The following is a 66,904-nucleotide window of genomic DNA, read 5'->3' on the forward strand; positions in this document are numbered from 1 at the left end:
CTCTTGAGTGGAAAAACAGAAAAATGATAAGCAACAACAACACTGTTTGCCCTAAGTCATATTTATACTTATATGACTTTGGGCTATTTACAACTGTAGCCTCAGGGGCCCATAGCGAACATATTCACGGATATGTCCCTGCATCCGGATCGCTCTCCGGGTACATTCGTCATCCGGTACCGAAACCGGGGTCTTCGTCATCCGGATCCGAAACCGAAACCGGGCTTGTCGGCATTCATCTCCGATATCCGACCATCCCATGAGAAGGGACCGTAATCCCAACACATTTCCCATCCGGACACAGCCGTGCTCACCGGCTGTGTAGGATGAGAAGTATTTCTTCTCCGGGGTCAGGTGGAACGACGCACCGGAATCGACCACCCAGGTCATCTCTTCACCGGCAAGGTTCAGCTCCCTCTCTTCGGTAATGAGCATTATCTCTTCTTCACTTGCCGCGAGTGCCGTCGTTCCTTTCCGGTCCTGCCCTCGCCGATCCGGACCTCTCCGGTCCGTGGCTCCCCGGTATGCACCGTTTCGCTCTGGTGACTTCTTCGAATCGGTACCATCGGTTCCGTTGTCTTTCCGGAAATGCCGACAGTTCTTCTGGAAGTGCCCCGGCTTCCCACAGTAGAAGCATGTAGGTCTTCCCCTCGACTGCGACTGTGTCCCCGACTTCTGCCGTCTTTGCGGACTCCGGTTCCGTTGTCTTCCCCGTTCCGATTCGGTAAGCAGCGCCTTCGAGTCGGAGGCCGGTTCTTTATCTCTCTGACGCGCTTCTTCATTTAGAATACTTGTCTTTACCGTTAGTAAAGACAAGTTCTCTTCCTTACAGGAGGTGCTGAGAGTAACTACCAAGTTCTCCCAGCTCTCCGGAAGGGTACACATCAGCATGATGGCTTGCATTGCGTCATCCAACGGGAACTTGATCGCCGCAAGCTGGTTCACGAATCCCATGAACGTGCTGACGTGTTCGACCATGCTCTCGCCGTCCCGGTACTTAAGATTCACTATCTTCCTCATCAGGGAGGTCCGGGTCAGAGCATTCTTCCTCTCATACAGTCCGGACAGCTTCTGCCACATCTCATAGGCATTCGTATCGTTCGCCACATGTTGCAGAACACTTACATCGACATATTGCCGGATCGTCGCTACGGCTTTCCGGTTCAGGAGCTTCCACTCCGACTCTATTACCCCCTTGGGTATCTCGGCATTGTCGATCGGTTCGTACAGGTCTCGGACGATGAGAAGGTCTTCCATCTTTATCTTCCAGTCGGCGTAGTTCTGTGAGTTCAACACCATCATGCCCGGAGGCCCACTACCGCCGCCTTCCATTTTCTGTGTTACCGTCGCTCTGATACCACTTTGTCAAACACGGTGCTCGGCCACAACCGAGGAATAGAATCAACTCTCAGAAAACGGGAAATACCAATGCACGAAGACAATAGAGAGAAGAGTACACAGGATGTTTTACGTGAAAAAACCCTAAATGGGAAAAACCACGGGAGTCCTCAGACTCCAACTATCACTACAAACAGAGATGTACAATGGTGAAGCAACAAGGCAACAACCTTGAGCTCACTGTCTTCGCCACAGGCGGCGGTAATACACAAAGGCAACGACCTCTTCGTCTCTCTCTCTCTCTTTCTCTCTCTCGGCTGCTCTCTTCACTCTTGCACACGCATGAGAGTGGCAATACACACTAGGCAACAACATACAGCAACAACAACATAAAACAATTTGCCCTACGTCATATTTATACACATATGACTTTCGGGCTATTTACAAATATAGCCTCAAAGGGCACTTGAAAAACATATTCACAAATATGTCCCCGCATCCGGATCTCTCTCCGGGTACATTCGTCATCCGGCTCCGTAGCCGGGGTCTTCATCATCCGGATCCGGAACCGGGTCCTCATCATCCGGCTCCTGAACCGGGTCTTCATCATCCGGCTCCGATACCGGGTACTCCTCATTCGGGTCTTCATTCCCGATTCCCGGACATCCGACCATCCCATCCGGAGGGACCGTAATCCCAACAACTTGAACTTGAGGGGGCGTTGTCGCGGAACTCTACGGGTACGTGAGGGATCTTAGGCAGGACCGCGGGGGTCTTGGACTAGGGAATAAAGGGGGAATGGGAATTTAACCTTTACGACCTTTGAGCTCAAGAGGAAAGGAGAAAGAATAAGAGGTTAGCATGATAGAAAAAATAAAGACAAGATACATCAACAAATTATACTAAGAATCCATTATACGATTACAACCATGGCCACATAGGCCAAATCAAAACCCTAGAAGAAACCCTAACCGGATAGGTAAAGAAGAAGAAGAATGAAACCCTATGCGAAACCCTAAACTGAAACCCTCAAAATGGCGACTCCCCAAAGAAAACCCAAAAAAAGTGGAAGCCCCTCAAAAGTGACCCCTCACTCCCTTTTATAGTAGTAAGGGGTGAGACACATTACATAAAGAGGAGTCAAATCCCCTTTCCTTTACTGGGGAATATATCCCATGATCTTAGATTTGTGGGCCTTTAACTCTCTCCCCTCATTCTTTCAATGCAACTGTCCATCATATTTGTACCCCCATGTACTCCCCTTTCCTACGTGCCCATGTGCACACAAGTCCACATCGTCATATTTACACTGAATGAATTTTCATAGAACACCTTACACTTTACATTTGTTTATCTACTCCTAGGTTACAAATTTAATAAGTATATGTGCTACGTTGCACATTTTGTTTTATTTGTTCCGCTCGGGTTTTCTCACCATGGATGAAAATCCTCACGACAACGTGTTGAGAAATCAAGCTCAACTTAGTTTAGTTAGTTAGTCAACCATGTAACTTCGTAGTTACCTAGATAGAATCTAGTTTGAAGTGTTGACTATAACGCCTTAACTAGGACCTTGTACTTAAGTCGGATATTCTAGATCCTCCACTCCCAAGTACATTTAATGTAGGACTTATACCCTTGTACCTATATTCTCCTCACACATGTGTACCCTTGCACATGAGATCTATATATACCTCATTATAGGTATTTTTGTATTTGATAATGATGATGTTAATTTAATATAGAGTTAATCATCCCCCATCTTGTGTTGTTCATAAGTGTAACTACTTCTCTCTCTTCCTCTCACATATACACACACACACATATCACATAATCTTCCGCTTAGCTTAATCACATAATTAGGTACTAATTAACCCATAGTTAATTACCTAATTATTAACAATAAGCATCTAGCCAACATCAACAAGGTCAAATCCCTCGTCTCCGACAAATTCGAGATGAAGGACATGGAAGAGCTCCATTAATTCCTTGGCATCAAGGTAATTCGAACTCCAACAGGCATTATGATCTCCCAATGACACTACATCCTCAACTTTTTATACAAGTTCGAGATGACTAAGTGCAAATCTTTGGCAAATCTTTGGGAGAGAGAGAGAGAGAGAGGTTTCCAAGCCGGTTTGGAAACTGGTTTCTAAGCCGTTTACCAAACCAGTTAGCCTAAACCGGTTTGTGAACCAGTTCGGTTCGGTTCAGGTTTGAGATCCCCAAAACGGTTTAGGCTTAGCCAGTTTGGCCTGATCCAAGCCAAATCGGCTAAGCCTAAACCGAACCGTTGTCGATCCCTACCGATCAGTCTCCTTAACCAACTCATGCAAAAGCCACATGACATTCACTTGGATTGCGCTAAGCGAGTGTTATGATACGTGAGCGGCACAATGGATTGTGGCATTCTCTACAAATCAGCCACATCAATTTGACTCGAGGGGTACACAAATGCCGATTAGGCCGGTTATAAGGTTGATAGACGATCGACCTCCGGATTTGTTTTCTCCCTCGGTAATAGAGCAATATCCTAGAGTAGCAAGAAGCAGACGATTGTTGCACTTTCAAGCACAAAGGCCGAATACAAGGGCACGATTGTGGATGCATGTGAAGTTGTATGGCTCAAGAGGATTTTGAAGAATCTAAGCGTTCCCATTAAGGATCATATTCCCCTTTACTGCGACAACATGAGCAATATTTATCTGGCTCGGAACCCAGTGTTCCACGCACGCACAGAGCATATCAAAGTGCACTATCACTTTCTCCGAGAGCACGTTCAAGTTGGAGATGTCGACTATCAACACATCAACACGAATCTTCAGATAACCGACATCTTCACCAAAGCCCTAGGAGCCGACAAGGTTCGGCAATTCATGTTAGACCTTGGATTGATAATCCTTGACTTGTCAAGCTTGAGGGGGAGTACAAGAGAGAACTGAACACCGTCCGAACCGGATACCAGCTGAAGCAGACATCAACTGAAAGAAGTCAGCCAAAGTTGAACTTGAGGGGGCATGTTGAGAATCAAGCTCAATCTAGTCTAGTGTGTGAATACACCATTGAGAATCAATGAGCACTCAAACATCAAAAGCCACCACTACTCTCTACACATTAACTGTGTCATACAATCATATTCTATGACACATAAATAATGAGTTCCATATTCCCCATGACTAATGAGTCTCCACATTCCCCAAGGTTCTAGAGAGAGAGAGTGGGTGTTATAGTGAGTTAATGAAGAGAGAGGATGACCTTATATAAAGCACCCTCCTCATACTTCATATAGTGCTAGTTATCCTCCCTTGTAATGCTATATTTTTGTACTTGATATTCTCCTTGTTAATATACATATTCTTGAGTACTTCATTTCATTTATTTATCTTGTGTTTTCTCTCCTCTCCTCTTCTCTTTCCACACACAACACACATCTCTTCCGTTGCACAGAATCCTATTTGATTCTTTACATGTTTCAAATCCCACCATGCCTTCATGATACCCAAAAAAACTTATCATGGCGAAAAATATCAATGGAACAATTAAAATCTCTTCAAAACCACCATCTAATACTATCTTTCCAATTGCCACCTCTAGAAAGCATAACTTTAACCATTCTTTGCCTTAAGATTTTTTTCCAAGGCTCCCCACGAGGCAACAAACCTCTTATAGTAAATTTTCCCAAAAAAGCCTTACATTGTAAAAGAGGATCAATCAATCCAAGACCACCCTCGTCTATTGGAGTTGTTATAACTTTCCAAGATATCTTGGCTCTCGCTATGAACAACCTTTAGATCCCCAAAGGAAATTCCTAATAAGCCTTTGTACTTGTGGTAAAGTCAAATGTGAGCACAACCAAGCCAATAAAATGTACCACATGGAAGCCAACAATACTTGATTGGCAACAACAACCCTACTTGCCAATGACAATTTAGTAGTATTCCAATATAACAATTTCTTCCTTATAGCAAGCAACAAAGGAGCTACATGATCTTCCGGCGAAAGATTAATACCTACTTGACATCCCAAGTATCTTATAGGTTTACCATGTGGAATCCATTGAAACCCTTCTTGTGTACACCACAAAAGGTTTACTGTGGTGTGGTACCTACCCAGAACCCCATAGACTTATTCCAATTAATAATAGTTCCAGAAGCATAGGAAAATGTATCAATAGCCCGTTGTACTCTAGAAACATTATCGTGAGAACCTTGCAAATACAAGGTTGTATCATCAGTAAATTGACAATCCACAATTTGTTCCTCTAACCATGGCCATTGCAGTCCTTTAATATTCACAACATTACTTGTAAGAAAGTTACTACTAAAAGTTTCTCCAATCATCAAATATAAAAAAGGAGTCAATGGACATCCCTATCTCACTAACCTCGAAATTGAAAATGCTTGGCCTAGCTCTCCAACTACTAATACCCTACTAGTGGCTGAGTTGTAAAGAGTTGAGATTGTCATTAACCATTGATTAGGAAAACCTAACTTTTCCATGGTGCCCCTCAAAAAAGACCAATCTATTATGTCATAAGCCTTTTCGAAATCCAACAACAAGATAGCTAAATCCTCTTTCCTTTCTTGTGAAATTGCAACAGCTTCCCAAAATAAAAAAATGTTATCCAATATACTGTTATCTTGTAATAACCCTGTTTGGGTGTTATGAATGACGTCTATTAAAAAAGTTTGCAATCTCATAGCCAACAACTTAGCATATATTTTGTAAATAGTATTCGATATAGTAATGGGTCGCCACTTCCTAATATCAACCACTACCCTTCCCACTTAGGAATAAGATATATCATACCTTATGTCCATTTACAAACACGATAATCATTTGGTCCAATTCAATGTCATATTCCTTTACAAACTCGATAATCATTTGTTCTAATTCATCATTGCATGGACCAAATAGAGTTTGTGAGAGTGAGCATCCTTATCAATAATGCATCGAATAATTATGAAATTCTATCAACCATTACCACATGATATGTAGCCTTCCCATAGATTTTTAAAATGCAAGTGTATATTCACTTGGAAGTTGGTACCCGACTTATTCCATGCGCCTTCAAATATGTTTATGTTGAACTATATCAAAAGTTTTATTCAAGTATATGGAGCAACAACATAAACCCTTACACACGTATGCGTGCATGCATATAGACAATATATAAAGAACATTACAACGAGAATGCTGGTGTTCGAACTTTATAAAGTATATTACAACATGCCCTTATAGGATCTTTTACATAGTCATTCATATTGTCACTTACCCTACTAATCACCAAACGTTAAACATTTACAAGTTTAGATTGTCCTTTTATATTTAAGGTTGGAGCGTTCACACTAGTCCAACAAAATCATTTAATGTCTCTTTATGCAACAATAATGACTTTTCTCATTTGAGGTGACATATGCATTCTTTATTCTTATTCATGAGTTAAGATAATTTAAAGAAAGTTACATAAAAGTAGACCTTTCTTATTCATATATTAACAAATGAACATCAAGCATTGAATTTAATAGAAAGAGTCATCCAAATTTGGCAAGTGAAAATGGATATCGTTATAACTTATAGTTATGATACTTCCAATGAAGAACAAGATCAAACTTTGACTAGCAATGTATGGTAGCTTCACAATCTCTTCCTATTAAATTTTTTCTCGATATTACTTTTAAAAGAAAGGTTAAAAGAATACGTCGAAACATGTAAAAGTTTCAAATGTTTAATAGAAAAAAGTCATGCATATCTACTAAAGGTGACCATTACTACTACTACACTCTCCAAAAGGACAAGAAGAAACTTTGACTCAAAAACATAGTTAATGTTAGTGTTGTTCATGTAGGCATAGGTTACTTGATGTTGATTACGTGTAAGACACTTTTAACCTTTTTACTATGTATGTGATTCTCATTGGTTATTAATGCAAGGCAGTACAATAGTATCAGTTTTCACTCTTCGTATACTTGGACCATGTGTGCCTTGATGTGTGTATGTTTTATGTTCAATTAGGTTTGAACTTTCTAAAATTCCCATTGGTTACTATATGTAGCTCTTATTTCTCATTGGTTAGTATTATATGGCATTTTTGTGGACCATGTGTCACTTATTAGGTTTAAACGTTCTGAATTCTCATTGGTTACTATAGTTCTTATTCTCGTTAGCTAGTAATAAAGGGATATGTCGTGCTTGTATTCAATGTTGTAATGTGAAACTTTGATGTTGTAAAAGTCTTTGAATTTTTGTGCTACAACTAGTTTGTCACTGTACATCATGTCAAAATAAAAGACAATCTCAAAATAGAAGACAATGAGAGAGGTTATCTTTTTAATAACATGGCATCAAACTCATTGCTCAAGGATCGAACCTTAGAGCATGTTGCATTATGTTTATATATTTGAAGTTTAGAATTGTATATCAATAAATAACCATTTGTGAAAAGTCTCTTAAATATGTATGATGTATTGAAGATAATGCTTTAACGTATAATAGTTCTTATTTCACACATATGGAGATTCGTATACTTTTATCCGACATTACTTTTGAGAGCTATATGGTGTGAAATAATCAAACAACTATGCATGTACTACATTATGTCTTTAGATGTTTTTTTTAAAATCTTATCTTCTCATTTCTCATCAAGGATTTGTTGTACATCTTGATTTCTCACTAGTTTTTCACACACTTCCATCAAACATATTGTGTGGGGGAGTTGCAAAGCCAAAACAATTAAATTGTCATTGGTCGTCTATTACGTGTCTTTGTTTCTTGTTTATGCTTTGCATACTTACATACATAAACACATTTTGGATGCTTTGTTTGTGAATAACATAAATTATCATACTATCGATCATATCTAATCATATTACAGATAGAATTGATATGGGGAAAATGAATAAGGGATAAAGGAGAAGAATGTGTTAACAACGCTTAACCACACCGGCCACCCATGAGAGAAGGACATGAGACAAACATAAAATACTATCAGTGTTCCATAACATTGAATATTACCTTATGTTATACATTGGTTGCTCTGCTTAGCTCCACCATGGATTCAGGATCTGGTTCATAATCGTCCTCTTTCAGTGCACTCGTTGGGCCGTACTCACTAGCGGTCTCGAGAACGTTTATTTTGAACAACTGTATTATCCACGGATTTTCGGCAAGGTACGCTTTGAGCTCTATATCCTCCAACCCTTCCAACATGTTAATTTCTTCTATGTAAAGTGGCATTATGGCTTTCGTAGGTGCGGATGTCTCCTACGTAGGTACGTGGACCTTGCTTTGCCCTTGTCGGAAACTTATGCAATTGTGCTGCCAATTTTGCTTGATATTAGCAAACCGTGGCCATGGTCTGCCCAACAAGATCGGATAATAACGCATCGGAAGCTTAGCCTCACCAAAAGAGTTTTGACAACATTTCAAAACGTTGTAATAAACGAGATAGATAATCCCCTTTATATAGCCCAACTCCTAAGGCACCTAGACAACCACATGCTCCCATGTATTGTAGGTTCTTATGGGTTTGTCCCAATTCCTAATATAATTGGTTTCCCAAAATCTTATCATTGACCCATTAAAATTAGTTATAAAATTGGTACATAAGGGCATGCCTACAACAAAGCTTACAAATATGCAAGAAGAAATAAGCATAACAATTTGAAAATTCAACATTTCATCCAAAACACGATTAAACAACCATTAGTTTTTCAAGTTTCAATGATAACAAAGAATCAAAATTTCACTCTTTGTTGTTATGATTACTGAGCTTGAGGTATATGCTTTAGTATATTCTTGTGTGTCTACAATGTAGGCAATCATTTCTCAACAATGAAGCCTAAGATTTTTACAACTATTTTTACTTTTTCTGATGGCGTTTCTCTTTTCAATAAGAATTTAATTCTTTATTACTCCAAGCATTTCGTATGGAGTGGCTAGAGTTAGTTTGCTTTTCCGGTATTATATTTCATATCATAAAGAACTCAAGTCTATTTTCTAGAATATTTTCATCAAGAGTTGGTTTAACCTTCAACTATAATCCATTATTCACTACTTTCCATTTAAAGGGGTTTGAGAGATTGAAAATGGTGCAATTTCTAATGGTTTTATGGATATCTTAAGAATTGAGGCAACTGACATAAGGTCATGACACATGACAAGTACATGTAGTGCAAGAGTAAAACAAGGAGTAGGTAACCACATTAGAGGAAGAGGAATACCTCCATCAAAACATTGTTGAGAGAACTTGAGACACAGGTAGTGTGACGAGGCTCTTCTTGCTAACAATAATGCTTTGTGCATTTGCATCCAAGCAAAGATCTTATGCAATATTCGGTGAAAATGGGAAGTTTATTGCATTTAAGATCTGTCTCAATTTGTTTGTTCAAGATAGTGAAGAGGAAAAGTGCCCTTAATTTATGTTTTTCCTTAACCATCTATTATCTGCTTGATCATTACTTCTCTTTTTGGCAAAGGGAGTAAGAAAAATCAAGCCAATTCATCCATATAAACAATGTATTCTCTCTTTATTTAGTCTTTTCATCTATGTAATTGAAACTTGTTCATGCAATCGTAGTTATAAAATATTTAAGAGAATGAACTATCAATGCTCTAGTAAAAAATTTTAGTAGTGATAACCACCGCAAGGAAAGAAGAAATGTGAATGCAAAACCAAAACTTCTCCATTAGAAACTTGCATGGAACCATCATCTCTCATTGGTTTTAGTGATACATGTGGGGACCCATGGGTGATTGGCATGGCACTCAATAGTATCTCATTTTCGATAGAAAAAATCAATCCTTAGAAAAAAAACTCTTCCAAAACTCAATGTTCTAGTCAAGATCATCTTCCAGTTGTTACCAAGCCCATTAGAAATATCGGATAAGTGTTCCAACCTTCCTTTCGTATGAAGAAAATTAAAACACTTTTACATGTGGTTTTCTTTTAATTAGGATGACATAGCAATGACGAGATGGTGTTGTGTGCATGAGTCTATCTCTTGTCTCTTTCTAAAGTGTTTAGAAATAAATGATAGTACACAATGCACATTTTGGAAACATTGAACAAATGTAATCACATATTTGGATTTGTTCCTCCAAAGTTGTATATGTTGATCCCATTGTGGATTCGAGTAAACTCTGTCGTATTCTATTTGCTAACTAATGCGAAGTAGTGTTTTTTTGGAAAAAAAAAATGTAATCACACATTCTTCCTTTTTTTGTAGATAACTGTTTGGCCCATCTTTAACCTTGAAGTAACCTCTTTAGCAAATCTTAGACAACTTTATCTCTCAATATTCTCTACCTTGCTATTTATTTATTTGCTCTAACCCTTTGTTCCTTCAAAGGTTCCCATTTTCATCTCCCTTAATCCCGTTGTCATATCTCTAACACCTCGCCGCTTTGTAAAACTTGTTTTCATCTCTCATTACTGCTAGCCCCACCATTGAAATAATGTGGGCACAAATGTATCACACTCAGTTGAACCCCATAAACAATTCTCATAAAAAAAGTAATCTAACAATGTATCCAATTGTTATATCATCCCATGTGTATACATATGTATATCCGTACATTCTTGATTTTTAAATATGGGAACTACTCTTTACATGCTTTATGTGGATGTGGAATTGACAATTGAATAGTTTGTTTTCTTCACTAAGTAATTGAGCTTTTCCTAGTTATCTTTTGCATTTATCCTCTTTTGTTGAAAAGGAAAAAATGCATTCCATTTCCAAAAATAAAACAATTAACTAATGTTTTCCAATTACTCCAACATAAGGATAAAGGTTTCCATCTTTATAAAATTAAGAGCACATCCCAATAGATTGAAACTAACATCATCCAATAGATCATGGGGTACATACAAGGAGCACAAATAATGGGGGATTTTATCTCTTGACAAAGGTATACGTGATCCCATGTAATAATAGATGTAAGGCAAGGCCAATTTCTAACTTCTGAACCAAAACCCATGGTGATTTGGCAAAAAATCAATGGTTTATGAAATTGTAGGAATTAGTTGAACAATCGTGAGAATTTTCGGTTAGGTATTTGTACATGTGAATTAATGAGTTTGTTTTTACATTTTAGATTTGAATCTCCCAACTACATGTTCTAAAGTGGACCAAATGTTTTTTGGGACGGATTGTAAGGCTGACAACTTATTATTTGTCTTCATTTCACAGGAATTGTTAAGTATGTTATGTACATAAGAAAGTCCAATAAAAAACAAAGAGGTTATTTAGCTAGCCAATTTGGCATCCGCATTGTGTGGATCACAAGGTTTATTGTTTCTTAGTTTTTAGGTTTGAATCAGCATTTCGGAAGAAACAAAACAGACTATTTGTGGGATCAATATAGTATTCATATCATACCAAGACCCATCACGGTTTACAAATAGTGACCATTTAATGGTGACTCTATCAACGTGTAGGCTTTAAATTGGGCCCTTGTCTCTTCTCTATGTATACTTACGAGTGGTGACGGTGGCGCAATAATAATGACGTGAACAGTGATGGAAATAACTCTGTCCCACATTTCAGGTTGTGATTTTATGAAGATTGCAAACGTGTCATTAAATTGTTTTTCTTCACCTTTAACCTTTTCTCTGTTTTTTCTTTCAATGCCTTCTTGCGTTCAATCCAATTTGACCTTATAAGTGTTTTCGCGTAAACTATGCATTGTATGGAAGTTCCAAGGTGCATGTTACCTTTTTAATAAAATAAAGTGTTCCCCCTAGAAAACACTTTGGTAGCTATTCTAACTCAACTAGTTATTTGCTTGAGTGATCTATTATCTTTGCAATGCATATTGTGCATGATTGAATTTCAAATTTCCCATCCTAACATTCAAATATATCGAGACTAACACTAGTGTTTGGCGGCATTCTTGCAAATTTGCACATGTTATCTGCCCGTAGGCTTACAACGTAATGTATGTACACCTAAACGCAGTGTTTCAACATGTTATTAATTTATTCACATGAATTTGCAAAATATAATATAAAGGTGAAGGATTCACTTATGTAGCATGCCACTCTAGGAACCCTAAATCTAGTTCAACCCTAATTTGTCATTGTGATTCCATTCTTTAAGGCATCTTAAGCCAATGCATGTGTGCATGAACACATAAGACATGACATATGAGATAAATGAATTTGGAAATATCGAAATTAAAGAAAATCATCATTATTTGGACGGTACTATTGTACTAGTATGTTTGTTAGCTAATGGTGTAGGTCCAAAAATTGTTACATGGTTAGAAGTTTACACATCATAATTCATTATTGTCCAACAGAGGTTTGGTATTGACTACTCTTAGTTGACATTGCACGCGCGTGAATCCAACCTTTCATTACATGAGCTATAGACTCCCACCTTATTTATGTACCATGTAGCTCACTTTTACAACGGAAACATGAAAGCGGTTGAGTACAGTTTCAAATGTTAACTGATTTGCTTCATAACTTCCATTGTTTACTATTGATATTTACAATGGACATGCCCAAATTACATTCTAGAAACTTCTAATATATTGATTGTATTTTATATGTGTTTTGTGTTGATTGTCTATGGCAAGATTAGATGCATTGAGCACCCAAATTTATTCATCACATCTTGTAAAAGGCAATATTCCTATGCAATTGCAAACCTCAAAATGTTTTGTATAAAAAAAGATATGGTAAGCATAGAAAGTGACACATTAACTATAACTAGTCATTCTTTTGATATTCACTTGTTTATTTACTTTTGCATGTTTTATTGAATTTGGTGTGAACTCTCGATGAGTGTTTCATCAACTTTTACAACTTTGTGTAACAATTCTTTCCTTAACTTGCTCGGGTCCTTGTATGTGCTATACATATAGCTTTAGCACTAAAAGATTTGTTTTTTCGGTAATTTTATGCAATTTTAACATATTGGTGATAGGATTGAGTAAATCTACCTTATTGCCATTCATTTTTTGCGTTATGTAGGTGCATAGATTGACCCATGCGTGATATTCTTGGTATTCGCCATACGTAATATTCGCCATATTCGAGAATACAAAATGACCCCAAGAATATTATAGAACCATTCGTTTTTAATTTACATAATAAAAAATAATTAATTCACTAAATTATTAACCAAGTCACTAATAATGAATTAATTTACTAAAAATATTAATTAATTTATTAATAATTAATTAATTAGGGTTCCTAATTTCAACCAAAATTAGGGTTTTAAAAATTAAAATATTAATTAATTCATGATTAATTAATTAATTAGGGTTCTTAATTTCAACCAAACTTAGAGCTTTAAGAATTAAAATATTAATTAATTCACTAATAACAAGTTAATTTACTAAAACATTAATTAATTCACGAATGATCAATTAATTAGGGTTCCTAGTTTTACACAAAATTAGGGTTTTAAGAATTAAAATATTAATTAATTCATTAATAATGAATTAATTTACTAAAACATTAATTAATTCATGGCTTCTTCAACACCACCCTAGGTTTGGAGGCCGAGAATAATATGTAAGTGACACTCAAAGGATGAGGGGGAAGCGAGGATGCAAGTTGAAAAGAAGAAATATGGTCGAAATTAGGGTTTCGATTGAAATTAGGGTTTTCAGCCGAAACCCTAATTTGCAGGTCGATAACAAGATGTAAGGGGAGGCAAGGGTGTAAGAATCAAGTACAAGATGCAAGGTATGGCCTCTTTGCTCAATGTTCTGTGTTGCTCGCTCACAAGCTAGCGTTAAAAAAAACAATTTAAAAATAAATAAAAAAGAGAGAGGAAAAAACGAATATTATTACTTGTATTCATATGCATTCGTGGGGGAGGCCCCACGAATGTGAATATGTCAATCTATGTGTAGGTGTATATTTGTCACACTAAGTTGGTGCTATGTATGCACGAGAGGCAAAATCGTCAAGATCCGTTTCGAAAGAGGCTTGCAACCCGCATCCCCTAGGTTTCCAGAAATTTGGATGCTGATCGCAGGTTTCACCTTGTGGTATATATGGAAAGCGCGTTGCCTCAAGGTTTTCCAAGGTACGGTACAGCCCCCGGAGGACGTGATCATGGACATATGGTTCGCGATTATCAGCTACCTACGAGGGCAACTGGAAGAGATTTGCAGCCACTCCAACGACGTGGTCTCTACCCGTTTGCGCTTTTGGCAGAAATGGCGGAACACACCTATGGTGATGCAAGGCGGGAGTGGCCCGAGGTGGAATTACCAGCCCCCACACTGGTTGTTTCCTACTCACATGTCACCCTCTCTTCATTGTAGGCCCCAAGAGCCGACTCATACTAGGCAACATTGAAGGGCATCGCCTTAGATATAGGTAGCTTCTTACATTAAGTTAGGCCGCAAGGCATTGTAAGTAGGCTCATCTTCCTTTACTTGATCGGAGGAAGACTCCCCGATGTGTGTATAAGTCTCCTTGTAGACTCTCTATGTAATAATCCTTCCTAACTAATGGGAAAGTAGCTTCATTTTGGAAAAAGAAAAAGAAAAACATGTTTAGAATTAATCATTCACTAAAAAAAACTCGTTCTAATGGGACGCCTTTTAAGTATTAATGGTAAAAATCCCTTTATCTTATTAGTGAGTCGTGACCTTGTAATATATTAGCTGTAAATTGTAATATTGCGTTTACAAAAGTTATGATCATTAAGTTATTGTCACATAAGTTTATATGTTATTGTCATTAAGAAACTTATGGAATACGCTTGTATGTATCATAAATGGAAATAGCTTGGTTGTTTATGCTCAAAATTTACCTACAAATATTTCCTAGCATTAAAGTTAGTTTCCTAACCACATACATATATAAGTTTTTTTTTTTCCAAAAAAACACTACTTCACATTAGTTAGCAAACAAAGTACATCAAAGACCAACCAATTTCAGCAAACCTCACTCTGGCCTTCTCGCCAAAGTGGTCATAGCCCCCACCTCATTTACAACAAAAGTATCCCAACACCTCCTATAACCTAGTAATTAACTTATACCACATCTATACATATTTACAACTCCTGGTCACTAATGGGAGCCATTGGCGGAAACAACCATCTGGGTGCTTGGTAGTTCCATTTAGGCCCTGATGATGATCTGACCACCATAGGAGACTACCCCATTTCAGCAGAAACTTTGATCGAGATCTTTTTGCTGCATCTAATTCCCCCTTAATCGAATCGTACCGTCCCCGTAGCCAAGATACCAGGTCGAACCAGATATTTAACAACACCTCACTGCTAGGGAGCTTTTGATGTTGAAATACAAACTTACAATGCTTGCTCCAAATGTGCCAAACCGATAAACAAGCCACCATCATCCATATCTCCTCAAAAAATTCAAAGTTAGTGCCAAGTCGAACTCCAGCACATTGAAACACCATGCCACCCTGCACAATAAATCCATGACCGTGGGGGTTTAACTGTTTCGCCCAACCTTCCCCTGTTAACTTCAGCCCTTGTAAGGACCCCCATACAACTCTCCCATTCACACCGCATGTTGCCACTATCCTGAGACTTCTACCCCAAATGTTAATCGCCTCTTCGCAATTCCAAAAATAGTGAGGGATTGATTCCAAAGAGTGTCCACATATCTTGCAACTAGCCTCACCACCATGACATCTCAACCACTCCCCCACCGATGCCGATGTATGACTAAGAAGCCACAACCAAAGCTTTATTTTTTCTGGCATATCAAACGCCCATAGTCTCCCCCAAAATGACTTCAACAAGTCATTAGATATGCCTTTATCCCTCCAACTATTGCGAGTTAGGGCAACGCCCATTGATTTGGAACCAATGATTTGCCATGCTAGCTTAGTACTATCGTCCCAGCTTAGTACTGTACATACATATATAAGTTAGTCATACTTTTGAAAATTCTAGCATATATAAGCGTATTGTTATAATCATGGATTGAACAATTTGTAATATTTGTAATATTGGAGAATATAAAATGACCCCAAGAATATTACAAAATCATTCGTTTTAAAGTTACATAATAAAAAGAATTTATTCACTAATAATGAATTAATTTGCTAGAAATATTAATTAATTCATTAATAATTAATTAATTAGGGTTCCTAATTTCAGCCAAATTTAGGGTTTCAAGAATTAAAATATTATTTACTTCACTAATAATGAATTGATGTACTAAAACATTAATTAATTTGCGAATAATTAATTAATTAGGGTTCCTAAATTCAGCCAAATTTAGGGTTTCAGCTAAAACCCTGAGTTTGGAGGCAGAGAACAATATGTAGGTGTCACTCAGAGGATGAGAGGGAGGCAAGGATGCAAGCCCAGAAGAAGAAATATGGTCGAAATTAGGGTTTCCAACTGAAACCCTAATTTGCAGGCCGAGAATAGGATGCAAGGGAATGCGAGGGTGTAAGCATCACGGACAAGATGCAAGGTGTGGTCTCTCTCGCTGACTGTTTGGTGTTGCTTGCTCATAGTAGCTAGCATTAAAAAAAAAAACATTTTTTTTCAAAAAAAAAGTTTAAAAAAAATCAAATACTATTACCTATATTCGTATTCGCATTTGTATGAAATTGTGGGGGAGGCCCCACGAATGCGAATATGTCAATCTATGGTTATAATATCCCTCTTTCTAATATTTCATGAAATATTAAAACTTAATATCGAATACATCTTCAAAGTTGAGACCACACAATTTTTTGTTTTGCATTCATAATGTGAGTTTTGCAATAATCTTATTCACATTTATTGGCACAATAATAACTATTGAAGACGTGAAGTTATAATACATTTGCTAACCTTTTCATGTAATATAGCTTTTACAATCAACATTTCTACTTGATGATATGAAAAGGCATGCCATGTGAAGGCATTTTAGGTTCAAGCCAATGTTTGTAAAATCGTTAGATGAAATTAATGATGTCATAATAGGTCTACTATAAATACATATCTTGCTTAATAGTAGAAAAAATTATGTTTGTTGTCATATAAATACTTAGTAGAGAAAATGCCCTACCATTTTTTATTTTTTATTCCCAAATTTAAAAACACAAAATCCTAACTACAATTTTTGCAAGACAAGTTGAGCTTCGACGACGTGGTCACTACTCGCTTCCGCTTTTGGTAGAAATGGAGCAACACCCCAATGGTGACGCAAGGAGGAAACGGCCCGAGGTGGAACTACCAGCCCCCATGCTGGTTGTTTCCTATTCACCCACCACCCTCCCTCCATTGAAGGCCAGTACCACTAGGTTATAGCTCTAGATACCTACTTACATTAAGTAGAAAGTAAGAGAGGATATGTACGCAATCTGATATTCTTGAACTCGAGCGGGGGGGGGGGGGGGGATTCCCCAATTTCTTGTATAATCTTTCTATAAAAATCTCCTAACTAATGGGAAAGTAGCTCTTTTGTATGAAAAAAGACATAATTTGGGCAAAAACAATGGATCCTCGTGTAATTCAATGGTAGCTCCATGTAGCCTAGTAAAAGTCCATTTAATTGAATGAATGTTGCTACATTTTCTTGTGAAATAATATCCGATGTCAATGAAGAGGAAAATATGGAGGGATTTGTTACATATCTATGAGAAACTAACTAACTAAAACTCAAGATGCGCAAGAAGATCTCACCAATGAGCAATAAAATTTACTAAATGATATTTTGATATTTTAATGAGGATATATATGATGTTGCATGTGTGTTGTGTGTGGTGCACCAAAAAAGTCCCAATTGGCAAGTGACCCCAAAGTGAGTTGGGACAGACCCAAGGAGTCATAAGCAAAGTTGGGACAAGCTCACGCAGTCTACAACAAATTTGGGACAATCCTGATCAACACACAATCCCAATTTGAGTTGGGACTCATGATAGGAGTTAGACCCAGTCCTAGTCCTAGTCCCAAAAGGGGCACCACCCTGGATTGGGACAATTAGTCCAACGGTTAGTCCCAATTGCTAGTCCAATGACCATATCATGGCCTATATAAGGGGGAGCCTCTCCTCATTTTTTATGATTCCTAATCTCTGAGTTCTACTCCTTGTCTCATTGTAATCTTAAACACTTTCTAGCCCCTCATTATCTTTTGGTTTGTCTCGACATTGGGATTGTTGTAAACTTGTATCTCTTTCTTATAATATAAATAATCTTTCTGTCTCAATTCTCTTTGTCCCAACCATGTTTTCGTGCGTTTTGAGACCCCATAACTAGGAACATGACATGTGTACCTCTATTCCCATTGACAATAAAAGGAAACATGATATTATAAAATTATTCAATCAAAAAGGACAAAACCAAATTCCCCAATAACCTTGAGATGAAAAGCAAAATTACTAGCTACAATCTCCACCACTCAACGAGCTAGAAAATGGATAAAGAATGACATTTATTAATTATTAGTTCTCTCAAATGAATTGTTGTATGTAAATGCAAATTGTTGGGAGTGCATTTGAAGAAATAGCATGCATTAAGTGTCAACCACAAATTTAGTTAACTAATAGTTTAAGTCGGGTGAATGTGGACATTTGCTAGAGGGTGAATGTTGTTGAGTGAATTGCAATGGATGAGAAGACGTAATTGAAGCATAAGGAAGGGTGGCAATTCCGACCAATAAGGAATAGGTGTAGGTGGAGTGAGAAAACGTGGAGGCAACTAAGGTCAACATTCACATGATCAAGTCTGTAAAAGATTGCAACAATCTTAGACATATCAAGTGGATCTAAGGTGGGAGGAGGACGAGTGTAGCACACAAGCAAATTAGAATGAAAAAGGTAAATGATGAAGAAAGCGAGGTAATGAGCGAGGGAGGGCAAAGACAAAGAGAGACAGAGAGAGTTTGTGCGTATGCATTGACTTTTTTGGCCTACTCCTTATACACGATATTCGTGACTCTTGATCACAAATTGGCAATTGCGGTAACATGAGGGTGAGGGGGATGTCAACCTTAATGATTATGAAAAGTAGACAATACATTTAAAACGAAAAAGGTTTGAACGATGATTTATATGAACTTGAAGCATTCACGTATTAAACAACAATGCAAAAGCATTGTCTTTAATTTGTTCACTATAAAGTATATTTAGAAACCAACGACATTCATATGTTTGTCCTTGAGATCATTGTAGTAACAACTACATGAGACTTTGCATAAAGAATGGCTTCAAAATTTTGCTTTTCCAAACTAGGAATCGAAAATGATTAGATGCGTTGTAAAAGGCCAAGTTAGCGAATTATCTTATAGTATACTTCTAGAATGATGCTTGTATTATATCACTATTCACACGTAAGTGGTGCATCCCCTATTTTAAACTCAACATAACTTCTAATGTAGTCTACATTTTAGTTCTTATTTTATTGGACTTGTGAGTTGCAACTACTTTACACATAAAAAGTAGTGTGCTTTAGATCAATATCTCTCATAAAGTTCTTATTTAATTGGGATCAATGTTTGAAATATCCGAGTTGTCAAAAATAGGTGAACCATAACTTATTGGTGAATCTTCTATTAGAAGGACCGTATAGCAAATGTGTTGCCAGGATTCAAGAAGTGTCTAGGTTTGAAAGGTAAAGATTACTCAGGGTCTTGGAATGTGGAGATATTTTATCTTGTTCTTTTAAATCTAAGCTAAATTACTTGCACATGGAGAGCATTGAGTTAAGAGCAATTATGAAGGACCAACATGGTGAAATAATTCATCTAGGGGACATTATCTTCTAGTGGATCAATATTTGATTTCCATTCCCAAGGCAATAATGAGTCTTATTCTTGAAAGCAAGTAATATACACAAGGATGGCTTAATAACATGTTTACAAAGCTTTGAAATTGGGCTTACTTGCGGCAAATACAAATACAATGCACAAACTTATTGGTGGAATTGCTATGATATGCATCCTTGGTTTTTTATTTCATGTTATCCTTTGAACTCAAGTCTTTGTTTTTTATGGATCATGACGAGGCATTTGATTTTTGTAATGTTTTACTTACAATGTCAGAACTTGTTTTAAATCATAAGATAATAGTTTATCGTGGGAAAGGGTTAGAACTTACTTAGAACCATCATGATATTTTGATACATTAGCGTGTTGTGTATCCCTACTCTATTTGAGGCATATTTTCGTATAACATGCAAAAATAATGCTTTAGTTTTATGTCTTGATTAATGTGTTTTGAGAGTACATCTTCATATCACATTAAATGCTTTTTCCATGCCCAAAAAGCATGCAATAAAGTCTCCTTCCTCTTTGCGAGTAGTGTTAGTGTATGGCCATTATCTCAAGTGGAGATCATTTGACAATGAGCAATGAGCACCATATTGACAATATGGTACTCATTGTCAAATGATCTCCACTTGAGATAGGCAATGCTAGTCGGATTGTTTAGTATGATATTGTCTATCTACTATTTTTTAGTAGATAGGCAATGCTAGTCGGATTGGCTATGATATACAAGTATCTAGTCTAGATTAGCTAATATATAAAACCATGTGCATTCCTTGGAATACACACGCTCTAACAATTAAGTGAGAAAAGGATGTATCCAATGAGGAATACTCTCATAGTTAAGAGTCAAGACATTTGTTTATGGTTTCAAAATTTTAATTGTCTTGCTGTTTTCTTTTATCCTTCTAATCAATAAGGGCTATGTTTCCTTTAAATTTTATGTTTTTGTTTTTCTTATGGGAAAGATTAGACCTACCCTTATGAGCTATTGCACAACACAGGCAAGTGTGTACGTTGGTTCTTAACTTCTTCCGAATGATTACAAAAATGCATGTTTGTCAAATCAAACTTTTTAGATATAAATACTTTCAAACATGTGGCAAGCTACAACTTTGCAACCTTGACCATGCTTACTTGGATGTGTCCTAACATCAAAATACAACCAATTACATTGCTAGTTCAACCCTCAAAGATTATGTTCTCAAGTTCTTAAAAAATAACATGTGATCCTCACTTCATGGATCTCTTATACAAGAGCATCATGTGTAACTCCCCCGATGATAAATTGAGGAAGCAACCTAGGTTTGAGGACTAAGTAGTGATCCAAACTTGATGGTGTTCTCAAACAAGAGGAATATACTGATATTGCCTCTCCCACATATAAAATTGAGCAAGCAATCCACGTTTGCGAGTTGGTGTGTTTTATAACATAGGTTATGATTGGTGGTTTGTATTATTATCATATAAGCTCATTGTATCCAATATATACGTATGTATAACTATAAACTCCGATGTGTTAATAATGTTGTGATAGATTAAACTTTGTGGAACACAAGCAATCAATGTCACATATTCTTGAAAAAATAGATTTCATTTGCCATATTTACTATTTACATAAAGAATCATGTCATATGATTGATGTTGATATAGGTTGCATTATCAATCCATGATCGCACAAGTGGAATGTAATGTATGCCAAGTTTTTTATCCCAAATAACACAATTTGTTAGTTGGCGAAGCATTTCATCTAAGTAACGCATCTACGAATGCTAGGGAATTCCATATCATGAACCACCATGCATTCATCATACCTCCTCCTAGTAGATAATGAGCATGGTGAAGGTTATGGAGTACATCATTGATTTAAGAAAACCTCACATCCATCTTCCTAAATTTGCATGGGGAAACAAGTAAAAAAAAACTCAAAAGACATGTGGAAACAAAATTGATACCATCTGTTTGAATGGATGGAGGATTGTTGAGATATTTTGGAGGATGCTATGCATTATACTTGCTTCATGATGCCTCAACATATTCTTGCTAAATGAGGCTTTTTGCTGTGCTAATGTATGCATGTTTGGGGGGTTGTGGATGGTCACACCTAATACTTATATTACTTACGTTGTACCAATTTACAAAACCATTTACTTCTTCCATTCTAGTGGACATTCACGCATTGCTTCCTTGTGACTTAGTTCACATTCTCCTCCATGTCACACATAGTACTAAGGCTATAGCGAGTGATTGGCCTAACCTAGGGCATTGAGTCCGAAGTGTCGAAACACCTAATTAAAGATAATCGTATGGAATTGTTTCATTTGACCATCACGTTGTGCATGTAATAGTTTCCAAGAATCCCTTACAATAAGCAACTTGAAAACCCGTCTTTATAGGAGCATAGACAATGTGAATCACACTTCCTTTCTAATCCATCGAAGGAGAATCCCATCATGTAAGTTTATTTCAGTAAAGGTCCCAATTGTTCATGTTTATGACATTTAAATGACTCTAATATATAACATCATGATCTCTCTACTCACTAAATCTTCGCGCTTCTCATTTTTCCATCGTCTCAGGTTAGGTTACAATGAAGTATAGACACCATAAGAATATTTGTTGGTTCAATGAAAGTTGTCGTCCATTTCGCATGTGTTCACGAGATCGAATTGGTTGGACGGACAAGAACTCTCCAGGGGGCGACATTGCATCCATGTAAAAATATCACACAATCCATTGACAAAGTGCTTTAAAAGACCAGCTTTTGAAATACGGCAGTGCATTCATCACGACATTTTACGATCCCATTGCCGAATGCTCAAAATAAGAAAACCGTTGTTGTGCTGCTTGTGCTAAGTTGATAGGTGAACAATTGCTGTGCAATGGTTTGCTATAGAAGTTAACCCATGTGAACACACCCTTAGCCTAATCTCTCTCTCTCTCTCTCTCTCTCTCTCTCTTCCCTTGTTAGATTATCCTTTGCCCTTCCCATTTTCATAACCATCTCTTCTTTCTTTCTTTCTTTCTTCTTCTTCTTCATGAGAGCTTTGGCTAAAGGATACTAATATCTTACTGGTAAGCTCTCTCTCTCTCTGTCTCTCTGTGAGAAATACAGAGAAAGTATTAGGGTTTCCTCTGGGGAAGCACCACCACCTACAATTTAGGGTTTTTCCTCTCTCCTTCTTCTTCTTCTTCTTCTTCCGTTTGTTCTCCCTCATTCATTTTGTGCGGATCTTCAAAGAATTCGAGCTTCATATAACAAGCAAGCACAGCCATGGTGTGCATCTATATGTATATGTATGTACACGAATTGATTCTTAAGCATTAGCAAATTATGCATGGCTGATACATCATCAAGCTGTGGAAATCTTCCTTTAGACAGAGCCCTCCTTGAGAATCTCCTCCATAGCTTAAGAGATGACTCTTGTTCTTCTCTCTCTTCTTCAGAAGAAAGAGAAGAAGAACAGAGGAAAGCATCAAAAGAGCTTAGGAACCTTGCAAAGCAAAGTTCGATAAATAGAGTATGCATAGCCGAGGCAGGGGCAATTCCAGTACTCATAAAGAAGCTCAGATCTAATGATTTCTACACACAAGCAAACTCCATAGCTGCCCTCTTGAACCTAACACTGAAGAATGAAGAGAACAAGAAGGCCATAATCTATGCACTAGGGATAGACCCAATTGTAGAGACTCTACAGAAGGGTTTGTTACTGGAAACAAGGGAGAACGCCGCGGCATTGTTATTCAATCTCTCCTATTGTAATAGTGTGAGGGTGATGGTGAGCTCGTCCAAAGGCGTGTTTAGCGGGTTGGTTTGTCTCCTAGAGAGGGGCAGCGCACGCGGGAAGAAGGATGCGGCGGCCGCATTGTACAATCTCCTCCAGATACGAGGCAATCGGGCACTTGCAGTACGGGCAGGTGCTGTCCCGCCATTGATCGGCCTCACCCAAGACCCCTCCTCATGTCTCGTGGATGAGAGCCTCACTGTCCTCCTCGCCCTCGCGAGCCACCAAGAAGGAAGGTTCGCGATTCGGAAAGCTCGTGGCTCGCAAGCTCTCTTGGGATTGCTCGAACAAGGCTCAGATTCTAATAAGGAATATGCTTGTGCTGTGCTCCTTGTGCTCTGTCACGAGGATTATGGTTGCGTGGAAGAGGTTTGTAATCTCAATGGCCTCGAGCTTCTGGCGGAACTTTGTGTTTCTGGGACTGAGCGTGCACAGCGAAAAGCCTCAAAGCTCATCAAACTTTTGAAGTGATATAGATATATATAAAATCTATGTGTGTATCTTGTGTAATGGTGGAGCTTTAGGGAAAATACAAAATGGTGAAGCTTTATGACAACAAAAGGTATATCTTATGGAGTGATTGTGGAGCTTCGGAGTGCCGAAAAAGCTCTCTTAAATATAACAATGGTGGAGTTTTAGAGCAACAAAACATAACTATCTTCTTTGGAGCTATGGTGTGGATGGTTTAGGGCAGCACAAGTCTCTCTTCCAGAGTGTTGGTGTGAAGCGTTAGGGCAACATACAATGCTCTCTTATAGAGCAATGGTGGAAATTTAGGGCTTCTTTAATAGAGCAATGATGGAGCTTTAATGCGTCAAATGGCCCTTATAGAGAGCAACTATGAACAAAGCTTCACACTTACCAATAAAAAATGAGGGTTGAAAGGACCTCTTATAGCATCTGCATATGTATTTGTCTATATATGATATGTTGCAAATCTCTGTTCCCTATCATTTGTGGTATATATGATTTATCTGGCATCTTCCTCATTCAGCATCACATATATATATGTATATTATATATACGATGTGATATCAAAATCATAGTCGGCATCGATTATGGTTGAGAAAGTTGCCATGTTATGCAATTCCAGATTGATTGCCATGGTAGTGAAGGTCTCTGATTGGAGATATATCATAAATATATATCTAACTCTAGGCCGGATAAAAGAAACATAATTTGTGAAGCAAGGGAATTTCTGTACATCACAATTATGGTGATCTCTAGACCCAAACAAGCCAATGATTTGTACAATGCTTTGTAGTGTTCAAGGCAGCATGCCATATAATGTAAAGTTATGTACATAGAGGCAAACTTTGTGAACCAGCGTGGGAAACTTGCTCTCATAACTATGAAGCCTATTTGTCATGTTGTTTTGTATTATGTGAACCTTTGTTCCTTATATGTGGCATGGTCATGAAAGTTAAGAGAGAGCATTCACTCATTTGTATATGCCATTGGAATTAAGGTAAAACAAATGTGTGCCATTAGCCTCCCAAATGGGCAAAAATGGTGATGGATGATAGATAGTAAGAGAGCATGATACATATGGTCTTTTCTCATGCAGTTTCATAAGCTCGCGCTCTAAATACGTGGACTACTGAAGTGGAATATTAATATATCTAGGATAATGTCTTGAGAGATTGTGATACATATAGTATTTTCTCATGATGTTTCATAAGTTCGCTCTTAATATGCAGGCTATTGATGTGGAATATTAATATATCTAGATTAATGTCTTGATTTTGTTTCAAGTTATTCCTTTTGAAAGCAAAGTTCCTCACCTTTGTACAAAATTGGAGATTTCTCAAAATGGCACATTGTTTGCATAATCCTTAAATCCATTGATCTAAATTAAGAATTTGTAGAAATCACCAATCTTGTTTTGGGGCACTAGGAAGTGATTGCCATGAACATAGGTGAAATTCGATAACTATTGCAAGGGGACACTATATTTTTAATATTGCTCTTTTTTAGTTGGGCAAAAGTGGCAAATGTTATCTCTAGTTCTTCGAATGGTAGGCTAGATAGTCGATGCTCAATCCCTAACATTTGTCTAGAGAATTATCAAAGTAAAAGATGTAATACCCACGAAAATCTACTTTTTCCTACTAAACTTTGATTGTGGTAAACTGTACAAAACACATGGCAAAATAGGTTAATATGTATGTCTTTGTTAAACTTGTGTGTAATAGATTAACATGTATTTTAAAGGAATTTATGGAGCAATTATTCCAAATGACATTGGTGTCGTAGATTAGGAAGATGCAACCAAAAAAGGAGGTGAATTGAGTACATTCTAAGCTAATTTTATTATAACTAGAAGTTCATAGATATTATCTTCCCTTTATAAACCACAACTAGTAAAACATGTTTCATATTTAAATGCCAATATAGTGTTCTATGATCCTTGACTAGTTAATTCAGCCCCCGTAACCGAGGTAAACCTTATCCATACATTTGTTCACCATTGCTAGCTCACACATGTTGGCAATACTTCAATATTTTATTATATTCTTGGACTATTGACATTACTTACAAAGTTACATACAATGCAATATTGCGCCCTATCGGATCCACTTAGTTTTCTTTTTCATAAGAATAAACTACCACAAGAGACATGTCCTATTATTCTTAGTGGAAAAAGCTCGACCATTGTTTAAGAAAACAAGTGCACATATTTTTTTTTAATCTCAAAATGTAAGCTTTACAATAAGATTTCAAACTAGGCTTCTTAAAAAGAATATGCCTCATTAGAGGCAATGGTGCTAATAAAGGTGGTAATCAATAGCATATCACTATATCAATAATGCTATTTAAAGAAGAGCAAATGATGTCATGTGAAAAGGAAGAGATGAAGGGGTTGGGTGGAATTTTCTTAAGAACGAAGGAAATAGAGGTTCTATATTGAAGAATACAAATGCTCGTAGAGTGTAAACATTTAAATACTTCCATTTTCATCCGGGTAACCAAAGTCACATCCAACATGTTGTGAAAGGGAGAGGGCAAGAAGAAATCACTGCGTAGAGAATGATATATGAGGGACAAAGCCAAGTTGTTATCATTATATCGGAATAATGGTAGGAATCAATAATGTTACATGAAATGAGCGGAGGGGGATAAAGGAAAGCAGTAAAATGAAGAGATTGGATAGATATATCGCTTAAAAGTACTATTAATAAAGGAGAACTTCTGGATAGCAAGCCGGCCTAGTTCATCAAATGTAAATATTCAAATATTTTATCTTCCACCCCAAGCACTAAAGTCACATCCAAGCAGAATATCTTATCGAACAAATAGTAAAAAGATTAGTTTCAATACAATGTAGTTACTAGTCACGTTACATTCCAATGATATGATTTTTTAAGTTGCACATGTTTTTTGTTAGGTTGCCTTGCTGATTAGACATACTAACTCATGACGGACACATTCTCATGTCTCTTTTCTCCACGGAAATTGATCTTGCATTGTCATTCAGAAAAAGTCAACCTTTTTTATTATTATCTCAATTCAAACAATGATAGTATATCATCATACATACAATATAAACAGATCTAACATATTCTTTACATTTTTTGAATTACATGGACAATGTAGAGTTTTGTTTTGAATTTTCTTATGTGTTTAATTTTCATTACTTGCGAGTATTACGCTTCATCCTCTCATACATCTCCTCTCACACATGTACATGCTCTTAAGGTTATTATAGGGGAGCTTAGGATTAGATTGTTTTGCCCTTTGGGTGGTTTGAAATTAGCAAGGAAATTCATGAAGATGATCATTAGTCCATTCCTTGTTGAAGAAACAAGCACAAGGCAAAATGATTTGAATATTGATCTCCAAGCATCAAAGCATCACTCTATCAATTTTACAAGTAAAGGTGGTAGCATGCATCGAGAATACACTTATATACTATATATGACATTGTACATTACGTTTGATCATCAATTTAGCCACATTCTTCCTCTAACTCATCCCTTCACATATCTACGTGGTATGATGGTCTAATATTAGAGCTAGCCTCCACGAGATTTGAACAAGAGTGTTTGTTTTTTCTCCCTCATATTTTATAACTAATAGTTCACATTTCACTAGTAACTACATACATACAAAACTTCATTATATTAACATTAAGCGATATGGATCACTTCTCTTATCATAATGGTGTGTTTGGGGTCTATTGTCTTCTTTGATATCAACTTACTGTAGTGGCAAGCTATTAAACTAAAAGCACAAGGGTTGACTTTTCACAAAAATTTATTACGCTATGATTTTGCGTAATCTATTTGATGCCATCGTGGAATGTAGGGGTTGAATGCATGACTTGTTGATTTGTATCAAACAACTTTATTGTTCGACTTTTCACACATCTTTTGTTCTATTACTAGATGCCACAATGAAATGTAAGGGTTGAATGCTTGACCGTTTGGTGTCTGCTGAATAACCTCACCAATTGAGCTACAAATATTTGGGCTCCCCTCTTACATAATTCACACTCTAGCTCTCTTCATTAAAGATTTACCACACTTTCAATCACTCTCCTCCTCCTAATTCTCACTCTTGAGCTCTCTTAATCTTAACTACAAGTTTACCATGCTTTCAACCTCTCTTTTACTCGCCCTCTTTCTCTTATCTTGTCAATCTTTTTATACCCTCACGATTTGACGCTTTTACCTCATAGTGATAACGCAATGGCAATTGCAACCCAATGGTGAGAACATCATTGACAATGCTAATACAATGGCATCTATGATAATATTAGGCATAATTACTTATGCCGGAGCATTATTATATTACTAAAAGTGAAGATAACCTTTATAAGAGAAGAACTAATATCATAAGGTGAGAGAGTAAATTTTGACTAGCACACTTTCGTGAACTCTCTTAGTGGTTGTTAGAGAGTAATGTTACCAACATCACCATTGTCATCATTGATGGCTCAAACTAACGATGATACCATATTGATTCAAATGAGATGATTTTGGTCATCATAGATCGATCATCTCTAATCTCATATAGTTTGCATGGACTGATGGAACTCTATTGGTAATGTATCCATCCATGATCCCTCTATGGTGTCCTAACCAATAAACCAAATGTGCTATGAAGATTAACAATATATGAATTTGTTATAATCTTCCAATTACAAGGTTTTCCAAATGGTTTATGTTTCAACCTACAAAGCAATTGTTTAGTATAAAATATTGTAGGATGACCAACTTCTCTCAATATTGGAGAATGTTGCTTATATGCTTTTGTCAAGATTATATCAATTGGATGACTGAGTGGTCATAATAAACCTAGAAAGAGTGGAATACCTTCAATGTTTGTCGCACCATTGTTTATATACACTAGGTTCAAACATACCATAAGATATGAACAATATCTCTAAGAAGCTTATGCCAAGAGGGATAGAAAGAAGAAATGTTTATATTTGCGATAATAACAATGCCAACCCCAACTCAACAAAAAGTCGATTATCTTACTTCGAACTAGGTATAAGGAATTCCAAGATGTCTCCAATAAGGACAAGGCTACTAACCTACTAGAACATAGACCCTACAATTGTCCTATCGATCACCAACCAGGAAAAGATTTGCCATGGGGACCAATTTATAATTTATCGCCAGTAGAGTAGAGCTCAATGGCCATGTTTACTTTTGAAGGGAATATTAGAGTGGTCTCCGGCATACATGATAGAATGTTAAAGGTGGATGTATATCAATCAATCATGTGCTTCTGTAAAGATATTATACCATGTTCGAAATGTGAATGGACGAGCAACATATGCTTCTTAAACATGTCCAAACACTCAATGTAGGAAGAGGAAGAGAGCTTGCCATGCCAAAGTTTCAAAAATATAAGTGACAGAAATTTACACAGAGTTGGAGTTTGTATTGTATGTGGATTCACATTTCTAACTTCAAATTTTTTTATTCCTTAGGAACTGAAATTTGAAAGGTGACATCTTCCCCTAAGAATAAGAAGCAGCTACCATGCAATAAAAAAAAAAAGCTTCTATAATTGTTTGACACATGATGATGATGATGATGATGTTTAGAGAACAACCCATCTATTTTCTTGCTTGCTCTCTGTCTCTACCATTACTAATTAGCATGTTTTAACAGATAATAACCACCATACATCTGTTACTTTGTTCTGTTTCACCTGATCTCTCACCTCTATTGTTTGTCTGAGATATAGATATGTAACCTATACACACACACACACACACACACACACATAGAGAAAAATGATCCAATTTCAACAGTAACATAGTACCATGTTCTATTCACAGTTTCTTCTGTCCAGAAAGGGGCCTCTTGGTGTTATCTGGATTGCCGCCCATCTAGAAGGCAAACTCAGGAAAAAGCACATCACTGATACAGATATAGCTGAATCTGTTGGTAAATATTTTACTCTGTTTATTCATTTGGGAAACAACCCTTCATTGCTCCGATCCCCTTTTTCAATGGTCATTGTGAGTGAGTTTATTTTAGTTATAACTGATGTATATTCAGTGCCTTTCTTTCTCAAATATGTGTACGTACAGATATAAATACATACCTACATATGTGTGTGTGGTTTTCATGTGTATGTGTATGCATATGCGGGTCTGTGTCTATATAGACTCAATCTTTACTGGTTATAATCTGCATTTCCAGTAACATCATTTTTACTGCATTATATGGCAAAGTTAAATCAATTTCATAATTATCATACAATAATGTGGATTTTCCTTATCATACAATGGTAATACATTTATATTATGGAACAAACTACTACGTCTCATGTCCTAATTTTGGGATAGTGTCTTAAAAGGTCTTTTTTCCCAATATCAGATCAAATTCTGTATTCAGACGTGCCAATAGCTCTGAGGATATCAAGCCATCTTCTGGTTGGAGTGGCAAGGATTTTTGCTCGGAAGGTGGACTATCTTTTCCATGACTGTAGTGTAGCACTTCTCAATATTCGCCAAGCATTTGAAACATCGAGTGCGATAAATCTTCCAAGCACGGCTCTTGTAGCACCCTATCATGCTATCACAATTCCGGAATCATTTGATTTTGATGATCTTGGAATCCATGTTAATCCAGAGGATGGGACTCGAGCCGACACGAGGTTAGCATTATGCTATGCATTGGTCTAATTCTATTCCACCTACATTGTCCGTACATGCATTCATCCATGTACGTACATAAATTTAATCTACCTTATACTTGATTAGTATGTCAATGTATTTCATGTATTTCATGTTTAAGTTCCATACATACATATATATATATGTTTATATGTATGTATGTATGTATGTATATGTATATGTATATATTGTATGTCTGCATGAATGCATACATAAATTTCATCTATATTCTCACATACATGCGTAATGTAATGTATGTGTGTATGTTTATATTTGCACACATACACAAACATACCTATATACATGTGCACAAGTTTGCATCACCCTTCAATATTCATTTATAATGTCTAGCTACGTATATCATTTGAATTTGGTAATTGTGCAGCTTCTCTACTTACTGAATTATGTTTTTTACAGGGCTGAATTCGAGTATCATGTCACTGCCAGGGACCTCATCACTTTGCAAGAGCCTCTGGAGGGTATGACACAAATAGCTATATATAACCTAAGAAAACATGTGAATTAAATGCATGTAAATTCTCTCAAAGGGCTCTACTACATACATTGCAAAAACAATGAGGAAGCCAAAAAACCTGTTATTTCTCATGATGATCATGTGCACAATCAAAGAAACCGTGTGCAAAATAGAGATAACCAAACCATTTTTGGAATTTTTTGCAAGTGATGCGTGGAGATTCCTTAATTGCAAAAAAACAGTCTTCTTAAATGAAAGGAATTACCTTTGATCAATTTTCTTGGTATAGGTGCCTTCACAGAACCGAGTCCTTACAATATACCCGAATTTTCTCCGGAGGTTTAACATCTCTCTTCATCCTCACAATTGTGTAAATGTGTTTTCCCTTCTAATAAACTAGTATTCTTGAAAAGAATTGATTGCATTTTCATTTACATATATGTATATTCATTTCTAGGCATTTCTCCTTGAGAAGGCTGAACAAGCACCGGTCAAAGCAGTGCAGAAGCAACCATCGACAGATGAAGAGTTTAGTTGGCATCTATAAGAGGATGAAAGTATATATTGATGTATTTCTTTCTGATTTAAATGACATAATGTGTGTTGGCAGCATACTTCCTCCAATGCTGATGGAAGAGGATATGGAGCTTGATTTCATGGAAGGTGAAGAGGGAGAGCCAATGGAAGAAAGGTTTATAACGTCATTCCATCAGCATGGTACAGTTGAAGATGTTGAAATATTAAGGGCTAAAAGTAGAGACTCAGAGCAACAGAGTCTTTTTGAGTTCGAAGAGGTGAACATTCATGTGGAGATTGAAGGAGTTGATTTGATGAGAACTGCGATGGAAGTTCCTCTGGTTATGGAAAGAGTCAGCCCAGTAGAGGTTTCACCGATCATCACAAGAGATGCTACCCCTGAAGTAGACATTCTTGGATCTATTCTTGGTAATAACTGAATTAACTCACGTTATATATCAGTGAAGTCTTTATACATGTATATATATATGTGTGTGTATGTGAGTTATTTATGCATATTCATACATACTACATGCACACATTTAAGTATGTTAAGTATTTATGCACAAGGCATGGACTCAAAATGCACGCATATGGACATGGAGATGGATACAGGCAGAAACATATTCACCATGGTGTTATGTATACCATTTCCTATACATATACATATGCATATGTAATATATATGTGTGCGTCTATGTGCATAAAACACCAACATATACATATACGAGCTATACGTGTGGATGATTATACAGCATATGTTATATGCTATACTACAAATATTACATCCGTACCTGCAGACTCTATGCAGCCCATCTTCTGACTTTCTTTAGTTTATATTCATCAAGGTGCGAAGACATCAGTTGTTTCCACACCTTCCCCTGTCATATCCAAGTCACACGAGAGGAAAAGGAGGCCAGTTTTTGATGCTTCTACAACAATAACAAGCATGTATGATCTGTTTCTAAATTCTCTTTTTTCTGAATACTTGGCTATATTGTTTCTTATCTATACAACTATGTAAACTGGCATCTTAGGAACATGAAAAAGCAGTTAAGCAATACTAGGGAGATGTGCCGTCCTCGTCGAAAAGCACCATCTACAGAATATGAAATATGGATATCACAGACTAGCAATCTGTTGGAGCAAAGGATTTCAGAGCCAACATTGCCTGGTATGCATTTGATCATTTTTTACAGGTCATCAATGCATTAAAATTATTTATATACACAGACATTCATTTATTGTCAAGATAATGCATAATTCTTTTGGACACTTTCTACTCTGAACAATCAGTGGTGTAACAAAGCACATTTTTCTTATGAATAAAATGGTTTAAAGTGGAGATATGCTTTTGTTATGCATTTTCTACTAGTCTGAATTTCACAATGGTATTCGGGCTTTGCAGGTATCTCTAATGAATTGAAAGATGCTTTTAAGCTCATAGTCAGTAAAAAAGCTGACTTTATACAAGCTGATACATCTGATGGATTGAGAGAAGTAACTGAGCATGTAGAAGCTGATGTATCTGATATAAGAATGAGAGAAAAACATGAGCATGTCGAAGATGGTATATCTCCTGATATAAAGATGAACAAGCAACCAGAGAAGCCAACTGAAGGGTATCTTTCTGATGTGGAGCAAGCCTTGCAAGAAGGTGGCGAATATATTCAAAAGCTTGAAGCTTTCTCGAGAGTAAAGAGAAGGATAGAATTTGGAGCTGTTAATCCCTCGATGATGATTTGTTTGAGTGAACAAGAGACTCTTCAGGAGGTTCCGCCTTCATCGATCCACAAAGCCAATACAATATTTGAATATGAAGGTGTAGAGACTCGAGCCCTTGCTTATACAGATCATCTGGGCGAAATTGCTGTAGAGGATTTAATAGAGAGATCAAAGATTGAAGATATAACTGTGGAGATCGATAAGCAGGACCAATCTAATAAAGTGGAATTCCATGCTGGTGAACCTTTCCATGTTGAAGAAACTCCGTCCAAACCTGTTGAAGAAGAAACAACCCCTGAGTGTGAATATGTGCAAGAAGTTTCTCCTCAATTATCGCAAAACATGTCTAGCCAATTGGTAACAGAATATTTAACATCTCAATGTTTTGTTTCATGATTCTCTTACTCTTCACTTGATTGGAACCAATCTTCATTTCTTTGTTTTTGAATAGGGGCTTGGATTTCCATTAGGCTCATTGGAAACAGGTGAACACATTTTTGTCTTCTTGATTTCTTTCATCTTTTGCCATAATCCATTTTTCAGAAAACTTGGTTAATCGCAATGAGAATTTTTATTGCTGGTGACAACATAGTACTCGGGAGAATATTTAGGAACACAATTAATGATGGGGTTCGTGATCTTTGGGTACCCAAGCATATTTTGTTCTATTATGTACTCAAGAATATATATTTGATTGACATGAGAACATTATATCACATAAAGAACTTTGTGAGGCAGATTGTTTTGCTATTGACCAGGCATCTTGCCATCAAAGCCATAACCATCCTTTTTTTACAGGATTCGATAATGCAGATGCAGGGAGTACACTCTTCTCTAAACTGTTGAGGAAAACTCTTTTGCTTTTTGTTCTTATGCCATTCTTCATTTACGGAAATGATGGAAAACAATGTTCAACAAAGGTTAGGGTTTCCAAAGGCCATATCCTATGTGTAGTACTTTTTGACCCTAGGGCCATTTTTACGGAAAACAAATCCTGAAAGAATCAAAGTTACCTACTAGTTGAGACCTTTGGCAGCATTTTTTGAATGCAATTGGTTTTTCTGGATATTATTTAATGGGAATCGTTGTTTTTCATATATTTAAGTCAGTTAAAATACAACATAATACCCATGATCCTTGTTGTAGGGGTAAAAATACATTAATACCCTCTATATTTTAATGTGTGTTAACTTAAAAAGTTGTCTTATATATACTAAATGGCAGGCACTACTAATGGTGAAGAGCATGAGGTGGTCCAAGCTGAAATTGAATATATGGGGAAAGTTTTTGAGGACAAGACTGGTTGGGCATCGAGAACCAGGTATATTTTGAATCACCTCGAGGGTTATGAAGTAAATAGAAGATTTTGACATACCAAAAGAATGGGGCTTATCAATAAGATTTTAAGTAAACAATCGAAACATAAAAAGAGGGAGCAGGGTTTTTCAATAAATTTTGAAACTATTGAGTTAAAAATTTCAGTGCTGTTGCTGGATTTCTTAAGCAGAAATTCCAGTCTATTGAAATCGGCAAGGAACTGTCTCTCAAATTGGAAGTGTTGCTACGAGGGAGGCGGAGAAAAGAAGCTGCATGCATGTTCTTCGAGACATTGGTGTGTGAAATGACCTGTCTTTATGATAACCTCAACAAATATGTATGTGTGTGTTGTATATGTATTGTGTCTATATATGTATGTGTATGATTGATTCATTTGTAATTCTGTAGGTGTTGGCGTCAACAGGTTACATCAAGATTGAACAACAAAGTGGGTACTCGGACATTTATATACTACCTACTGACCACCTGATGAGATCAGTTTCCTAAAGTTCTTTCGAACAGCCGGGGGGTGTAAGATTAACTCTCTTTGTACAATGTAGATTTTAGACAAGAGGATAGATTGGCATGAAAAGTGGTATTGTAAAGTATAGAATGGTACAAAGGAAAGTGGTTGTGAGCAATGTGCAAAAAACTTTGATGCAACCACCGCTGAGATAAAATTGCCAATACCTTAATTTTGTAATAACTGATTGACTTGATTGGTTTTTTTAACACTCTCGAGGATCGATAAAGACTCATTTAGTTTCAAAGTCCTTATTCGTCAGCTTTTTACATAGAATGTCTATATTTGGAAGTAATTTGATTTTAAGTTTAAAAAAACGATATTGTACTACATGTCAGTCTTTATTTCTTATTTTTGAGCATGATACAGAGTGATGCCAGGATTGGCACATGTCCATTTTTAACTATTTGTAGAGTAACTCTTATTCACTATTTGTGGGATTGTCAAATGCATATGTATGTTCTTCTTCGTTATGTTTAGGATAGTCAAATATATGTGCATATACATATTCACTTGCATGTATGTCCACATGTATATGCACATATATCAACTGCATATATTTGAATATGTATTATGTACTTGCCTATTTCCATAATGTTCATAATTTGTATGTATATCCTAAAATGTTCATGAATCATGTTTTTGTATTATCAAATGTAGATGTTTTGGGATGTATTTAGGTGCGAAAGATTGTGATTATTGCAAACTTTTGTTTGTGGATTTTATTGTTCATTATTTTGTGGTTTATTTTTAATTATCTCGAAAAGAACAATGGAGCAAAAATTTGATCCTTATAGGTGAGTGTTGTCTAAGCTTCCGTGAGAAATATTTTTAATTCTCAAGTTGGGTTAATTCATTTCAATACATAGTGGATACTATATCGTAGTACCTTGACTAGGATAGTGAAAAATTCATTCACAAGTTACATTCAAAGGAAATTAATTCTAAGTGGTTCCATGGAATTGAAACAGAACAATATTGCTTTTACAGTAAGACAACCATAATAACGTTGAAACATATTGATTACCTTAGATTGAGCCTACCTTGGTTATTTAACGACAGTTTTTCACGTATCCATCATTTGAACAATTTATTGCTCAACACTTTAAATGCGTTGGTGTTAAATGTAACTCTCCGAAGCTTGGAAATTGGACTTGTAAAACCACACAAAGAGCTTTAAAACCAAAATGTGGTAAAGATTCCAATGTCTGTACCACCTAACTTTTCTCTTTCATTGTCATGCATTTTGAATTTGCAAAAACTCTTCCAAGATTTCATAGATTCTGAAATTGGGGACCAATAAAGAAATGCACATCTACATGGATTTTGGACACATTGAACTCGCTAAAAAATTTACTATGTGCTTGAAATTGGTGGTGTTTACCAACCATCGGCTTTTAAAATCTAACAACATCCCTATGGCTGCGTATTATACTCTTCATTTTTCTCATGTTAGTCGGCACAAGAAGTTTTTGTGGTTTTATTTAAAAGAACTCTAAACTATAAATGCAACTAGATTCGCAAGAGGGTTTTTGTTAAGTTTTGAGTCACCTAAAGCATACATGTAGATCCCTTCGTTGTGGGGGCGAGCACATGTAAATACACTACCAATTGTTCCTTGTCAGGTGTAGAAAGAAAGGAATGTTTTACTTTTCAATTTTGTTGTGTTCTACTTTTTCTCTTCGATCGAAGTGGTCCCATTATTGTACACTTAAGTATGTATATAATATACATTCACATAACTATTCCTCGTGAGCTTTATCAACTTATTGTGTGTGAAGTATTAGTAAGAAGAGTTGTCCATAAATTGATAAGTGTTCTCATGTTTCGGTCATTGGAATCCTAATGTTTCCCATCATTCCTCATGTTTCCAATCATTGGGACAAGTTTGGACGTGTTTTCAATCATCAAGGCAAGTTTGTAGACAATGCATTTATTAACATAATCATTAAATGAATCCACATATCTTGAGCAATCAATCAAGAGCATGATTATTTCAATCCGCAATGAACTAAGAGCTTACTTATTTCAACGTGGACAGTACCTTCCGCATAAGAATATAATCTACTCTTTGCAATGCCGAGAAATTCCAAGGAACAAGTAAATAATGTAGTGTTTTAACCTAGCTCCATTGTAGTAAAGATACGGCATTAAGAATAGAAAATTCCACAACATGTGCAATTAATCTAAATTATCATTAACCAAGCAAAAGAAAGTCGGAAGGAAGTCATGGATGGATGAGTTATGTCAAAGATTGCCATGAATTGTTCGCCAAAATAGGTTAAGACATCGGAGTTAAACCGCACATATCTGTTGTGAAAAACACAATCTCTACACCTAGAAACTTAATAGAGGTATATCAGTTAACCTTCGTACAAGACTTCTAATCAGACATCAATTGAACATATATTTTTAAAACAAGATGAGGTATCACTACAGTTTCTCAACCAACTAAGAGAAAACTTTTCAAACAAGGTGGAAATTTGTGATATATTTGTGATCAATATAGAAATGAGAAATCATCTGACAAATAGCATATATGGATATATATAAACACAAGATCAAAACAGTGTACCAATTAAAAGACTCTTAAAACCATTAAAACTTCCTTAAACTCCTCCCTTTGGTTGAAGTTGGGGATGTTCTCTCAAGTCATCCTTGAGCACATTGTTACTTAGTAGTTGTATGATGATGAAGAAGGAATGAAGCTCATAAGAAAGTCTTTGAAACATCCATTCCTCTTCTACTTCTACTTGTAGGATGGATGAAGAAGGATGGTGAAAAAAGGAAAAGAAAAACCATTCCATTCAACACACATGAAACAAAAATTGACACAGAAGGAAAGAACCTACGAGTCATCGCTGTAGATTCTTTGGACATTCGAGTTGTATGAGGATGGAAGAGAAGCTCATACAAAACTTTTTATCTTTTGAGATATTTCCCAAACATGGTTTAAACCCATAGGAATTGAACAGCTTAACTCTGAGCAGATGGAGCCAAGGAAAATGAGAATATTAAGGCTCAAACCTTTGCACATTTTAGTTGTATGATTCGGTAGAAAACGAGAAAACTGGGCCAAATAGAAATCATGGGCAATGTTTGAGAATCCATGAATTTCGAAAAAAAAGATGGTATATATCATCATCATGCTTTATCAGAATTTTATTTTTGTTTATCATGAATAATGATGAAAAAGAAGAAGAAAAAGAATTAAGAAGCTCACAAAACCCATCTTTTGAAACATGTTAATCTGTATGATGAGGAGCAATAAAGATTGTGCAAGAGGAAAAAAGAAAGAAAGCGGAACAAAAATTGTGGCTGTTTTTTTTTTTTGTTTTAAAGTTTCTGTATTGTCTGTCTGTCTGGTTGGCTAAATTCTTTAAAAAAATTTGGTTTTTTGGGTTTTAGATTAGGTTTTTCTATGGGAAACCAAGAAGAACAAGGCATGCAGCAAGCATCAACCAAATCATATGAACAAGCAGGAGAGATTGTACAGCGAGGACTCCTCTGGAGCCGGTGCCTTTGCTCCCGAAATCGCAGAACCCGAGGTGATCCACTTCCACGCCTGCGCACTCGGCGTCGGGGAGGCCGCACCAGTACGTGACCCCGTCCGTCCCGCACACGGGATTCGGCCGGAAGCAGCTGGGCGGACAAATCTGAGCGGCCTCGCGGCTGCTCTCCTTGTACAAGAAGGAGATGGCTTGCTTGGTCTTGTTGATGAGGCAAGTCATGGCGGGCGCATCATGTCCGCATTCTTCTTCTTCTTCTTCTTCTTCTTCGTCTTGTCCATTCAATCCTTTGCATGGGGCCGCCGCCTTGTCTTGCATGTGCCTGTGCTTGTGCTTCTTGTGCTTATCATAATCATCGCAACCCCCCGATCCCGAAATGGCAGTAGCTATCACACCCCGCATAGCCTCGCTCTCGTTTCTCATCGGCCCAATTATGGCTGATCCGTGTCCGTTCACATGTCCGTGTCCGCCCATCTCGTCCCGCATTGGCTGGATCATGGGCTCCTGTCCGCCCATTTCGCTTCTCCTCATTGGCCCGGCGACCGCACTTTCTTGTCTGCCCTTCTTCCCGGCTATGTTCATGTTCATGTTCATGTTTGGGAGGAGGAGAAGCAGCATTGCGCTGCTCGTCTTCTTCGGGAAATTACTCTCCTTCGTAGCCGCCACCATGCTCAGGCTCAGGCTCAGGCTCATGCTCATGCTCACCAACAACACACATCTCAGAAGCAAAAGCAACGTGATCACACCCGAGAGCTTCACTCCTGCCATCGCTAATGGTAACCAACAAATAATAATGTTTATGTTATCAATTTAGGGTTCTTTTCAAACAACCCCTCGGACCAAATTTCTCTCTCTCCCTCTACTTCATTTTCTCTGCTTTTTTCTTTGATTTTTTCCTTCCAATCAACTGTTTCAAACGAGTCTCTGAGACAACCCTAATGCTTTTGTCTGTACTTTATATTCTCTTGCCTTAAAGACTCTTTTCTTTCTTTCTTTCTTCTGTCTAAAGCAGTCCACGAAAAGGTTGATTTTTCCCTTCTCTTTCTCCTCCGTTCCCTCACCTTTCTTCGTCTTCTTTCTTCTTGGAAATGGAACATCTAATTCCCTTCAAGATTAGGGCGTCTTAATTCTCATCTTTTAACTGAACGATTGACTATCAATAGCAGGACGAGAATCTAGGGTTGTCTCGAAACAACCCTAAAATCTTCTCTTCTTTTTCCTGTTCTGTTTTTTTTTTTCCTTCCTTCCTTCCTGCGTGATCTTCTTCCCTCCTACCCTCGAATTTCTAAGACCTTCTTCTCCTTTCCGTCTCCGCGCACGTCGTGGAACTGATCTCAAAAATGCAAGACTACAATTCCATCAAGATAGGATGATGATGATGATGATGATGGGTTTGGTAAAAGGCGCTTACTTTCTTCGCGGTTGTGTTAGACTGCCATTCATTCTGCAGTGCAACAAGGGAAGAGAGGGTGGAGGGATGGGAAGAAGAAGAAGGAATTCGTGAAGGCTGTGGGATATACGGATGCATGAAGAGGAGGGGGAGGGGGAGGGGGAGGAGGATGCATGAAAGAAGAAGAAGAAGAAGAAGAAGAAGAAGGGCATGGGAAAGGTCTATGAAATAGGGGAAGAAGGAAGGAAGGAAGGAAGGAAGGAAGGGGGGGGGGGGGGGGATTAGATCAGAAAAGCCATAGCCATAGCCATAGCCATAGCCAAGCTTTTCATCAGAGAGATTCAGAGGGATTGAAAGGGAGAGGGGATGATTCCGATCGACGCGTAGGAAGGCCACCCACCCCACCCCACCCCACCCCACCCACCCGGAATTTCTCTTCCAATTCTCCAATTTTGTATATATATATATATATACATATATATTATAAATTTATATATATATATATATATAAATTACTTGATTGCTTCAGAACTATATGTATATGCAGTGTGAATAATCTCCTTTCTTTTTGTTTTATTACTAGTAGTGGTATATACACACACATACATACATACAAACATACATACATAAATGATATACATACATACATATAAGAAATTTGATTTGGTATATTCCTTCTTCTTTCCTTCTTTCCTTCCTTCCTTCCTTCCTTCTTTCTTTCTTTCTTTGTCTTGTCCATATTTCCCTTTCAACTGAACAAATGAATGGGGTGGGTGGGTTGGGTTGGGTTGGGTGCTATTGGGCTTTTTGGCTTTTTGGCCTTTTGGCAATGGCCATGGAAATATGATAGTATTCTTAGTATTCATAATAATGAGCTTTCTTTTGAAAATGTTTGGGTCGGTCTTTCGTTCTCTCGGGTTTGGGTTTCAGACGGGTTCAGTGGTCAGTCGCACATCCATTTCGAAACACACACACACACACACACACACACAGTGCACACATCTTTTGCTCTGCTCCGGAGGAAGCTCCATGTCTCTCGTGGTATCATTCGGTGATCGTCGCTCGCCATTTCACACTTCCTTTGACATATTCATGATATATTATTATACAAATGACCTTATATACCCTTCCACTCCATGTGCAACAATGAATTTCTCCTTTTCATACAAGTTCTGGTAGACACCATTATACATACATATTTTCCTGGAGCATAGGACTCATCTCCAATTACCGTTACATAAAAACAATCATTATCATACTATTAAAATTAAACTCATCATTTTTGTACGATTAACATAGACCCAACATTCCAAAAAACCAGAACATCATCATCTACCGTTGGCATACATACCCATTGACATATCCCCAACACATTCATGTTGTTAACAAAAACAATTATTGTTATACTATTAGCGACTAAAACTCACATTTATTACACCGTTTTCATTTATTCTCAAATAATTACAACACCATTACCGTAATAAATAAACTCACTAAATCCAACCATGGAAATTCCAATCACCATGCGTTGAACTTACAATATTATGGCATGTACGTGTCTTATACATTCTTGTCCATCATCCACATCTCAATGACTTCATTATCGCATCACCTCATATTTTATCAACTTATGCCAAGTGGGTGGACTCTTCCATACCAAAGACAATGTGCAACATGCAACTACTCACATTTATTACACCGTTTTCATTTATTCTCAAATAATTACAACACCATTACCATAATAAATAAACTCACTAAATCCAACCATGGAAATTCCAATCGCCATGCGTCGAACTTACAATGTTATGGCATGTACGTGTCTTATACATTCTTGTCCATCATCCACATCTCAATGACTTCATTATCGCATCACCTCATATTTTATCAACTTATGCCAAGTGGGTGGACTCTTCCATACCAAAGACAATGTGCAACATGCAACTACTCACATTTATTACACCGTTTTCATTTATTCTCAAATAATTACAACACCATTACCATAATAAATAAACTCACTAAATCCAACCATGGAAATTCCAATCGCCATGCGTCGAACTTACAATGTTATGGCATGTACGTGTCTTATACATTCTTGTCCATCATCCACATCTCAATGACTTCATTATCGCATCACCTCATATTTTATCAACTTATGCTAAGTGGGTGGACTCTTCCATACCAAAGACAATGTGCAACGTGCAACTACTCCATTTGTACTCTCTTTATGGTTTACCCACCCTTTCACACCATTTTTTATGAAATTGAGGCACTCCACCTTATTATTCTTCAAAATGTCTTGAATTCCCTATAATCTTTTGGTTTATAATAAGAAGTAAAACCATTCATTACAATAAGATTTTTTTTTTTTTCCAAAAAATCACTACTTCGCATTAGTTAGCAAACAAAATTACATCATAGAACTCTCAAAATTCCTCTCAACAGCCCTCACTCTAGCCTTCCCACCAAAGCGGACATAGTCCCCACCTCATTTGCAACAAACGTATCCAAACAACTCCAATAACCTAGTTATTTGTACCATAACTATACAAATTTACAGCACCTAGACGTTGTTGGAAACTATTGGGGGAAACAGCCATCGGGGTGCTTGGTAGTGCCATTGAGGCCCTGATGATGATCTGCCGACCATAGGAGAATTACCCCATTTCAGCAATAACTTTGATCGAGATCTTTCAGTTGCATCAGATTCCCCCTTAATCGAGTCGTATCGTCCCCGTAGCCAAGAGACCAATTCAAACCAGATATTTATTAATACCTCACCATTAGGGATCTTTTGTTGTTGAAAAACAAACTTATAACGGTTGGTCCAAATGTGCCAGACCGATAAACAAGCCACCATCCTCCATATCTCTTCAAAAAGTTCTGAGTTAGTGCCAGGACGAACTCCGGCCCGTTGAAACACCTTGCCGCCCTGCACTATAAATCCATGTCCGTGAGGGTTTAATTGTTCAGCCCGACCTTCCCCTGTTAACTTCAGCCCCTGTACGGACCCCCATACAACTCTCCCATTCACGCCGTATGCTGCCACTGTCCGGAGACTTCTACTCCAAATGTTAATAGCCTCGTTACAATTCCAAAAACAATGAGGAATTGATTCCAAAGGGTGACCACAAATTTTGCATCCAGCCTCACCACCACGACACCTAAGCCACTCCCCCACTGGTACAGCTTTGTGACTAAGAAGCCACAACCAAAGCTTTATTTTTTCTGGCATATCGAACGCCCATAGCCTCCTCCAAAACGACTTCAACCAGCCATCAGAAATGTCTTTATCCTTCCAGCTATTGCGAGTTAGGGCAACACCCATCGATTTAGATCCAATGATTTGCCTTCCTAGCTTGGTAGTGTACTCGAAAAACCGTTCAAGTTTGTCCGTTCCCGGTTTCTGCCACCACACCTCTAGTGGATCCCAATCCAGATCACATATGGGCTTGTTGTCAACTATCCAAAGCTTACAATCAGATTGCAGCTTCCCTGGGTCCGGGTTTACTTGCCACTTCTTACCTTCCAGCATTTCCACTCGTACTGCCAACCACTGGCCATTGTCTGCCAAAGCACTTAGGTTGCCCCACTACTGATACTCATTAGATGGGCACCAATACTCATTACAATAAGATTTAATAAAAAGGGAGAATTTTCTTCTGTTTAAGATACCTCTGGTAAGTCTTCTTAACTAATGGATAACATAATTTTTTGGAAATAAAAAAACAAATAATCATTCACATTAAACTATGGGTATGCCAAGGATGATACGTGTATGCAACATAGTTTGAGACATGGATGGTATCATCGATGGGTCATCAGTGATCATGTACAATCACATCAATCCATAGTCATGAATGGGGCACACCTAGAGAAAAAAACGAAACTTTTAAAAGCTTGGTAATCTTGGTCAAAAGCTTGAAGTCATACATAAAAGCTCACGCTATAAACCAAGAAGCTCACCTACTACTACTACTAGCTCACTAAAAGAAATTCCCCATACAAGCACCGAACACAAGCTTGTATGTATGTGACAAAAAAATGAGTATGTAGAAAAATAGACATATTGGAAGACAATTTCTTCATAAATGTATTCGACTGGGAAACTTTTAGTTGTGGTTAAATCAAAACATGCATCATCATGACGTATTTCAAAAGATAGAGGTATTTGTGGAACTATTGAACTTGGAGGATATCATCCATATGAATCTATGCTAATTTATGGCAACAAAATTCTTGTTAATTATTTATGATAATGTATTTTTTTCTTTAAAGTGAGGTTTGCTGAAATTAATTAAAAGGAACAATCCTTGGGCGACCATAGTCATAGTCTTGGTTTTTGGGAAAAGTCTAATGGATAATTTGGTCAAATTTGGAAGGTGGATGTATAATTGCCATTTGTGAGAGGGGCCACTTGGGCTAGACTAGTGTGCATATTTCAAGTTCAACCACATATAGGCGAAAGGGGGTTGGGTCTTTGAGCTAGTCATTTTCGAGAGTGTGAAATAAGAAAACCGTTTGTGCGATTTGTTGTATCTATTGTCAATAATAGATATTTGGTCCAACTCCTTTTGTTCTCTCTTAACCTTTAAGTGTCTATTACTATCGTGGTCTTTCCATTGTTATGTCATTCTTTCATATGGCTTGACTCTTTTTGTTCTCTCTTTACCTTTGAGTGTTATGTTACTATTGTAGTCTTTCCATTGTTAGGTCATTCTTTCGTATAATTCTATCACAGAATAATTACAAACAAGTGTGTGTTCCCAACTAAGGTTTCATGGAAAATAACTATTGTTCATGAGGACTTAGAAGTAGTAAGTAGACTTATAAGTTATGAGTTAAAAACCTCCTCACAAATTGATGGAAATTGTAGGTTGTCGTAATTGAGGATACAAACTCACTTTGTTTCGATTAACAATCTGTTGTTATAACTCATTTAAATTAGGTAAATGCTTTCGCATAAAGTTTAGTGGAGGAACAAAAGACTCCCCATCTTCTCCATTCTCCATTGCCTCCAAATGCTTGTCCACATAGACTTTTGGTTGGCTCCTTTTGTTGTTATGATGAGAAGTGTCAAGAGTAACTAGAAGGATTTCGTCCTCATCTTCCATGTGGTTATGTTGAGTTTCTTGTGACTCTTGAGTATCCATAATGCCATTTGAGTTACCCACATAAGTTGGTTAGCAATTTTGATGTGCTTTTCTTTACTTCAAGTTTGCTCTTCTTGTTGTGGTAGTTAGAAGTAGGGTGTTCAACTTGATGATAATCGCATCATGCATTGGGAATGAGGCACCATTTAATGAATTCAAAGGGAGTTTTTCAAGATAAATTTATTTGAGGATTGGGTGGAACTGTGAACATACACCATTGTATTGAACTTGGGAAAGTATAGGTGACATTGCCTAAGCACTTGCAACCTTTGTGGCTTCATCCTACATTCAAAATCAAACTGAACTAAGAGGTTCATGTAAACATAACAAAAATCATATGAGATTCTTGTTTTTGTAAGGAGTAGAGTACAAATAGGACATGCAAGCATGTTGGCTTTGTTATAAAAGGGAGATTGAGCTTTGATTCATCCAAAGCAAAATGACTCTTCTCTCTTTGTCTCTCTCTCTACGTATTTTTTTATTTTTTTCAAAACAAAATATCCGTTCATTAGTTTTCAGAAAACCTATTAGGTACAAACTACAAAATAGATGGAAAAGAAGAGAAAAAAGGACATTCCCAATGGCTAGCCTTGGATCCTTCATTTAACTAAGATCCATCTCAACATCTAATTTGATTTCAGTATGACTACCAATTCTCCCATGTTGCCACATGCTTTCAACATACTAGAAAATGTCATCATAGTAGTTAGAGACCTTGCACAAGCATTCAAGGATAGAGTTGTATAGCATCCTCATTCTTATCCTGCTCAATATAACCCAATAACATGGCAGGCCATTGTACCATATCTCCTCGAATCATGTGTGATAAATGGAGACCTACATGAAGTGAGAAAAAATCCTCATTTTTTCTCCTACGATCTAGATGGAATGTCTTTGTAAAACTCGCACAGATCCTTTAATGGCCCATATATCTTGAAGAATTCTTTACCTTCAACTTGCCTTCATTATAAAAGACTTTCCAAATCTTCTTGTAAAGGACTCATTCAATCTGGTCATATGAACACCTTTTCTTGGATCATTTTAATATCCTTCTATTCTCTTCAACCCCATGTTGCTTTTATTTCAAGCTACCATTTCTACATCATCATCCAATAACATTTCATCTTTGAAAAGTGTGTACGTAAATATTAATGTATTCATCTCGAAAGTCAAATGACAATCAATGGAATATGATATCCTATCAAATCACCAGAAAACCACTTAAGGTTCAAACGGGCTTGCCAAGAATTGTCGCTTCGTTTCCATCTATTTTGTATTTTGTTGCTGATATGCCTTTTAAAAACTAATGGAAGGATATGTTGTTTGGAAAAAAAAAACACTTAAGGTTCCCATGACATCCCTCATCTCTAGATATAGTGTTATGGACCTAAACAAACTTATGTGATAAAGGCCAATGCAAATGACCGACATAATTCCAAATAGCCCTTGCCGCTAGACAATTGATAAATCAATGTTGACTACATTCCTTCGAAACTGTGCAAATCAAACATATTCTAGTTCGTTTTTGCAAAGTGGCTCCTGGTTCATCCACCCAATATGATCCTCCAAGTAAACACCTAAGTTTTGAAAGTAAGAAGAGATTGTCAATCCATTTGTACTCCACTTTGCTACTACCCATTGGACATTGTGATTCCCCATTCGTTACTAACCCCTTATAAGAACCATGCAAAGCTATTAATTAAATACATAATTTGTGTTTACTTTGGTAAAGCTTTATGACATGCACATGTCCCCCTATACCGTAGGTGTAATCTCACTCAAATCTGGACTTTGGATATTGTAAAAAGTTGGCACTTTTTGCAACTAAGACCATGTAACATACTAATCTCTCCATCTCTGCAACACACACACACACACATGCGCACAGGTGCATATCTTAAATAGTTTGTTCGTTCTAGTTATCAAGGTTTTGCATCTTTCTCTCAAAAGGTCTCCATTTATAGTTCAAACCTTCGCATGATGAGTCTTCCCTTTCATGTCACTTTTGCAAGGTTGAAGAACGAATCCCTTCCCCCCCCCCCCCCCCCCCCCCCCCCTCTTGTTTGTGAACCTCTTTGTTTTGGAATGGATATCTTCCTAGAATTTCATATTTCCCTGCGCATCCCAGATTTCTTTCGAATTTGTCTTTAATCTCTGTCTGAGGAAACGGACGAAGAATCTCAAAGCCGGCTGCAGAAACTTAGAAACAGCTGAAGAAACATACTCTCTCTCTCTCGCTCTCTCTCTCTCTATCAGGTAATTACTGTTTGTGAATTGCATATTTTTTTTGCTGTCATAGCACATTTATTGCATATTTTTTGGTGCTTCAGTTCTTCTTGGTTTTTCTTTTGCTCTTGCTTATTTCTCTCATTGCTTTCTCTTTCTTTCCTCACATCATGCAACTCTGTTAGGCAAAGAATATACATACATTTATCTACCTTTATTTCTTTCGTTGAGAATAAAAAATTTAGCCTGTTGTTAAAATTTCGAACCTTCAAAGATTCTTTTGCTAAAGGAGATCATAGATCACCATCATAAACGAAAGACATAGAGTCTGAGGATACGTTTGATAGTGATATAGATAGACACAAAATAAGGAAAATTTTCAGTTCAAGTCTCCCTCTATTTATAATTTTGCAAATATGAAGAAATGTTTTCCACAGCTGCATGAGGCTAATAAATTCTACTATTCTCTAATTGTACAACTTCAATTAAATTTTCATAATTCAAAAAACCTGGTCAATATATCTCTCTGCGAGGAAAAGATCATGCATTATTGTGCATTATGGACATTAAGCACACTTGCGACGTTTTGAGGCAAGCTAATGAAAACAAAGCCCTCTCTTCTATAAACGGGGAGATAGCTTTCTTTGTGCTGTTTTTGGGTCTCATGAGTGGAGTCTCCTATTAATTATTATTACATCTTAGGATTTTTCTGGTGGATTCTCCTACATCTTCAATAACAAGCTCGCTATGATAATGAATGCTTTTGCCAATTTATTATGCGATATTTCATTGGTTTATTGGTCCATTTCAAATGGTTTGATGAATAGACACTCAGGAATATAGGGTTATAATTATTTCACATGTTTCCACAAGTCTTTCAGTGCTCAATGTTATCTAGGAGGGAACATGCAAATCCAAAGTTTTTCCGTCAGAATCTTGGATGATGGTTGGAGATATTAGATGGCATTTGGCAGCAATTGTTCACCATATTTGCATCTTCCCCTTCAGTACAACATGTTTCACATTCATTTTTCTTATCTATTTGAATACTCTCCCGTCTACTCTCCCCTCCTGTTTGGTTTCATATATCACATGAGCTCTCCATTTCATTCATCCCTTCTAGCTTGTATATTTGCACAATATTTCCATGAATTTCTCAATCCAACTGCTTTATACCCAGATAAACAAGAGATATTAAGAACATTAGAAGCCCAATGTTTTATGGATGGGTGATGCAAGTTTTTCCTATGAGGATGTATATCCGCTAATCCATGTATTGAGCTTTCACAAATCTTTGCACTAGACCTGTCCTTCCCTTCAGCCAATTCACAACTTGTGTTGTTATGACAGTAGTCTACATTCCCACACTGTATTTAATCCTTGCGGCTTATGACACCGGATCTACAATATTCACCTGCATTTTGGTTAGTATACCTACCATGGAGACTAGATATCTTATAACAATCACAAATTATGCCCATCATGGTTGTAGTCATGATGAGTGGTTACCTACAATTGGTACTATATTTTATAGTTCCCATCTGACAGGATTTGGGCTTTATCTCACAACTTTTTTCAGTGTTAGCTGCATGATGAGTAGTAATCTTACAACTGTTTTCAGTCCCTTCAAGATGATCACATATTTGCTCATGGTTATGATTTCTTTTGCTACCGCCACAATTACATTTGATTATCTCTCTCTTTTTCTGCTGACAGCATTTGGATTTACTCTCACCACATTGTGTAGACGCCGTTATCTTTTTACAGCAAGAGTTATATTCAGATGAAGATGATGGGTGCCCTTCATCATCGTGGAGTTTCTTATCACACAAATACATTATCTTCCTGATATTTCTTTGACCACTACACTTGCCCTCATGACATGATCTTTCAGGACAGATTTTGACTTCTAAATCACTGCATGTATCATCACTACATATTGTCTTTTCCTCATGAGGACAAGCTGAAGAAGAACTTATATAATTTGAGTTACATAATTCAGCATTCATGCATATGTGACTGCTTCTTGGGCAACACTGCTTATGATGATGGTGCTTATGGTGACTCACCTGATTAGATCCATCTTTCTTCATTTCCAAAAGTAACATACTATTGAAGATTACAGCCAAACAAGTGCCGACATCTGCTAAAACTGCAAGCCAGAGATGTGGATGACCCACTGCTGAAAGAATGAAAACAAAGAGTTTGGTTGCAATAGATAAGAAGATGTTTTGCTGAATCTTCGTTCGAGCTTTCCGAGCAAGATTGATAGCAATACTGAGCTTTCTTAGATCATTTGTCATCAATGCAATATCAGCTGTTTCCATAGCAATTGCAGTACCAGCAACACCCATGGCAATGCCCACATCAGCAGCAGCTAGTGCTGGTGCATCATTTATACCATCCCCTACCATACCTGTCCGACCCATAGCCTTCAATTTCTGAATCAACTCAACTTTGTGTTCCGGAAGACAACGAGCATATACATCAATTTCTCCCAGCTGAAAAGTTTGAGTACATATTATAGGATTAATCATTACAAATAGAAGAGTTGGACCATAAAACTAAATGTTCTTCACTTTACCTTTTCTTGTGCAACATTAGCCGCGGCCAGGCTGTCTCCAGTGAGCATTGCTATCCGAATGCCTAAATTCTTATGACATATACAAATAACTTATTGTTAGGCCAATATTGTGCATAATTGCTTCTCATGTTTTTCCTTACACATTCATTCCCTTTAATTTTCATATTAATGCATACCTACATGATAGTACAAAATTAGAATGAAAAATTCCACCCATTATAATTCCATGCATAGGAATTGCATTGTATCTTGGAGGGCACTTTTCCAAAATATATGATACTGTAGGGTTCACATGAAGGATCTAGTAGATTTTGAAGTGGACTGATCTAGTGTATATCAGGAAAATTCTGTGAAAGAATCTTTTAACATCGGGCAACTATCAAAGGCCTTGGAAGAGTACTTTCTAGGAAGGAAAAGTCAAACTTTTCAATTAAATAGAGCAGTTTCAAAAAATATTCTTCATTTGACTTTATTGCTTTAGTTGAAGATTCACGGGAGTATATATTAAACTGAAAATAATCCAAATACTTTGGCATAATAGGTTCTCAAATCTGCCATCATAGTTAAGGAAATTCAACCATCACCCAAGTAAGCAAAAGGAAATTATTTATCTAGCACATTCATACCCTTATGGTTTTCACAGCTGTAACTGCCTCTATTCGAAGCTGATCACCCGCACTGAGGATGAGTTGAGGTACACCATCCACACCAACCCAACAGATTGTTAAACCCTGGGTTTTCCATCTCTCCAGAATTGATGAATTACCAATCTCATCTATACACAACCATTCCAAGATATAAAAATGACACTTTGTGTTAAATGGAAGACTTATATAAACATCTGAGGCCAAATATAATCAATTACATTCTGTCCATTGTAGTCTGTTAGCCATACGATCGTTCCCAATGCAAATTTCATGGCCACACACTTTACCACTCACACCCTCTCCAACTAGTATTGTAAAATCAACCACATCTCCATTTGGTTCAGCTCCATGCAGCCTTGCATAGTCTACAATAGCAGATGCCATGGGATGGCTTGATTTACTTTCTATCGAGGAAACCCTGGGGAGCATGTAGATATATTGGTTGAAAAAAGAAGGAATTATACCCCAGCGTCATATTCATGCACAAGGTTTTTAGTCTTAGAAGTATTATGTTTACCAGTGCAAGAGTTTGTGTGTATCCACAGTATCTTTCAGTGGTTGGATTTCTATAACTTGAAAATATCCTTCAGTTAGAGTGCCTGTTTTGTCCATGGCGAGGACATTGATTTGCCCAAGAGCCTCCAAGTGCTTTCCACCTTTTATAATAAGCCCTGTTCGAGCGGCTTGAGCAATGGCACATGTAGTTGCAATAGGTGTAGATATAACCAGTGCACAAGGACACGCAACCACAAGAAGTGTAAGTGCCAAATACAGCCAATGTCTAACATCATTTGCATGGGCAAGCACTGGGATCACTGCAATGAGTATTGCAATAAGCAATACAACTGCACAAATAAAGAGAAATGACAATTGAGACAAAAGGTGAGCACCACAACACTTCAAACAAAATGAGTGTAACAAAACTTGAAACAAAAGGCCCTACAGAAACAAGTATTAGATTCTAAGCGAAATAACAATTGTAAAAAAGTTCTAAAAAAGACAACGATTGAAACAAAATATTCAACCAGTTTGCTATAGAAAATATTGGCAAATTTCAATTGAAATGGAAGGTCCAATGAGGTTCCAATAGAAAAAATTTAAAATTTAGGTCGCATCTTTTTTTATTTAGTGAATCTATCCATTAAATTAATCACGATAGGGAATTCTGTGAACATTTAAACAGATATTTACTTGGAGTATAAATTTTAGCACACTTCTCCACTAGTTGTTCCATGTGAGATCGGTGTAATTGTGCATCTTCTACTAATCTTATCATCCTTGCCACTGCAGACTCCTCAGCTAAGGCAATTGTTTCAACACAAATGTATCCTGAAAAGCAATACAAACATTTCTCAAAAACTTTTCCACTAGTTTCTGAAAAGCAGTGGTGTCCATGATATTAATGAAAAAATTTATTTGAATAATATCGTATTCATTGTATGAACGAGAACGACACCATGGAGTATCATATTCAAAGTATCAATATAAAAGCGAGTTAAAACATAGTGTAATGAAACTAAAATGGTGAGTGTTATCATGTTTATAGTATACACAATATGAAGTCCAGGGAAGACATAATTATTTACCTGTGAGATTTATTGTGCCTGCCCAAACTCGTCCTCCAACCTCTTTCTCTACAGGAAATGATTCACCTGTTAAACTGCTCTCATCAACTGCACTCCTACCCGAGGCAACAACACCATCGATTGGTATCAATTCTCCCGCTTTAACACAAATCCTTGTTCCAACTTTTATCTCTGCCACAGGAACCCTTGTCTCATTATCAGCAAGAACTGCATCCTGAGGAGCCAAGCTCGCCACCATAGATATTGCTCGTCGAGCCTGTGATCAATTCATGTTCATTATAAGACCTCAACCTACTATATTTGATCAACGCATCAATGTCGTCAAAGATGTCGTATTGACATTTTCCCACTATATTGGATCATGTTTGTATTTTGAGAAGTCATTATATATCTTCCCGCTATGATTTTTATTTTATTCGATCATGTTAGTGTTTTTCAGAAGAAGTCTTATTGTCATACAGAGCTCATAATGTTGTGAATAATGCAGAAACATTGTTGGGGCTGATGGAGAAACTTTGTATGAAGGTCATGTCTAAGGGCTAGACGCAATTATGCATATAAACCTCTTTGCTATGCCCATTAGAGTTTAGTTTTCGTCCGCCTATAGGTAAATACACCAGGATTGCCTGTGTATTTAGAGAGTGAGACATGTTTTGCATCGAGCGTTGGAGAGCTTCCACACTAGGGAATCTCATGTCTTTTCTGATGCACATGTGAAGGTTATGCTTTCCTTATCAAGGGATGCAAGAAAAGTTTTAGGTCTACTCCTATAGGAACTGGAAAGACATTCTGACCCATGACTTGTTCTTGTTAGTTATACCCCATTGAGAATGCTTTGGTGATACTGCCTAAGGAACTTACTATCCCAAAACAACATCCCCAGCATGTGCATTGTGGATTGAGCAACATACAAACAGGAACAAGCAACAACAATCAATTTGTGAGCAAAAATGTTGCACCAAAAAGTTGAGGATTAAAACCTTCATGTCAGCTGATTCTTGGTTGCAACAATGGAAGCGAAGCAATGGTGGCATTTCAGAGTGACTAAAATGATTTCCATTGCCAGAATTAGTTCTAGCTTTTGTATAAAAATATTCAGAGGACAGAAACCTTTATAAAGAAGCCAAAGGACTCGTATCCCAGTTCCAGTACCTGTCCGACAAGTTCAAAAGTTACAAAGACCTTGCAAATTCCTTTTGGCAGCACTTCTTCTCAGGAGTTATGAGAGGAACATTAGGTAAAAAATGTGGTGTGGACGGCTGAATCTGATGACATATCAGATATAAATTACATGCACATGAGGTACACGTCATGTATGAACAAAAACCATGGGAACATAATATGTTTTTATGTGACAAGTAAGTAAAGTTGTAAGGTTAAGTGCTCCTATCCAGTATTGAAGAGCATGAACCTTATGAGACCAAAAACATATGTCATAAACTGTAAAATTATAATGTAAGATTAATTACAATGAAAAGGTAAGGAAGACCTGAGAAAAATCTCAGTACCTGACAATAATGTAAGTCACTAGGATGCCCCAGCGTATCTGACACTATAAGGTAAGTGAGAAGCTTCCCATAACATGGGTGAATGGCTGTGAAGATATGAAAAAATAGAAAGAACTGCCCATAATGGAAGGTGTGAAGAAATGAAAAAATAGAGAGAACTGCCCGAAATGGAAGGTCATCACATGAAAATAATCACAGGAAGCTTCGATAAGGTTTTGTTGGACTGATGTGTTGTGCATTAAGCGTAAACTGAAAGCATGAATCAACAAACTCATCCAGTGGATGATGGAGGACGGATGTTGAGCAAGCAGTTGGTAGCAGTCTTGCAGATGTATGGTGTGAAGCTTTAGAGGTATATAAATCAGCTGATAGCCAGAGCCAAGACCTGGCAACAAGGCTGAGATAGCATAATCTACCCACTGTTAAATATAAGCAGATTTATCTACATTGGCAAGAAGTCCTTAGTGGATATGACACATTGATTGAAAAACAGCCTGAGCCAGGAGCAGCTAATATTGTTGAAGAGGAAGCATGCATACTTTTATAGCACGTGAGACTATCATTGTTAACCCATCGATAGTGTCATCAACAAGACCAAGGCCCAATGGCAGAGCTGGCTATGAACCATAGCTATCCATGTAACACACCTAGCCAGTTGTGTCATTGACAAAACCAAAGATCCACACAATGGGGCAGGTTACAAACAGAGGACCATGGTTATCCATGTAACACACTTAAGTGGACCTTGAGCATCAGACTTTGACTTCTAACAAGATGTCGATCTCTAACAAAGTAAGGAAGATGATGGTGCACCTGCCTTTGATTGGTGGTCTGTTTTTGTCAGTTCCTCTCCCAGTGGGAGTGCTTTGGAAATTTTACCAGATGAGAAATAAATAGAAGAAAATAAGCAACAATTAAATAAGAAGAGAAATAATGATGAGGAAAGAAGAGAAATAGACCAAAAGGCAAAGGAAAACATGTTAGTCTTCCAAATCCAAGTCCATGGAGGATACTCAACAGAGAGTAGATAAATCATGACGCAGAGGCAGGATAATGCTTTCTAATGCTTAAAATAAGACCTTCAAAAAAAGGAGGCAGATTGTGCTGGGGACATGTTGCCAGCTACATCATGTTCAACAATTACATCAAAGACATAAAATCACGCTTTACATACTATGAGGATGCACCAAAGTTCATCAATGTAGGACTTGCTTGCTTGAGAACTGGAGAGCGGATGAGTAAATAATACAAAAGGCAATCCTACTCAATTTCTCAGAAACTGGCAGGCATACCCAGACGTGGGTTCGATCCTTGTTAGGTTCACCCTGACTGGTGAAATGGATTGCTTGGCAGTCTCAACACAAGTGGAAAAAAATGTCTGAAACTTAAAGTGATATACGATGGTAGAGACAACAGAATATGGTGCATACCTTATCACTAGACCTCGACTCCAGCCAATCTGCAAGGGTGAAAAGAAACACGATCGCACCCGCTTCCAAGTAGTCACCAAGAGCAATGGCACCAGTCACTGGATTTATTGCAACATAGATATTATATGAGTCTTTCATCTTGAGGTCTCAGTTAAATCTGGTGCAATGTGACACCAATGTATGTACGAGAAATAATACTTGCCTGCAATAAGCACCAAAACATTTATGTCTAGTACCAACTGCCGCAATGATACAAAGCTTTTCATTAGTATATATGGTATGCCCACTGCTACTGCTCCAAGACCCACCCACTTAAGTGGACCATATACATAAGAGAAAAGTGATACAAGGAGTAGCAATCCAGAAGCAATAGTATATGGTGATGGCCATTTGTGCCCTGCTTTCCACTCTCCAGTGACATGAATGTTGGCTTCTAGCTGTGCACTATTCAATAATTTCACTGTTTTTTCATAAACAAGTTTTTAAATCAATAAAATCCTTAACGAAGTATAGAACTTGAGGAAAAGGAGAAAAATCCGAAATATCTCTGCATTTTCCTTTATTTCCCAAATGCCCCTGGGCTTTGTTATTTCCCAAATGCCCTTGGTTAACCCGAAAGAGAAAATAATGTGTGAAGTGACCATATAATTTCTGAAATGGCACCGTATATTTGAGAAAGGTAACAAATTGAGAGTATAATCGTTCTCTTTGGGATGTCTCATTTGGAGAATGATATAAAAATGCATGGGCACTGGGAAATAAAAAACTAGGGTATGTTGGTGCATTGCCCTATTATAACCAGTTATGGAGATTTTAAGCAAAAGGAGGAAAAGAGGGTTGGTACCTAGCCTCACAGGTGGTACTGTTACGGGGTCATGGTGCACTGTCACTGTCTTCATTGCCACGTTCACAGAAACTTCTTGAACTCCAGGGACAGGTTTGAGAAGCATCTTGATTAGAGGAGCTTCTGCAGGGCAACAAATCCCTAGAACATCGATGATGGTTTTCTTCAATTTTTTTGGTTCAATTCCACAATTATCTACGGGTATTACAACGTGCTCTTCTTGCAATATGGGAGGGATTGGTACATGAGACATTTCTAAATGTTCAGGAAGATTTGGGTTCAAGCATTTTTTTGAAGATGTATCTGTAGAGTTTCTAATGTCTATACCATCTATATTATTATTTTTGTTACTATGGGGACATCGATATTGAAATAGATCAAAGAAACGTTTAGAGCAATTTCCTGATCTTCCTTGTGATTCTCCAACTTTTACAAAGCAACCATGTTCATGAAATTTGCCATCACTTACATGCCTATGACTCAACATAAAGGAACCGTCACTCAGGGGCATCAAACAATCTATTTGATCTCCTTGAGAAATTTGCTCATGGTCACACCCTTCTTGACGCACATGATGACTATCGTCTCCATGTTCATGATGTTCATCGTTATATGGTAAAGAGCACGAACTTTGGAGATCCCATGGGAAAGCAAGATTGCATCCACCTCCATCCATACACTGAAATAATAAAAAATGGATCAGAGGAAAGTTTACATAATAATTATCAATCAATCAAACAAAGAGAATCATTAAACCAGAGATTGTAATTACCTCTAGAAGAATATCTTCAATGGAATCACCATTGTGAACATGGGCATGAATGTGATCCTCCTTTCGAAGACAACATCGCTCATATGTGGGATCCAACTTAGTCTTATTGTGATCAGTAAAGCAGAGCTCTTTCTCTAAGAAAGAAGGAACTATTACATATGAAAACTTGTCTCCTTGTCGTATAAGTAAATAATTAGGTTCTTTGTGTTTGAACTCTAATTCCTCCTCCTGTATGGGAACATTATAGTATGTTCTTATAAAGAATTGGTGATACCCTAGTTTACTCAATAGTCAGCTAATTATCAAAACAAAAGCGCATGTTCAAATTGGTGTATATACAAAAGAAGATGACGTTTGTCTAAGATAAAAAAATACATTTTGATTTTGCAAAAGGTCCACCATTGCGGATATGCAAACATGTTCGTCATTTTATATAGAGGGACTAACTCCCAATTATCCTTAGACTTAGCCCCCGATCTTGCTTTTTGTGTCTCCAAATGCCCTTGAGTTTTCTATTGGCTTAGTCAACCCAGGAAAAGAGAGAAAAAGGTCGGTTCCCCCCTGATTTTTGGTTCAGGTCATCACTTTGTCATTTGGAAAAAGTTAAAAAGAGGTCGAAAATATCATACTGGCACGCTGTAGTTAAGTCTTGTATCATGTATGTATTGGAACGAGAAACTTTTAGAGTAGAAAAAAGAACCACGAGGTCACAATTGCTACGAGAAGAACCAGAAAAGAAAAGAGATATCTTTGATTTAAGCATTGGAGAAATGTTTTCTGCGAGAATGACGAGGAAACCGACAACACCTTGACGTGGAAAACAAAATCTATATTTTGGAAGGAAAAGTTACTGTAGTCCATATAGATCTTACTTCGTCTAATTATTCAGCAATTTAAACAACACTTCCACACATAAATTAAGGAACATGGAAAAATTCTGCAGATCAGATGCAAATATATTAATATTAAAATATTGATTGTATAGTATGCCTTTACATTCCAAACATCTTGATGCGGAAAAGTTTCCGTAATCCATATGATATTACTTCCTCTAATTATTCAGCAAGTTAAAAGGACATTTTCATACATAAATCCATAATCCCTAAATCTACAGATCGGATTCAAATATATAGATTATATAGTATGTCTTTGCATTCCAAACAGAAAGAATGAACAGGTTCTTAATTCAAGATGATGCAAACATACAATGGTCTCACAGCTGTCCTGCCATTCATATATCTGCAGATCAGATGGCAATCAACGAACATATTCATCATATATTTTGATACACAGATTGATTTACCTTGAGATTGTTAACATTCCCAACTACCGGAATTTTATAACTCAGTAATAATTTACATGTGAATGTTATGGAAATATAATGGTTTTCTTTGCCCTTCTTGTACTACAGTTTATTGAAATAGACTTATAATTTACTCATAATTATGTATATTACAGTCTGACAATAATTTAACATTTTATCATGGAAATGTACAAATTATAAGCTGGATAATTTCATACCTATAATGGGTGCAAAGAAGATTTTTGGTACTACTATGAAAGTGTGGAATGCACGAGAATCTTATATCAAAGAATTAGCATCAAGAAAGCAACTTCCAATGTAATTAATTTCTTTCAGAATGGAACTAATCCAATCGTCACATGAAACTGAAGTTTATGAGAGCTTAACAATACTTATATAAAGAACGGTGTGATTAATAGAAAGAGACATAGACAGACGGAAAACAGGGTGAAATGGTGCGAATTGCTGATATCAAGATTTAAAATTTAAGGCAATGAAGCAGAAAAGGTAAGAAGACTTGGAGAAGCTGTTGATGATATTTAAACGAACAGTGAAAGAGAAAGAAAGAAAACCTGTATGGATGGATGACTCAAGTCCAATAAAGAAGAAGAAGCCTTGCGAAAAGAGGAAGAAGAAGCAGATAGCACAGGAAAATACTTGAGCAATGGCCCAGATGAATGAAATCATGAAAGGAACTCGGTGAAGAAGAAAGAAAGAAAGAAAGAAGATGCTTTGTTTTAGCATGGTGCCGGTACTTAATACTGGCATTGAAGGAAACGGACGAAACTCTCTGAAGAAACCGAAGTATTTACAAATGGTGCAGCTAGTATCCGGTAGTAGTGAAAGAAAACGTGAAAGGCACACAAAGCAGAAGAATAAAATGCACGAAAATCGTAATGACATCGTAAAAGAAAAAGAATGATGATTATGAAGAAAAGGACAAGGAGAAAGGCACAGATTGATCAATGGCGCGGGGTTAATATGAATGAAATTGTAGGAAAAGGAAGCAGAAGAAGGGATAGCTAGATCCATGATGCAGCTAAGACGAATGAAATAGAAGAGACGCAAAGCATTAGAAGAAGAATTCGCACACCTGATGCGGCGGGCATGGCGATGGAGATTGTTCCATCTTCTTCTTTTTCTTGTCTTTCCCTCTCGATGTCTGATTAATGCGCCTGATATGGACGAAGAAGAAAGAAGAAGAAATGCGGAGGAGGAAGATGTGATCAGGAAGAAGAAGAAGAAGAAGAAGAAGGAAGCTGCAGGTGATGGTGTGTGTGTGTGTGTGTGTGTGTGCAGGCGCACGCATACACTCACAAACACACACGCAAATTGATTGAAAAAATCAGAACAAAATTGGGCTTCTTCAAAATGGGCTTCGTCTCTGATCTATTTGAAGGGCACTTTCATAATAAATAAATAATACCTGCGTGCCTGAACATACATATATGTATATGTATATGTACATAATTAAATCTGTGTATGTGCATACATACGTATCTGTATCATGTATCGTATAAAAAAACGAACCGTATGAATACGCAATAATGAGCTTTGCTCATCGTTTGTTATTATTGAGTATGTATCTTCTTTACAAGAGAAAGAAAGAGAGACATGTTGAGGTCACACACACACACACACACACACACACACACACACCACACCGGCTTCATTGTCTAATCTTACACTCCCTCCCGACTTTGTTTTCCGGGTTCTTTTTTTTCAATCTCGTTCGGGTCGGATGCTTGAGTTGCGCCGACTAGTCCTTACGGCCTATGATGCCCCCAACCATTACCAATCGCTTTGCTCTTTTTTGTTGTTGCCGCTTGCGAGGTCTCGTGCCACCTCTAACTAGCCCCATGCCTTTCTTTTGACAAAGCTACAAGTCACTCTTTTTACTTATAGCAAGGAGTGTTTTTTCATTTGGTTGGGGAAAGTTCATTCCGAAAACCTACACTTCTTAATGAAAAACTTTTCTCTTCTAGTTTATTAAAGAATTATATGTGTGTGTCTATGTAAGTCGTGAAGAAAAAAAATTGCAAGAGTATACCTGTTTATTCTCAAATATATATTACCAAACGTTTTCTTTCGAACAAACTCGTGCCCTACATACACATCACATATACTGTAAAGTAAGATTGAACACACACTTAAAGGGGACAACGTATACTTGGCCTACACTTTAGCTTAAACCCCGCTTGATAATCATTATCAAAGGTAACCTAAATGTTCGTTCCACATGAAAGTAGGAGGATCAAGCATATGTACAGCCTAAATTTGCATCTAAGCTTACATTTCGTACACTTCGAAGCCTTAAATTTGACGAGGGAATTTTCAGTAGTCTTGAATAAAAATATAAACAACATACACTTTATTGCATTTGATATAATGGGGTGGTTTTGTTGTGATCGTTTGCTTACGATACTTTTCACTCGTGTGTTTTGGTTATGGAGGAAGGTAAGTTTTGTGTGATGTTTTGATTAGAGAAAAGGAATATGCTTGGATGTCTGCTTGTTCAAATAAGTGTTGTCATACAAAAAAACATTGCTCCCTTTATATATATATATTTCACCCATACGCCTGCTTATCAAAAAGAAATATGTTCACCTAATTCCATACACAAATTCACCATTAACTTATGAATTCTCTCTCTTCTACTCTCTCTACAAATCACCATTGGATCAATAAGTAGGTCTATTTATGTTAGCATATTTTACTAATATAGTATTATTGGTGCCATACTTAATGCATCGTTTACTTGTGTGACTACTAATTCCTCTCCCGTCCACTCTCATCATAAATCATAAATACATGCACAAAAGAGAGGCAACGCATCATAGATTCATATGACACACTGCATTATTTGTACATTTATTCTTCTTACTTTTGGGCGATGTTCCACCACAAGTTTAATAACTTTATGTTACACTTTCAAAACCTATGAGGACAATACCTCACACCAATTATATTCGACATGGAGAGGTTATTGTGTAATGATATTGTCTCCAATTGAGCATATGACAACCCATAATAAGTTGCAATGACGAGACTTAAATGCTGACACTCATTGCAAGGGCTTTTACTAGAAAGGAATATTGAATCTCCATCTCATGTGGATCACTTTGAATCTAACTTGTAGAATGACAACATTCTAAACTTAAAACTTATTCTCGTGAATGAACAAAATATAGTGGTTATGCGGATATGTGCTCTTTTAATAAAAGTAGGTTGTTCACTAGCTCTAAAGCTAAACCTTATTATTCCCTTCTTTGCTTTGATTATTGAAACTCCAACATATATGATCTTAGTTTCTATTAGTTAGTGTGGAAGGACAAGTGGTAGTTGAAAAAGCTCGCAAACTTGAATTGGCATGCTTGCTAGGTTCAAATATTATGAGGTACAACCTCTTCATTTGTAATATCAATTTAACAATTCCATTCATTCTCAACATCATCCCAAATAACCAAGATATTTGTAGTATGTCTTGAGCATTGTTGATTGTTACAAACATAACCATACCTTACCCTATGGTAGTTATTATCGTTGTTTTCTATAGACAATGTAAGAGTGTGAGGGTTAATTGAGAATGTAATCTTGGGAATTGAGACAACCCTCGAGGGCATTCGCCCTTCTTTGCATTCTCGATTAGCCCTCACACTCTTATCCTCATGTGTATGAAATTGTAATAAAAACTAGGGAAAAGTACTAGGATACCCCTGGAAATTCATCTATTTACCAGAATGCCCCTGGAAGTTCCAAATTTACCAAACTACCCCTATGTCCAAAAAAATACACTTTATAAAGTAATTATACACTCAAATATTTGTTAAATAGGGCTAGTTCAGGTCCATTTCTTCCATCTTTGGTAAATAGGATTTGTAGATTTGAGTGTATAATTACTTTATAAAGTGTAATTTTTTGGACATAGGGTAGTTTGGTAAATTTGGAACTTCCAAGGGCATTTTGGTAAATAAACGAACTTCCAGGGGTATCCTGATACTTTTCCCTAAAAACTACCAAAAGCTAACTTATAGTTATGCCCGTAATATTAACCATAGCCATTACCTAATACCCTTTAGGACCTAAGGCTAAGCTCTTACCAACCCACAAGGATGATAACATTTTGACTTGTTAGTCCATTGCTATGTACCTTTGCTTGCCCACAAAACTTGATATTGTTATAGACATTAGTATTTTTTTTTCAAGGTTGCTCATCTATTGATGACATTAAATTCAAAATTATGGTATTCTCATTGTTAGCAATCAGTTCCATTCTTATTCCGTTGATTGTCATAGTCTATAGATTTCCTTTGCATGTGAATGGACATTTTCAAATACTATTTGGGATGTGTATTGCAAATACGAATCCTAAATTTGTTCACTCGAGGTTTTAATAAACTTATTGGGCTTACTCTCTTCAAACTCGGGAATTTCGTTAAGTATTAAGGATTTTAAGATGATTTAACCAATATAACATCTCTATCATTTAAATGAGAATTAAGAGTTGGTCTCATATTAGACTAAACATTTCTTATATTCCTCATTTTCTTTCACGAAGACACTGGAAAAATATTTCACATGAAAGGCATTCCTTGTGGTATGGAATGCACAATGCTAAATGTTTCTTTCTCTTCTTATGAGATCACCAATGATAGCATCAACATCATTGTTGCCATCTTCTTCATTTTTGTTGTGCTTTCTCATATCATCAAATTGTGATAATTTAATTTAGGCATAACATTATGATGTGTGTGCTTCCACCTCTTTATCATTACATCAACTTCATTGTCGCATTTATGCATTGCATTGACATGAGAGATCACAAAGTACCCCTAAACCCAAGGTATGTGTTTTTACATTGTTTTAAGTATCCATAGAATATATATTCTTTACTTTTTATGCCACAATTTAAAATCCTCAATAAGAGCATCATTATTCAAGCCTCAAAGGTGTTGCTATATGCAAACCCATCCCTTTCTTTCAATTCACAACTAGATTGGGTCACCATATTCTAGCTGCTCAAACCGCCCGAGGGGCGGTTGCTGCAAAGGTCTGGCAAACATATCATGTTCCTCACACAATTATCACCAGGTTTTGGAATTTTTTTTTGGAAACAACAACATGTACGACAAATCACCCCTTTCCAATGGCTATTAATACATAGGTCACTACTGGTTGGTGCATGGCAATGTGGGAACCTTAACTCTCCTAATTGTGTAGTTTGCCCAAATGCAATAGAATCAATCCGACACGCTTTGTGGGACTGCCTAGAGGCCCATTGAATATGGTTGGGGGTTGGCCGCTTATTACAATTATGCCAGGTGCAAGGCTTAATCATGTGCAACGCTTCGTTGGCTATCATGGCAAGCCCCAATTGACAGAGACGAGCATCAGGAGGGGATGGCTTTGGTGATAAAAGCACAAGAGGTTTTTTTCTCCACCATCAACAATGTCCACTCAACTCCTATCAATGCCAAATCTCAAGTTGTGTTGGAATTGGTTAGCCTAATAACTCTTTGGACTCTATGGAAACAACGGTGTAGACAGGTCTTCTCCAACCAAAACGCACAACCAATAGTGTTAATGCAAGAGATATGGAGTGAAGTTGTAGCCACTCTAAAAAGCCAATATGATGGCCTCAAGGTCGACTCCGATGGAGTTGAAAGACAACGACTAGCCTTCATACAGCAATGGTCGACCTCCCCCTTTATTGAGTCGGTGGGCATCCACATAAGATGGACCTATCGCGTCCCTACAGGGATTTGTATATATTAATCTCATATGTAAAATTTTATAACTAATGGAAGGAGTTTTTTTTTGGAAAAAAAGAAGTAATAACCTAGTTTGAAAAGTTATTGTAAACTAGTTATGTATATATGTATATATAATTCTACAATATTGTGAAAATAGTTGTGTAAACAATTGAGTTTTCATTGACATAAAATACAATGCATGATAAGGAAACAAGTTATCCTAAGATAAATCAAACATATTTCTTTAAACAAGTTTCACTTCTACAAATATATCTATCATTAGCAAATGACAATTTGTTAAGCTAACAAATGTACAATTCATAGGGCTCGACTTTTAGATTCTTCATTTGACTGAAAAGGACAGAAGTAAGAGTGGGTTCATGTGACGAGGAATTTATGAAAGAGAGTGAGACAAGGGGAGATTTTTTATTAGTAAATGATGAAGTTCTCATATGGAAGGGGAGGATAAAGAATCAACAAATCAACAAATGACAGAAATTGCTATATGTAAGAATTTGTTATAGAGAAGAAAGAGGATTGACAAGTTAGTAAACTCAAAGTGCTTTCTCTTATGGAAAAGGAAGGATAATTTGGGACAAGCCACAATAGCATGCGAAAATATGTGCACTCCAAAAATACTAGGCGAGGCCGCAATGCTTAACTTGTATGACCATAGAGCGACACATGTGACATATAGATTCTCATTTCGTCAAAGTCTATTGGGATAACTAGCCATGGAAAGAAATGGTGGATTTCTTTATTGAAAATGTTGGGATTAAATATGAGGAAGAAACATAGTGGCCAATTGGTGGAATATAATGAACATTGATAGACAAGTGAAATGTGGTAGGTTGACGATATTGAATCGTTTATTGACAATGGTAGGTGTTGGAAATTTTACCATGGTCTCTATCGTTACACATACAATGCGAAAATTATTTGCAAAATGTGTTATTATGAACATCAAGAAATTGGGATTGGTGGGATATTTATTCCTCCCAAGCTCAAAATCACTCAATGGGAAAGGTTGGACTAATTGTGGACCAAGAAGTTCTGTTATTGACATAAAGAAAGCCAATGGGTTTTGGGACAATTACATCGAGAAATAAGATTCCTAGAAGTTATAAAGAAGTGTGAACCAAGATTCAAAGGTTGTCAATGCTATGATACTACATTACACAAGTTTGTGACTCTTCATGACATGTGCATTTGAAATTTCAAGTAAATGGGAGTCTAGATGAAGTTAAAACAAATGAGTATATCTTACGCTAATGTGCAAACATGAATGGATGTTAGAAATGGTTACTTAGGAATTGGAATTTAGCATGTCCATCATGTAGTGGAAGCAATCAATTTGGATGGAGATCCCAACTTCCATTTCATGCTAAGGCAATGTGTTAGGAGATAGAAACATTGCCAGTGGGACATGTTTTCATGTACAATGGTATCGAAATACAATTCACATAGATTATGTATAATCTCAAAGGTTGTTTGGATAATATAAAAGGTGATACTCACCAAGCATAATTGCAACGATTGCACTTTCTGGCTACGTGGGTCAAAGGGGGGGGGGGGTTTACTCTATGCCAAAATATTTATTTGCTTTAATAGTTAGAACTTTAAAAGGGGGAGGTAGGTATCATTGCAGATGGGTATTAAGGTGAAATACAACACCGACGTCATTGCAGAATGGGGTTTACAATGTCTAGATTAGACTCTTCTTTGTTCGTTCGGTAAGGTTGACAATGTGGGTGTCCATAACAACGTCAAAATCCACTTTCCAATGGGTGTTCCCACAATCTAATTCCTAAGCAATTTCACTAGGACACTATGTTTCAATTTTTGAGGGATTGGGATCTATGGCATACTTGAAAGATGCAAAACATATTTGTTTCCAATGCTCAAATGGGAGTGCACAAAAATACGAGGAGATTAAGAGGTAATTTGGCAATTTATGATATTGGAAAACTCTAGCCAACTTTGTTTCCTTGTCCATTTCCATGCTAGCATCATGCCTTGGTCTATGATGCATACAATGTGATAGGATCACACGAACTTGAAGGGGGTCAATATTGTTAGTTTAGTGTTATGCAACATTGATGTGTTATGAAATAACATAATCTACAATAGAGAATGAATGTACAAATACACGATGGAAATGTTGATTCATGTTATCAATCGTGTGGAAACTCACAAACTATTAGATATGTTGTTGATTGGTTCTAATGCTTGAACATGTCGTGACACATTATATTGATCAATACATATAGTGCTAATCTATAGTAGACCTTTGTAGATTTATTTTACTTTTGTTTTTAACTCCATGTATTTTGATTTCCACAAAGGATAAATTTTATTTTATTGCCCTTTCGGTAAGCCATCCCATATAATAGAAACATAGGTTACCCAACCCAATTGCCTTTATGCATCATATAATAGATTTACGAAATTGTCTCAAATGATTGCTTATGGAAACATAGGTTACCTTATTAAATTTCTAATGATAACCAATCGTGACACCTCGCTACTCAATGCAATCAATGTATTTCAAGAGACCATGGCGCCTCGAAAATGAGCTTTCAATGTTTTACATTGACATTTTTCCACAACACAAAGTAAGTAATAAGCTGGCAGAGGGCCTAATAAAATGATCACATCACATGCACTATATCAA

General features: G+C 36.9%; 3 protein-coding genes across 3 annotated transcripts; 2 read left to right on the forward strand and 1 right to left on the reverse strand.

Moving 5' to 3' along the window:
- Window positions 1-23,040: 23,040 nt before the first annotated feature.
- LOC147868722 (U-box domain-containing protein 1-like) lies at window positions 23,041-25,154 on the forward strand. Its single transcript, XM_087322833.1, has one exon. The coding sequence runs from the start codon at window positions 23,385-23,387 to the stop codon at window positions 24,300-24,302; it is 918 nt and encodes a 305-aa protein (XP_087178959.1). The 5' UTR covers window positions 23,041-23,384; the 3' UTR covers window positions 24,303-25,154.
- Window positions 25,155-29,959: 4,805 nt separating this feature from the next.
- On the forward strand, window positions 29,960-35,618 carry LOC147868723 (sister chromatid cohesion 1 protein 3-like). The gene is made up of 13 exons (XM_087322843.1): window positions 29,960-30,238; window positions 30,674-30,953; window positions 31,390-31,451; window positions 31,737-31,786; window positions 31,905-31,975; window positions 32,058-32,392; window positions 32,812-32,914; window positions 33,001-33,137; window positions 33,372-34,045; window positions 34,140-34,173; window positions 34,913-35,009; window positions 35,171-35,300; window positions 35,414-35,618. Exons 1-13 carry the CDS (start codon window positions 30,115-30,117, stop codon window positions 35,510-35,512), a joined length of 2,196 nt encoding a protein of 731 aa, XP_087178969.1. The 5' UTR covers window positions 29,960-30,114; the 3' UTR covers window positions 35,513-35,618.
- Window positions 35,619-48,320: 12,702 nt separating this feature from the next.
- On the reverse strand, window positions 48,321-59,799 carry LOC147868724 (cadmium/zinc-transporting ATPase HMA3-like). Its single transcript, XM_087322855.1, has 12 exons — window positions 59,571-59,799; window positions 57,175-57,399; window positions 56,403-57,081; window positions 55,761-56,018; window positions 55,559-55,656; window positions 52,621-52,876; window positions 52,226-52,363; window positions 51,552-51,879; window positions 51,253-51,452; window positions 51,014-51,162; window positions 50,388-50,456; window positions 48,321-50,304 (listed from the first exon to the last, which is right to left on the reverse strand). Exons 1-12 carry the CDS (start codon window positions 59,784-59,786, stop codon window positions 49,309-49,311), a joined length of 3,612 nt encoding a protein of 1,203 aa, XP_087178981.1. The 5' UTR covers window positions 59,787-59,799; the 3' UTR covers window positions 48,321-49,308.
- Between the last annotated feature and the right edge of the window lie 7,105 nt (window positions 59,800-66,904).

This window comes from Azolla caroliniana, unplaced genomic scaffold (assembly GCF_043228905.1).
Source record: "Azolla caroliniana isolate FFs.n. ecotype wild unplaced genomic scaffold, voAzoCaro1.0.p SCAF_1, whole genome shotgun sequence".
In the NCBI taxonomy this organism is placed as follows: domain Eukaryota; kingdom Viridiplantae; phylum Streptophyta; class Polypodiopsida; order Salviniales; family Salviniaceae; genus Azolla; species Azolla caroliniana.

Bases quoted from the DNA above. Each gene is read 5' to 3' on its own strand.
- LOC147868722 (XM_087322833.1), top strand. From the start codon at position 23,385: ATGGCTGATACATCATCAAGCTGTGGAAATCTTCCTTTAGACAGAGCC.
- LOC147868723 (XM_087322843.1), top strand. From the start codon at position 30,115: ATGTTCTATTCACAGTTTCTTCTGTCCAGAAAGGGGCCTCTTGGTGTT. The intron at 30,954-31,389 runs GTTAGCATTATG...TGTTTTTTACAG, and splicing joins GGGACTCGAGCCGACACGAG to GGCTGAATTCGAGTATCATG. The intron at 32,393-32,811 runs GTAATAACTGAA...ATATTCATCAAG, and splicing joins CATTCTTGGATCTATTCTTG to GTGCGAAGACATCAGTTGTT.
- LOC147868724 (XM_087322855.1), bottom strand. From the start codon at position 59,786: ATGCGTGCGCCTGCACACACACACACACACACACACACCATCACCTGC. The intron at 51,880-52,225 runs GTAAATATCTGT...TTATTTGTGCAG, and splicing joins TGCTAAAATTTATACTCCAA to TTGTATTGCTTATTGCAATA. The intron at 51,453-51,551 runs GTAAACATAATA...CATGCTCCCCAG, and splicing joins ACACACAAACTCTTGCACTG to GGTTTCCTCGATAGAAAGTA.